At 41.6% G+C, this 72089-nt stretch overlaps 1 long non-coding RNA gene and 1 pseudogene across 2 annotated transcripts; both read right to left on the bottom strand.

Moving 5' to 3' along the window:
• Positions 1–7929: 7929 nt before the first annotated feature.
• LOC144372391 (uncharacterized) lies at positions 7930–9801 on the bottom strand. Its single transcript, XR_013432420.1, has 2 exons — positions 9063–9801; positions 7930–8797 (listed from the first exon to the last, which is right to left on the bottom strand). It is a non-coding gene; the product is annotated as an uncharacterized LOC144372391 (long non-coding RNA).
• Positions 9802–30789: 20988 nt separating this feature from the next.
• Positions 30790–64093, bottom strand: LOC144372390 (obscurin-like; annotated as a pseudogene). The gene is made up of 15 exons (XR_013432419.1): positions 63929–64093; positions 58396–58499; positions 39853–39931; positions 39125–39185; positions 38729–38806; positions 38270–38443; positions 38040–38066; positions 37147–37299; positions 37006–37051; positions 36562–36639; positions 35783–36286; positions 34502–35558; positions 33755–33818; positions 33184–33347; positions 30790–31745 (listed from the first exon to the last, which is right to left on the bottom strand). The product of XR_013432419.1 is annotated as an obscurin-like (transcript).
• Positions 64094–72089: the final 7996 nt, after the last annotated feature.

Genomic DNA, 72089 nt, shown 5'->3' with positions numbered 1-72089 from the left:
CGGGAAGTCCAGCCGCCGCCTGGCCTGGGCGCATTTGTTCTGTTCCTTTAAAAGGACCCTCACGGCAGAGCCCTCTGTTCACTTTCCTGGTGTCCTTGGGGCTCTAGCCATTTTCTCCTCATTAACAACCACTTTCCCTCTTGCTTTTTCTCTCCCCTGTCACCCCAGGCTGCTTCCTGCCCCCAGACTGCCTGGCTCCATGGTTCTGTTCTGGAAGCTCAGGTCTGAAGACGGTCAGCCACTGAGTGCAACCTGTGGCTGCGGCCCGGTGTCCACGTGCCCCACCCAGCCCTGTTCTTACGCTGGCTGCAGTACTTCTGCCCCTGGGACCAGGCTCCCTTCCCTCATTATCTCAGTTTACAGTCGCAGCTAAATGCACAGGACACTCGTGAAGTGCTAGGTACCACCTAAGCCTTGTGCAAGTATTGGTTTCACCTTCAACGGGACCCCAGGCAGGCAGGAGTGGGGCTCAGTGATAGAGCACCTGCCTAGCGCATGTGAGGCCCTGGGTCTGATCCTCAGCACCACCTAAAAATAAACAAATAAAATAAAGATATTAAAAAAAAAAACAACAGGAAACCAAGGCACAGAGAGCAGTATGCCCGAGATTGTGCAGCTAGCAGGAGGTAGGACTGGTTCTCCAACCCTAGAAGACTCCAGCTCCAGGACTGGGACTCTGGAATGCCCACAAAACCTTGTCTTGGAAGCAGGCAGTCCCCACCCCGCTGGTGCGGAAGCCTCGGGTGGGAGCCCATGTCTTGGTGTGAGCACGTGGTTGTTTCTGCTTTCCTTGGTTCTGTCCTCTGGTTGATCTGTTCTTTGCTTTCGGGTTTAATTGGTTTGCTTGCTGCGGCATTTGCCTCTTTCCTGTTTGCTGCATCACCATGAGTGACCAGGTCCTTTACTGGAATCAGTGGCCTTCTCCTTACTTTCCTTTCTCCCTTACCCCCACCCATTCCATCAGCAGCCAGGTCCTGTGGCTTCATTTGTTTCACATGTATTCAGTGAGTGTCCACTGTGTGACAAGCACACAGTAGGTGAACAAGTCAGATGGAGTCCCTGTGCATGTGACACTTATGTCACCCATTGCCTTTCCCTCCCATGCCCCTGCCAGGCCCAACTTCTATGCTCACATTCCCTGTGCAGTGGCCACGCAGCCCCACTGTGTGTCTTGCCTCAGCTCAGAGCCACCTTTCTCCGGCCTCAAGGAGCCCAGCCCTCCTGTAGTGGCCCTGTCACTCGGCTATAATAACATACCACAGTCTGGGCAGCTTGTAAAAGACAGAAGGTCATTCACAGGGTTCTGGAGGCCAGGAAGTCTAAGGTCCATGTGCCAAGAGATTCGGGGTCTGGGTGGACCCTTCCTGTTCTGTACAAGGTGCCTTCTCACTGCATCTCACTGGAAGGGCCAGGGAGGCTCTGGGGCCCTTTTCTAAGGGCACTGATCCCAATCCTGAGGCTCTGCCCTGGTGATCTAACCACCTTATGATGACATCATCTTGGGGGTGAGGACTTCCACATTTCAAAGGGATACAAGAGTTCAGACCTGGCAACTCCCTGCGAAAGAGCATGCTGGATGTTTGGTCTGGTGCTCTGGGTTCCCTGGACTTGCTGGTCCTGCTTGTTCAGAGGAGGACAGATGACTGTGAGATTTGACCCAGACGTGTCAAAATCCTCACGTTTTCATTAGAGTGCACCTGACCCCACCCTACCTCCCAACTCAGAATCTGTAAAGCAGGGCCCAAGAATATGCCCAGAAACAGTTCCATGGTGATCCCTGTGCACACCACAATCTGATGCCCACTGACCTGGGTGCTGACCACTGACCTAGTCAACATTCCCACAGCCTGGCTTTTCCTGCCAAGCCTCAGCTCTGCTCCACATACTTGCACCTGCAGCACTAGCCCACAGCCATGTCTCCATGAGATGCTACTGATTGTACCCTCCCTTCTTATGGCTGATGGAAGGTATGGTTACCTTCTGTCTCACACTGTTACCAAGGATGCACCAGCCTCATCTCCACTGCTGGGCCGTGAACATTCTAAAGACAGGTGCTACCTCTAAGTCAGTGGACCAGCGTGTTCTAGACACAGCAGCTAAAGCAATATTTCAAAATCATAAATTGCACTGTGTCACTCTCCTGCTCAGAGCCCTGGATGGCTCCTCCCCACAGTGAGAGGAATGGGCAAAGTCCTCAGGACAACCCACAAGGCCCCATGTGGCTTGGTCCACTTCACCTCCCCCTCGTGGCCTTTGGTTTCCCCCAGTTGAGGCATACCACCTCCTTGTCAGATCTCAGGCGAAATTGACACCTTAACACAGAAGATGCTCAATAATGTCTTGCTGAATTAATAAATAAATGAGTGAATGAATGAATCGTAAGTCCTCCGCTGTAGCATAATGCTTTGCCCACAGTAGGTGTTGAATTATTGCTGCTTTCTAGGTGACACCTGCCTGCCCTGGACAAACCAGTGTTAGGTGGGACCTCATCCTTCCTGGTTCCATTTCTAGGACCAACCCTCTGAGGTGAAATCAGGATGATGGCGTGTTCCTTGTCCTCACGCCCCTCCAAGCCAGCAGGTGGGCCTCTTCCCTCTCTCCCTACCCTGTCCCGGACAGCCCTCCCTGCAGACAAAGACTCCAGCTTTCAACCTTCAGGTGAGCCTTGCCCCTTGTGTTGCCCTGACTTAGTGACCATACCTCGTGGTGGCTTGATTCCCATGCCCAGTCTCTCGGAGGTGTCCCCTGCTCCTCCCTCCAATCCTCAGCAGCCGCTTCCTGCCGGGCCTCATCCCAGTGCTCCAGGGCTAGATCCTGCCCTTCTCTCCACTGCCTCTGTTTGCCTGGTGACAGGCGCTCACCCATCAAGACCACTGGTCCCCCGGCTCCAAGGAAGAAGCACGGTGATTTGGCAGGAGGCTCCCTAGGCAAGCTTTGGGAACAGGGGACTCCACAGCTGCCTGCTCTACCCCCAGATCATGTCAAAGCCAGGAGCACAGCTTAGCAGAGTGTCCAGGTCTGGCCTTCTTTCCTCCAGTTACAAGTGATCAATCCTGGGTCTGCTTTCCAGGCTCACCTTTCTCAGGATTTGCCTCTCTGCGTGCTTCTGCATCTAGAACTCCGGACCTAGCCTGCCAGGTAGATCTCAGATCCCGTCAGTGGGACTCTATGCCAATTCTCCTGGTTCTTCTACTGTTTTTCAATGAACAGCATTCCACTGCCTCATGGACCAGGGTCCTGGGAAGCTGGAGGGAGGTGAGGGATGCAGGCACAGGTGGGGCCTGGTCAGATGTTCCTCAGGAGCTCTGGACAGAAGTCAGAGGCTGAAGGCCAGGTGAGGTGGCACATGCCTATAATCCCAGTGGCTGGGGAGGCTGAGATAGGAGGATTGCTAGTACAAAGCCAGCCTCAGCAACAGCGAGGTGCTAAGTAACTCAGTGAGACACTGTCTTTAAGTAAAATACAAAAAAATATGGGGTTGGGAATGTAGCTGGGCGGTCAAGTGTCCCTGAGTTCAATCCCCAATACAAAAAAAAAAAAAAAAGAAGTCAGAGGCTGAGCGCCAATGGAGTGCCAGGGTATAATATGGGCCCCGTGTTTACAATTCTGTCTTACAGGGGAGGGAGGAGGAGGGCGGGCCAGGGCCTGAAGCCCATGGTGGCGCCAGAATTCAAACCCAGCTGTGTGGTTTCCAGCTCCTGTGCAAAGCCCTAGCTGCACTCTTCACTGGAGGACACCAGGAAAAACCTCCTTTGGACTCTGCCTGGAGGCTGGGCCACAGAGCAGTAAGCAAGGGAACTGAGAGGTGGACTAAGAGAGTCATGCAGAGTCCAGCTAAGGGAAGTCAGTGGCAGGCATGGGACAGTGGGAGGGGCAACAGTGAAAGCAAGAAAAGATAAATGGGCTGAAGATAGATTTGAGACCTGGGAGGAATCGAGACCGAGCCTAGGTCTTGAGCTGGAGTAGCCAGTGGATGCCTTTCCTAAAACAGGAACTGGCTGTGGGATGGAGGGTCCCGGAGCCCAGCACACTTGCCCTTGGGTAGCCTCTGAGCCCCCATCCAGCCGGCGGCCACACACACAGGAAAGCTCAGCCGACAGATGCCAAGGTCAGCCTGTGCTGGCGGGCTCATGCCCAGAACCACAAAAGCCTCATTTTATTTAAAACACAGGGCTTGGCTGAGTTCCCTACCTAGACAGAAGCAAGCGCATTACTTCATCGCATGAGCCGCCTTACAGCCTCTGGATTCCTGTTCTTTTTGCAAGGCCTTTCAGCCGAAAATCCTACCCACCCATCAATCACCCCTCCTGGAGGCCCACAGGCCAGGCAGCAAAGGGTCCCAGTGGGCATCTGTAGGCATTTCCACAGGGGACCAGGCCCCGCAGACACTCCTGTTTATGCATGCAGGGCCTTATTGCTTTATATTTTTAATTAAAAGGAGATTTTTATCAATCCCCCCCAAAATCTATTGGGAGAACTAAAATTTTGCTTCCAATCTCCCCATTTAATACTCCCCTGGTGCCCATAGAAAGCCTTGGAGTTGCAGTTCATGATTTGAATCTTTACAGATAATTAGCTGGAAGAAGGACTTGGAGCAGGAGGCAGGTACATATTTCACAGCTCGGTCGGGAGTGGGTGGGAAAGTCGTAGGCGAAGCATCCTGGGCTGTCTTGGCTCATCTCCGTTCCCAAAACATAAACATGCAATTCATTGAAAGACGCGTTCATTTAGATTCTTTAATTGCTGCTATAAAATGTGCTTTCCCTCCTTATTTCTGAGACATCTCATTATAAAGCCACTCGCTTTCCACCATCAGGGTCCCTTGGTCATCTCACTTCACTTGGTCCCTGCACCTCAGCGGCCCCACCCATGGGCCTCCTGGCCTCCCTCCTGCAGTCTCTGCTCTGTTGCCTTCTCTTCCTCGCCCGCCCTCCCTGTCTCCCATACCTCCCTCAGATACAGTTCCCATCGCCGTGAACATGCCCCCTCCCCTGTGGTCGGAAGCTGAGTTTCAAGTGCACTCACCTAGGGCTTCAGAATAATTTTGAGAAATAATGATTTACACACTCATGAACACACCCATCTGCTCTCACCCACACCCACCTCCACCCACATGTCTTTGACATCTGGAGAATCGGAGTCCCTCGGGTGTTAAGAAGGTTTACCTGAGTCCTCTTTTCCCCTCCCTTCCAACTCCTCTTTGTCCTTCATTTCAGTTAAAAATATTGACAAAGATCAGATAGATACACACAGGGACATGTAGACAGAGTGACAGTGCAGAGATGGACAGAGACAAACTGGTGACAGAAGGGCAGAAGAGGACAGATAGTAGAAAGACAGGTGGACAGACAGACAGAGACTCAGGTAACAGACGGGCAGATGGATGGATGGATGGATGGATGGATGGATGGATGGATGGATGGATGGACAGATGGATGGATGATAGGCAGATGAACAGATAGATCCAAGCGGACGGCAGTAAGTTAGCAAACAGCGACCCTTACCTCCCTCTGCCCTGCATGCCTCTCCTTGACACCCTCCCTCTGTGGCACTCTGACTTCACCCTTCACCCCTCCCTCCTCCGGGATGCAGAGAGATTTCACAGGCTAAAAGCAACACTCAAAGCCCAAGCGTCCATGAGGCCGTGGGCGAGAAGGTGCCTTCCTCATACACAGGAGGGTTCTCAGACAAAGGTTCCAGGATCACCCACGAGTCATGAGGGCTCAAGAGGACAGAGGAGGTACCACTGATTTCAGTCACCCGGAGGGCTTCTTCAAACCGTGTTAAACTCTACCCAGGAGCCTCTGATTCCATGGGGCTGGGCAGGGCCTGAAGCTGTTGAAGCTGCTGGTCCAGGACCCTCACCTGGGGAACCACTGTTGTAAAGTACTTTTCAAAGGTAATTTCTGGCTATTAGGATGATGTTCGATTATATCTCTTTTCATGAAATCATAGTATCTAGAAGATCTGAACAGGAATGAAACAAAAGCACTTGTCTCCAAGGGTGGGTCGATGTTTCAGAGGATGACTGGACTCTACGTGACCCCGTAACACCGACGCCATGCTCTCTGAGCTGGGAGCTCTCATTTCCACCTGTCACCATCGCCCCCCCCCCCCATGGCTGGCTAGTCCTGCACCATGAGAACAAACACCCCGCCATTCAATCTGCATCTGGAATTCCGAGCGTGCATGTGTGTGCAGGGACGAATGTAAAAATAGCATGTCTGCTGTGTCTGCTAAACGATTCAGTAAGTGGATAGGTTACCTTATAAAGCTGGAATCTCATAAAATGAGGAGGAGAACAGGCTCAGAGCTCAGATAGATGGAATGATTGTGCCCTTCCAAAATCCACACGTTGAAACCCAATTCCCAGTATGCAGGTATTTGGGAGGTGATTAGTCAGGAGGGCAGAGCTACCATGAATGAGACCCTTGTAAAAGTAACCCTAGCTCCTCCGCCTCTCCCACCAGGAGAGCACACAGGGAAAGCCAGCTGTCTGTGAGCCAGGAAGTGGTCCTATGGCATTCTGGACCTGCTGCCACCTTGACCCTGGACTCCCAGCTTCCAGAACTATGAGAACAGAGTGGGCTGCTTGTTGGTTTCCTAGTCGATGATATTCACCGTAGTGACCAGGATAGACTGAGGCCCAGCTGCTGGGTGTGAAGCAGCCACCCTGGAAGACCAGCTGTGTTTCTCTGGGCTCTAGCCCTGAGCAGGGAAGCCCTGAGCAGGGCATCCCTGAAATGCCACTCCTCCTCCCCCATCACACGCCCTTCCCTAGCAGAGCCCTGGGTGGTTCACACACCCATCTGAGCATACCTCAAACTAAGCCACCTAACGCCCCTGCCCCATCCACCTTTCCGACGTGCACTAGGAAGAAACCAGGTAGAGCAAAGGAGTCCTTTCCTGATATTGGAAACCCTCACGTTGCTCTTCCGCTGACAACTCCCTGCCTATATTTCTGGTTTTCCTTGCTCTGTCCAGATCCTTCAAGCCTCCGTCAAGAGATGGTTTGACTCCCTCACACATACAATGTCCTCTTCAAAATCATTCCTCTCAGTTGGGACAGAACTTGCAGGATCCAGTGCAAAATAAAATATGTGGGGCCTCTTGTCCAAACATCATTAAGAATTTCAAAACCAAGAGCTAAGAATCAATTGGTCCAGTGCAACATCCCAACCAGTGCTGCCAATTGGCGCTGATGGGCCCAGCCTTGAGGAAGCTCTGTCTTGGTCTGTCATTTTGTCAATGGGGTTAAGGAGGGTTCTGGGGTCCACATCCCCCTGGGAGTTCATCACTTCATTGCAGGTGACTCTCGCCTTGCACTACCCAAAGTCTCTTCTCGGTCCTCACTGATCTGGTGGAAAACTCAAAACAGGTGGGCAGCAGGGCCCCTCAGGAAACTGCCCACAGCACCTCCTTCCTCACACTGACCGCTCACTCCCCGGTTCCCCTGGTGCACAGCCACCCACAGAGCACCCAGCACCCAGATGGACTTGGACCAACTTCCACCCAGCCAGATGCCCGCAGTGAGACAGGAGTCTTCAGAACCACACCCTGTTTCCAAAAGTGGGTCAGCTCATTATTGGCAGGCAGTCTCCCAGGCCTCCAGGGCACAAGAAGTCAAATCCCAAATGGCTAGTCACTTCCTGAAGTCTCACACCAGCTGGGGAAATCAGAAGTAACAGAAAAAGAGATCTGGCAACTCTGAAGTACCCGAAAGAGTTTCAAGATGAGATCAGTCGCAAGGGAAAGGGCTGTTCCCAGGACAGTGTCTCTCCAGTAGCTTGGAATTCCCAGCCCCCCTGGGGAAAGGCTGTTAAGGAAAATTAAAGAAGGATCTGGAATTTGGGTTGCACATTAAAACCACCTAGGGAGCTCTAAAATGGAAACGAAAACAAAACTGAGTCACAGTCCACTCAGTAAGTATCGTTGCTCCATAATTTTTTAATTTTTTATATATATAAAGATTTTAGAAATGTACAACCTTGAACAGCACCTTGAACACCCCTTGTTCCCATCCAGTGTCCATAATTAACAATTCAAGGCCAATCTGGTTTAACCTCCTCCCTACCCACCCAAAAAGAATGATTATTTTGAAACAAATCCCAGATATGATTTGCTTCATTCAGAATGTATCTCTAAAAAATAAAAACTATTTCTTAACAATAGCCACATTACCATCATCATACAAAAAAAATTAGTAAATTCTGGGTGCCCAGGTACAAATTCATAGTCAGTCCCAGCAACTGAGGAGGCCAAGGCAGAAGGATCAGTTGAGACCAGCAGTTAGCAGAGCCCCATCTAAAAAAAAATTGATAATAATCCCTCGTTTAATTGAATAATCAATCAAAATCTTATTTCCCCTGATATTTGATGTTTTTAATCATTTGTTTCAGTTGGAATTCAGATAAGGTTTGCATGTTACAATTTTTAATCTATAGGTTTCTGCTTTCTGTCTTGGTGTATGTGTGTGTGTGTGTGTGCTTGTATTTTTAAAGAGAAAATGAGGACAAATTCCTGTAGAGTTTCTCACCATCTAGATTCTGCTGATGGACTCCCCATGGTATAGTTGGACATGTTCATCTTTCCCTGTATTCTCTGTAAATTGGTCCTAGATCTGGAGGCCCAATGAACTTCATATCTGAATTATTTGAGGAGATTATTTCATGTTGGCCTTGTCAGGAGCAACTCCATAGAACTCTGATGTACATATTTTCAGGCCCCACTCTTGGTTCCATTTTGCCTTCTAATTTATGCTGTTTTGTTTCTGTATCTTAAGCTGCATTTGCTTTCTCTAGAATAATTAAACAAAGATATAAGTAAGATAGTATACACACACACACACACACACACACACACACACACACACACATATATATATATATTTGCTCTCATAATTGCATTTTGTGCTTTAAAAATTCTCAAAAACTTAGGAATTTAATTAGAATTTCTGCCATTTATAACATGGTTTTAATATTGTGTAAAAATAAAATGTTATGCAAAGTTTAAAAAAGACTGCTTCAAAGGCGCTGGTGTGCACTCACATTGAAGGTACTTACTGTTCAGTTGCCTCTGTCTATGACATGGGCGGTCATCCATGATCATTGCCTAGATTCACTGGTCCATTAGGCTTCGGAAGCAATAATATTCCAACTCCACGATTACTTCTTTTGTTAGTCAGGATGCTTCTTAGAAAGAAGCCTCCTTTTATCAACTCTGAGACTTCCAGAGGTATGGTTCAAACAGGAAGAGCAGGTGCTCAACATCTTCCCTTTTCTTACCAGGTTTAAAACTAGGGAGCAGGCTCCCCAGCACCCTGCAGAGTTTCGTAGCTGTTTGAGAGTAGTGATAGAAACTCATCTGATGGGCTTCAAAGCTGCCCCATGATCACTCTCGTTCTGGCCCAATCATCCCACGTCTGGCAGTGGGAGCCTGTTCATTTGGGCTCCCGAGTCCCTCTGAGACAGTCCTTCTCTTGTCACCGTTAACAGCTCCCTTCCTCTGGGTGTTACAAGATGATCCAGGCCCCACATGTGTACTCCTGCCCCAAACCTAGGATCATTCATTTCCCCCCGAGGCCTTGTACTGCTCTTACGGAAAACACTCCAGGATCTAAGGGCTCACTGCAGCACCTGAGTTGGTGACTCTTTCTGGGCCTTTTTGGTAGACAGACTTAGAAAGTGTTTACTTTTTTTCCCCACACATTTGATGGGTGCCTAATAGTTGTACATACCGAAGGGATTTGTTGGACATATTTATACATGCACACACTATCACAATAGTGTGGCCCATATCACTCCCAGCACCTCCCCCTCCCTCCCCTCCTCCCACTTCTTGGTTCCTTTTCTCTAATGACCTCCCTTTGATTTTTTAGGAGATCCCACCCAACTTTGTTTTTCTTTTTCCTCTGTAGCTACCGCATATGAGAGAAAACACACTACCCTTGACCTTCTGAGTTTGACTTATTTCCTTTAACAATATGGTCTCTAGTTCCATCCACTTTCCTGCAAATGCCATAATTTCTTTTTTATGTATGGCTGAATAAAACTCTGTTGTGGGTATATACCACATTTTCTTTATCCATCCATCCGTTGATGGACACCTAGGCTGGGTCCATAGTTTGGCTCTTGTGAATGTTGCTGCTATAAACATGGGTGTGCATGTATCACTGTAGTAAGAGTATTTTAATTCTTCAAGATAAATGTCAAGAAGTGGCATAGCTGTGTCATATGGTGGTCCCATTCCCAGTCTTTTGAGAAGCCTCCATACTGATTTCCATAGTGGTTGTATGTCAGGATTCTCTAGAGAAACAGAATCAAGAGGAGCTATGATTATAAAAGGGCGATTTATTACATTGGCTGACATAACCAGAAGCTGGACAGCCCACAGTGGCTCTCTGCAGGCTGGAGAGCTGGAGGAACCAGTAGCTGCGCAGTCCAAGACACTGATGCCTCAGAACAAGGGGGATCAATGATGCTACCCTAGTTCAGACTGAAGGCTTCTGGAAACTCCCTGGAGAATCCCTGGCAGAGTCCACTTTGGAAGAGTGAAGCAGCAAGAGTCTGATGTCCTCAGATGATCCCAGCAGGCATCAAGAACCCGTTCAAGAAGACTCAAGCTTGCATCTGCTGCTGCGGGTCTTGCTCTTCTGACTTTTATTCCATCCAACACTCCTGCCTGTTGGATGGTGCTGCCAACACGTAGGGAGGGTCTCCAGTTCAATTCCCTATCCCACATGCCAATCATTCCTGGACACACCCTCACCAGCACACCCAGAAGCCTCTGAATCTTGGGCATCTCTCAATCCAATCAAGTTGACAATTCAAGTTAACCATTACAGTGGTTGTACCAATTTACATTCCCACCAACAGTAAGCATTCCTTTCTCTCCACACAGGCTCCAGCATTTATGATTATTTGTATTCTTGGTGACTGCTGTTCTGACGGTTGTGAGATGAAATCTCACTGTAGTTTGATTTGCATTTCCCTAATTGCTAATGATGTTGAACTATTTTCCATGTATTTGTTGGCCACTTGTGTTTCTTCTTTTGAGAAGTATAGAGGGTGTTTTACTTTTTAAGAAGAAAAATACAAGTTTGTATCATACTACCAGTTCAAATTCTATGCTAGAGATTGTTTCAATTACTTCATTGGTAACCTCTCCCTCCCAGGTCTTTTAAAAATTTTTTTCCAGTCCTGGGGCTCCTCACATACAAGTGGCATCTAACCCCTGACCCTCTTGTTCATAATGACTCCTTTTTTACCCCGTACTACACAGCAATCTCCCAATGACAACAGCTACTATTACCAGTAACAGCATTATAGAAACTACAGCTTGAATTTTCCTAGTGTTTTGTCCTTGGGAGGCCACCAAGGCTGCGCATTAAAATGACTGTTTCCACATTATTCGGGATAGTTACTTAGCATCGTTTTGCCAACTAGACACATGTTTTGATGTTTGAGTTCCTTTACTTCACTTCACTTTAATATTTTGGAGCTGCTTTTTATTTAATTTGATTTCATAGCTCTACAAAATATTCATATGGTTCAAAAGTTCAAAAGTCAAATCTAAAAAATGGTAGGGTCCAAGAAGGTTTGCTTCTGTCTTTATCCCCAACCCCATTCTATTCCCTCTCTTCCTTCTGGAACCTTTTCTTCATGTTATAGTTTGTCTTTAAATGTATTTTTATTAATTTTTAAAGTTGGACCACAGTACTTAGAGACGTTTGTAGGGTGCAGTGTGACATCTCAGCACATAGGAAACAAGGTGACCAGACCGGAGCAATTGGCTTATTTATCATCTCAGACAGATTTCTGTTTTTTTGTGCTGAGAACATTCAAAATCCTATTCACTATTTTAAAATATACAATTCACTGCTGTCAACCATACCTGTGTCCCTGTGCTGTGGAATGGGAGAAGTTATTCCTCCTATGAAACTGCACCCCTGTAGCCATCAGCCATCCCTCTCTACCTCTTCCCCTCACTTCCCAGGTTCTGATGGCCGCTACTCTACTCTCCCCTTCTTTGAATTTAGCTTTAGCTTCCACATATAAAGGAGAACATGCAGTATTTTTGTTGGTGCGCACTTGCCTGGTTTCCCTTAGCATAATGTTCTCAGGACTCATCCATATTTCTGCGAATGGCAGACTTTATTTCATGGTTGACTATGCAATTGTGTATACGTTTCCTTCATCCACACATCCATCAGGGGACACCTAGGTTGATTGCATAACCTGGCTGTTTATATATTTTAATATAAGGAAATAAATGTGTGTGTGTGTGTGTGTGTGTGTGTGTGTGTGTGTGTGTGTGCAGTCACCCCTCACTAACATTAGGGGACTGGTTCTAGGACTCCTCAGGAACACCACACCCACACACACTCAAGTCCCTATGTCCCCACAGCACCTATGCACATCCTCTTGCATGCTTCAAATCCTCTTGCATGCTTCAAATATGATGTAAATCATATGTAAATAGTTATTATAATGTATTGATGAAAAAATAAGGACAAGAACAACAGTCTGCACATATTCCATTCAGTCGCAATTTTTTGAATATTTTCAACCCGTGGCTGGTTGGACCTGCAGACTGAGCCCCTGGGTGAGGAGGGCCGGTCACATAGGTTCATGAACACATGTGTTCACGTCTCTTGGCCACGTATGTGTTTATGATACATGTACATGCAACATAGACACACCATCTCCTCCTTTCTTAAACAAAGTGGCAAGGCACACACTGCTTTCTTCCTGGAGACTTCTCGGGTGCCATGCCAGGGTGGTCCTCACTCCTCCCACAGCTGGGCACCCAGGGTCTTGGAGATGGGCCAGAGCATGCTTCACAAATGACCGGCTGCTAATGACTCTTCATGTTTTCAGGGTTTTTAGTGAACCTGATCCATAATCAATATGGAGAACCTCTAATCTAGAGAAAAAGCTGGTGGTTGAGAGACCTAACTTTGATTCCCAGCTCTGCCCTCACTTACTCCTCCTAAAATCTGGATTTCTACCTCCTAGATTTATTGGGAGAATTAAATGAGATAATAGAAGCGAGTGCTGATGTCAGGTCCAAGAATTTTAGGAGTACACGCTGCTGTGAGCATGCCTTCAGATTTCCTACTGGGCTTTCCTGCCTCAGCTGCCTCAACTGTCCTAACTCCTCAGCACTTTGGCAATGCAACACTAAGTCATCCATGTGAAACTGCTGGAACTCGCTATAACCACTGAAAATTGAGAGACAGGGCTTTGTTTTCCTCACCGTGAGTAGAGGGTGATTCTTTAGGAGACCACCACCGTCAGTTGGTGGGACTCTCACCACTACAGCCTCTCCACCGTATTTCCCAACTCAATCATGTCAACAAGACAACCTGTCCGTTCACCCAACCCATGAACTTAATTGATTTTTTATTTTCTACTAAATTGAAAGACTGAGTAAATTGATGAAATTGACTGTCTGTTTTGATATCATTTAGACCCAGCTTGAGTGGAGCTAATCATGAAGAGGGAAATAATTGTTATTGACATGGCCACAATGAACAGAGACACCCTGAGCCTGGGCTGACAGAGGAGCCCGCGGTCCCCAACTGTGGAGCAGGTTCAGGCCTCCCCGAGCGGAGGTGATGGAAACAGAGGATGGGCTAGGAAAACAAGTCGGGAAAGAATCATCTGATGGCTGAGAATACACGCTGGGGTACCCCATGTGCCCACGCTGAGAACTTGAAGAGCCTAGGGACTCTACAAACTCCCCCGTGGCAGGTAGAGAGTGAGCCCCAAGATCTCCCCATGCTAACCCCTGGAACTTGTGGATATGACTTTAGGTGGCCAAAGAGGCTTTGAAGATGCGATTGTGTCCTGAGAGAGGAGACCTACATTGGCCTCTCTGGGCAGGCCAGGGTCATTGCACACAATGTCCCTAACGGCAGATGTCACTGCAGATGTGATGATGGAAGAGGCTGGGATGATACAAAGAGGGAGTCATGAGCCAGGCAGTGTAAGCAGGCTCCAGATGTTGAAAAAAATCAGAAAAGGAATTCTCCCTGGAGCTTCCAGAAGGAAACAGCCCTGCCAGCCCTTGGCCTTAGTCCTGTGAGACTCTGGATTCCAGGAGGATACATTTGTTTTCAGCCTTCAAGTTTGTCGTGGTTTCCCACAGCAGCAGTAGAATATGATTCCAGCCCCTGCCAGTGGTCTTCCTGCTGTGTTCCAGGGTAGAGACACTTAGGGAGGGAGGGGGATGACGGGTGGGACGGGAGGAGGCCTTGTGCCTGTTTCTGCTTCAAACAAAGCAAATGTTTAAAATCGGGGTTCCATGGAAGACTCTATGAGAGAAAAAGGATTCTTCTAAAAGGGGGGTGAGCACGGGAGTCAGCTGAACAGAGACTGTAGATACTCCTGTGTCTGTTTCATGAGACATGCCTGGCACAGAGAGCCTGGCAGAACCTGGCAGAGAAAGCATGGCACAGCGCAGGGTGGTGGTGGTGCAGCTACCATCTGCTCTGATGCCTTCATGGGACCAATGAGAAACGGCAGCTCTGTCAGCTGAGTGGCTCAGCCAACATCATCCAGAACCAGGGCTAGAACTCAGGTCTTTATGATCCTGGTATCTTCTGCAACCCGTACCCTGAATCTTCCTCCAAACCATCACCTGACTGCACCTGGCTTAATTAAATGTGTTACATAAAGGTTATTTTCATCTGACGCCTTTATTATGAAGCCACTACCAAGTTCCAAGGGAATCTGACATGCTGGGAGCTCCGTGATCTTACTGGGCCACTGTACCAACAGGTGAGGTTATACCAGACAATGATGCCTGCTTCCGGTCCCTTCTTCACCGGAGAGGTAGGTGGTCACGGCTCAGTCTGTGGAGCACGCTGCCATGGAAATGGCGGGTGGTCTGGGGCAAGACACCTGTGCTTTGGTGTCCCGCGGAGGAGGTGTCCTGTCGGCCAAGCATCAGGTAGAAGGAGCAGGATTGCTGGCCTGCGCTCTTCTGTAACTGTACCTTGCCCCATGGGGGAATGAGAAGGAAGGGGCCCTGGAGGAGCCGGGAGGCACTGCCCTGGGATGGTCCACCTCCCAGACGTCTCGGGGCCTTCACCTGGCTAGAGGCCTGGGCTCTGATCCAAAGAAAGCTCCATTCCTGGGCACTGAGAGTCTCAGCTATCCCGTCCCCACTCAGTACTCCAAGGCTCCTGTCTACTGGTCAGCTCAAGCCAAAGTGGGTTACTCACTCTTCCCAAAATGCCATTCCATTGGAACACAGGAGTCACGAGGGAAGCAGCTGTACCTTCTCAGTGCTGTCTCCTGGTCCCCACATGCCAGGCAGTACTCAGTACTCGGTATACTGAGTACTGCTCACTCAATGCCTGCCAGGTACGAAACAGTGCTAGGCAGTCACTGGGTGAGACCCTTGTGTCTGAATCTCATCCACAAGGTCCATAAGTCTAGAAACCAAGGACCATATACAACATATAATCCAATATATATGGACATCTTCTGTCTATAAAAAAATCTGCATTTTCAAATTGTTGAGCACCCTATAGAAAATGGGGTTAATAATACATTCATAGGGTTGATGGGAGGATCAAATGAAATACTATACATAAAACACTTAGCTCAGTCCCTGACGCAGAATAGAGCTCCACAGATAATAGCCATCTTTTACTAAGTGGCTGTTATTATAAAATTTGATAAAAGAGCCATCACTGCAAGTCACAGTAAGTAAACCCCTGCAGTCAGACTGAGAGGTGCCTCCACAAATTTATGGACAAAGCCCCGCGCGGTCCCAGAGGTGCCATGCTAACACTGTACGTGAAGCCAAAGCATCATTGCCTCCAGTAGCGTTCTGGTCAACTACTTGCTGTAACCATGGCACCGGTTCCAGTCAGTAAGTCAAGAAAGAATAGTCAAGGTATAGGCCAATAGTTTGGGACATTTGTAACTATTATTAAAAGTTAACTAAGCAGAAACTGCTCAAAGCAAAATGCGAACTGAAAGTACAAATGCTTGTTTATGCATAAGCCAAGATACATTCTTCTATTCTAATTGTAGCTATGTAATATTTTGTTTTGTTTGAATAATGATTCCTGTTTTGTAACCACAAAGTACTGTAAGCCTGCCAAAATGAAAAGTATATATGATCAACTTCACAAGTAAAGATTGGGATCAACACCTTCACTCTGGTGTCTGTGTTGTTTCTCCACCCCCTCTTTCGCCGACTCCTCACCATCCGTTCGTCTCCTGAGACCCCCTGTTGGAGCTGGTCTCTGAAACCATACTGCTGATTAAGGGCTGATATTTATGCTTTAACAGCCAGCAGAACACACAGCATGTTTGACATCCTCATCTATAAATTAAGGAGTCCAGCCAGGATAGAAGCTTGAGGTGAACTGAGTGAGTAGCCTCACGCAGGGCCAAGATTCTCCTCGGAAAACAGCTCTGGTTCTGCTCCAACACTGAGATAAATTGGAGACAGAGGCCATAAAGTTCAATGCCAACGAGAATAGCTGCAATATTTTTATTTGGAAATAGCCCACCAGAGCCATGAAATCCCAATGAAGAAATCAAACATGGAAGGTCTAGTTTTAAGCAATGTGACATCCTGGTAAAATCTCCAAGAGAAGTTGGTGGTAAACTATTGCCCCTAGTAAGTAAATGAGTTGTCTTGCTATAAATGGTTGTCAGAAGAAAGAAGTTGGGAAGGCTAAAGTTGTAATGCGCATCCTGGTTGGGAAGAGAGACGAAAAGGGCCAGAGGCTAGAAGTCAAGAGAGCCAGCTCCAGCCCACACGGGAATGGTCGTCCACATGGGGAACTGAGCACCTGCTAATGGCCATCACCCAGGAAACGGGCTGCAAAATGCCCTCCCTTATTGCATAGGGTAACCACAAGAGGCAAATGAGGTCAACTTTCCAGAAATGTCTTAGATACATTAGGTCCCATGTAGTGGGAAATAACAGCAATGGACCATGAGCAAGGGGTTTTAAATGAGCTGCGTCGTGGATTTAAGTTAGATAGACAAGGGTCCCTGAAATGGGTTAACTGCTACTTAAGGCAGAAGCCTAACTAACTGATGCTGCTCCTAGGAGACTCTCGCCCGCCTCAGCCCTAACGGAGCCTCCTTCCTTCCTGACTCCTGCCCGTCCCAGCCTTGTTAAAGCTGACAATGTATCTGTCAAGCTGAACATCAACGCCAAGAACTTGCCTCATTGGGAAACCACCTCTTAAGGCCCTGTTGACAGTCGTAATCGGCTGTCACTGATTAAAACAGCCATCCATGTTTGAAATGACACATATTCAGGATTATTCATCACAACACTGTTTACCAAAAAAAAAAAAATGATTGAAGACAGCTTATGTGTTAATTTAAGGAAATTGAAATACTTCCAAAGAATGGAACAATTCCTAAACTCTAGGAAGCTTTTGATGTTCTGACATGACATCATTACTGAAATATATTGTTAAGAAAAAAAAGGAGCAAAATGATGTGCATATAGTCAGACTACTGTGTGCCTAAGAAAATAAGAGAAAGATATATGTGTGGGGATTTCTGTTTGACTATGCATAGATTATTTCCAGAAGTATATCCATGAAGCCAGTACTGTTGATTGCTTCCAGGGAAAAGAAATAGGTGAATCTGGGTGTGCTATGTAATCCCAACTGTAATCCCAGCGACTCAGGAGGCCGAGACAGGAGAATCCCTGATTGCTAGGGACATGGAACATTTTTTTTTTCATAATAATTTGACCATTTGTATTTCTTGTTTTGAGAAATTTAATGTTTAGTTCTTTTGCCCATTTATTGATTTGGTTATTGGGAGGGGGTTTTTTGGAGTTTTTTGAAATCTTTATATATTCTGGATATTAATCTCTTGTCCGAGGAGTAGCTGGCTAAGATCTTCTCTAAGAAGATACATAGACAGGCTCTCTCTTCATGCCCTCCACGGTTTTTTCTGCTATGCAGAAGCTTTTAAATTTGATGTCACCCCACTTATTTATTCTGAGTTTTATTTCTTGTACTTAAGGGGTCCGTTAGGAAGCTGGCGCCTGGGTCAGTATGTTTAAGTGTCGCACTTCTGTTTCCTTCTAGCACTTGCAAAGCTTCTGCTCTAATTCTTAAGTCTTTGAATAACTTTGATTTTACTTCGGTGCAGGGTGAAAGATAGAGATTTAGTTTCATCTTCTACATATGGATATCCAGTTTTCCCAGCACCATTTGTTTAAAAGGCTATCTTTTCTCCGAATATGTTTTTGGCACCTTTGTCTAGCGTCAGAGGACTGTATCTATGTGGCTTTGTCCCTGTGTCTTCTATTCTATTCCATTGGCTTTCATGTCCTGGTGGATGCCAATGCCATATTACTTTTGTTACTGTAGCTCTGCAGTGTAATTTGAGATCGGGTATTGTGATGCCTCCAGAATTGCTCTTCTTGCTCTGTATGGCTTTGGCTGTTCTGGGTCTTTTATTCTTCCAAATTCATTGTAGGATAGTTTTGTTCCTAGTTCTGTGAAGAATGGCATTGGTATTTTGGTGAGAATGCCACTGAATCTGCATAATACCTTGGTAATATGGCCATCATGACCATGTTAATCCTGCCTATTCAAGAACCTGCAGGTGTAAGTTATATAAATTTGCTGACTGCTTCATAAAAGCACCTTTTCTGGATCCCTGAAAAAGGTTTTCAGAATTGGTAGATATCCAGAGCACCATGAATACTAAGAAAAACACTGTCCCAGGGAATCTAGGACATGACATTGAAAAGGAATACTGTCATCAGGGAAGTCCGTCCAGAGAGGTCAGCACTGAGACACGCCCTGGGAAACTTGCTGGGATTTAGATAAAGGCACTTTCATCTGAGCTTTGAGAACTCTCCTACGTAAGAAGCAAATTGGAGGGGCCCCAGCTTTCTCCACAGCAACATTCAACACGCGAAGATCCTGAATAAATGCCTCCAAATCCCCAAGGATTCAAAGTGGAAACCAAGAATTTTCTGCCTAGTTAAATTATCCTTCAAGGGCAGTACCCGCTTATCTGTGGGGTAGGCCCCCCTGGAACCCTAAAACAGCGGGTATGACCAAACTGTGGCCTGTTTCTTCTTGTAAGGCCATTTCACTCAGTGTTTGCATCACTGTACAAAATACCCAGCAAGAACAACTTAGAGAGGGAATAGATTGTCTGAGGCTCCTGATTCCAGAAGTCTCAGTCCGTGGATGGCCAACTCTGTTGCTCTTGGCTCAGAGTGAGGCAGTTTCCTGTGGGGCCCGTGGAGGAACACTGAGAGATCATGGCAGCCAACAGACAGAGGGCAAGGGGCTGAGGGAGGATGCACCCTCCAGGGCAGCGCCCAGTGACCCTCCTGCTCTAGCCCACCCCACCGGCCTACCCATGGGTCCCTTCAGTCCACGAGGACAGACTGATCAGGTTACAGTTCCTCTGTCTAATCATTTCACCCCAGAATGTTCCTGCACTAACTTTTGGGGGACACCTCACATCCAGCTAACAACCAACAACAGCAAAACAGAGACAGAAGACAGGGAGGAAGCCACAGCATCGGGGTTTCACCTTTGGCCTCATCTGTGACGGACGAGAGTCAGAGGGCATCACTTAGAGCTGACAAAGCAAGAAACCCACGTGCACCAGAAGTAATAAAGCCTATTAACCATTCAAATAGAGACTGCAAGAAAGATCATGGTATTGACTTTTTTGGAAAACTAAGGGCAGGGAAGGAAGGAAGAACAGGAAGCACATTAAGTTTATAACTGCTTTACTGGGAAACCATTAGACACTGTGTAGAGAAATAGAGATGAAGGGATCATAGGAGCCACAATTAATTTTATCAAGGTAACAAAGAGAACAAAAATACCAACCCTTTGATATCAGAACTACACGTACATGGAGCAGAGATCACAGAGGGACACACTTTAAAAGAAGCAACTACAAGAAAGAGTACATATAAAATAATACGAAAAATGAAACTCAAGTCTATATTCCATATGTAAATGGATCTCTGTAAAAGAATATCAGATCGTATCACAAATAAAATCCAAAATGCTTTGCTGCATACAAAACTCATTGTGCAAAACAAAGTCATTTAAAAATGGAAGACTAGACCCAGGTGTACCAGGGAAGGCTGAACAAAATGAAAGCAGGCTCATGATATTCATATGAGGCAAGGTGGATCCGAGGCCAAAGAACGAGTAAGAGATACCAAGAAAGGCACTTTGTCATGCTAACGGGATAATTCACAATTAAGATATAACAGTAATGAATATTTATACACCTGATTACATAGCAGCAATATTCTTAAAGCAGAGATTAACTAGACACACACACACACAAAAATCTCCCAGCTGCAAAGCCTTTAATTCAATTGTCTCAGTCCAGGGTAGAACAAGCTGACAGAACCTAAGGAAAATCCTTTTCACCCAGCAGTGCCACCGCTGGGCAGAGGTGGACACACACAAGCTCCCGGCCGGTGACAGCAAAGGGCCCCGAGCATGGCTCACTGACACACAGCAGGCAGGGGAGGGCTCTCCGTCCAACCAGGCAGGCTCCTGGAGCAAGCTGTGGGTGAGAACCCAGTGAGCTGCGCCACCCAAAGACCACAGCAAAGGACCGCCCTGCACAGTGGCAGGGTCCCCGGTAGGTATTGAGTTTAGCAGGGAGAATCAAGGTCCTCAACAGTGTGACACATCTTGTTCTGTGGGGAAAGAGAAACACGAATAGAAATTCGCATTTGCCATGAAAAGACATGGAGGAAAAGGAAATGCCTGTTTCTAAATGAAAGAAGCCAGTCCAGAGGAGCTACACAGGGTGGGGTTCCAACTGTGACACTGGGAAAGGACAAAACCAGAGGGACAATAGAAAGATCCCTGAAGGCCAGGAAGGAGGGACGGAACAGGGAAGCAGACAGTCTTAAGGACACTGAAACTACTTTACCCAGCATGGAAACAGTGGTACACATCATCACACACTTGTACGACCCCTGGGATGTGCACACCTAGTGTGGACCCAGGCTCAGCCACAGCCCTGGGAGCAATGAGACGGGAACGCTCCCATCCCCCATCCCCTGGCCCGGGGGCTGTTGATCATGGAAGGGTCCGTGCATGTATGCGGGCAGCAGTTCAGGGAAATCTTGCTACCTTCCTCTTCATTTTGCTGTGAGCATAATACTGCTCTAAAATAATAAAGTACATTTTTAAAAGGAAAGGGGAGAATTGTCATTTGTGAGAGTGAAGAGCCTCTGAAAGCAGACATAAGACCATAGTAACAGCGGTATCATGCATGGTAGAGGAAGGTGGGTTATTTACTTTTTTTGGAGCTGGGAATGGAACACAGGGCCTTGTGCCTCCACCACTGAGCTGTGTCCCCAGCCCTGAGGATGCATGGGAAGCGAGCCAACGGGGACAGGAAGGGAAGGGAGACTTCTGCTGTAGACCACACACCCATACAGGTGTGCAGATGAGTGCAACGCTGTTACTCATCTACAAAAGGAAAACAAAACATCTACAAACACTATCCCTCACTTGATGAGTTTGGGTACTAATTTTATTTAATATAGAGATAGACACTATTAATTTTTTCATAATAGAATTATGGAAAACCTGTGTGCAAGAAAAATAAAAAATAAAAAAAACCTCAGTCAGTTTCTGTCTTTTTCAGACTCAAATAAAAAGTAAAATCCTGTTCCATTATCCTTCAATTTGCCTGAAAACTAACATCAAAAACCTTTTATTTTGCTTGTAAATACTTAATCATTCCCCTTCACACAATGAAACAAAACATAGCAAACAGATCATTATCTCCCTTTAACCATGCCGTAGAAAGCCAAGTCTTTCTCTCCAAGACCCCAGACAGGAGGGTCGGATGGGCTGCTGAGCCCTTGAAACATGGCTAGTTCAAGTGGAGACGTGCTGTACGTATAAAGCACACATCAAAGTCCAAAGACATTTCCTGCGGTCTGGACACGAGGTGTCCCCCAGAAGCCCCTGCGTTGATGCAGGAATGTTCTGAGGTAAAACTATGGACTGTGAGAGCTGCAGCCTCCTCAGTCTCTCCTCGTGAGAAGGGACTGACTGGGTGGTGACTGGAGGCAGCTGGGGGAGGCATGGCTGGACGAGGTGGGTCACTGGGGGCTGCCCTGGAAGGGGGCATTTTCCCTGCACCCCTTCCCTTTTCTATTTCCAGCTGCCATGAGGGAAGCGGCTTTCCCCCCCCACCCACCCTTCCGCCATGATGCTCTGCCTCATCTTGGACCCAGAGCGATGGAGTCAGCCCACCATGGACTGGATCGCTGAAACTGAGCCAAAATAAACTTTCTCTTCTGTAAGTTGTCCTTGTCAGGTATTTTGATCACTGTGAAACAAAAGCTAACTAAAACAATATTGGATGGGGGGAAAAGAGTGTAAAATAGGCCATTAATAATCTTTAATGTGGACTTCATGTTGAAATTATATTGGTCATTATGTTGGGCATGTAAGGTCAGAGTATTAAAATTAACAGATAAAGTTAATTTCACCTAACTTTTTTAACATGACTACTGAAACATTTTACTTATGGATGTGACTCACACATTCTACTGGACAGGGCTGGCCCTGGGAGGTAGAAACCCATGTATGCTAGACTAGATTGTGCTGCAATAATAAGCAGCACCCCAAACCTCACTGCTTAACAGTAAAACGGTACATATCTCCTTACTATCTTGGTTCTTGCAGTAGCTAGTTGTAGTATTCAAGAGCATATGCTATCACTTCCCAGAAAGGAAAATGTGCATTCATGGGACATCCCTGGGTTGACACATTACATCTAAATAGTCATATGAAAGGGGGTTTCAGGGTTCTACTCAGATCACTTGCTCTTCCTCTATGTCAAAAGCATGAGCATATCCCACATTGAGGTGACTCCTTCAGCAGGGGTCCCAGAGTAATAAAATGCAGGGAACAAGGACCTGCAGACCCGCAGCAGTAGCCCACATAAAACCTGAACAAGAAATTATGGTTTCTGTAAGCCAGTGAGTCGTGAGGTGGTTTGTTACTTGGCAAAGCTGGCCAATACAGAAATAATCCAAGTGTGGCAATTTCAGCAATGTTAGGTTTTTACTATGTGTCCCATTGTCAGGAGGTTTTCTCCATATGATATTTTGCAGTAGCATACCTAATTACATCCATTTATTTCACAAACACTTATATAGCAGTTACTATATGCCAAGAACTATTCCAAGAGCTCTACAAAAATTTATTTACTCCATCAGCACAAAACCTCTTACTTGTCAAGCAATTTAAAATTCTAATAATATCACTATTTAAGGAAATTTAAGTTTGTGTTTTCACAATTATTTACACTTATAGTTGTGAAAATGCATCGTATTACTGATATTTCATCATCACTTTAGCTTTATTCTACTTCTTCTTTCTAACACTAAAATCTTTAAAATATTTTTAGGTGTAGTTGGACACAGTATCTTTATTTTTTTAATTTTATGTGGTGTTCAGGATTGAACCAAGCATGTATTAGGTGAGTTCTTTACCAATGAGCCACAACCCCAGCCCCGATATAAACTTTAAATTTTTTAATTGGACTAATTTCATATTGTCTTTGTTTTGTTGTTCCTCAAATAACACCTTAGGCTCTGTTTAGCCCAATATTAGAGAGTACATCCATACATAACTATTTGTTGTATGACAGAATAAATAATTGAATGGATAAGCGTCAATGTTGAAATTTGCTTTTAAGTAGCATTAGCAGACAAATTGATATGCATTGTTCATTGTATTTAGTTAGGAAGAACAAAATAAGGGAATATTGCCTAAACCTGCAGTAAAAACAACTGAATTTCATATTTGTGAGAAAATCAATTTCAAGTATAAGGGCAACATCAAGGACCAGAAAAACATCATCGAAACAACTAGTAGCATGTTCATCTCTATATCCTTAAAAATGGTGTGTAGACAATTTTGCTTAGAAAGCTGAAGTCAGGGTATTGTTCTGCAGGTCTGGCAATCAGAGAAAGTTATTACACACTATCTTTTGCCCAAGGAAATTGATAATGAATTTTTTTATTCAATTCATGTATATAGTAACAATGATTATAGATTAATTAGGGACTAAAAACTAGTTGTACTAACATTTTAATTTCATGTCAATGAAAGATTATAAATTAATTTATTTAAATGAAATACTGTAGTATATAGATTTACAAAATGACTAATTAGCCCATCTAGAACTTGTAGGAGACCAATGGACTTCCCACTTAATATTTAAAGACATTAATGAATAAACAATCACCAAGAAGTTATTTCAAGGATGTAAACATTTATTTAAAGCCCTAATCAATACTGAAATATATCTAATTTCTGTCTCAATCCTTCCAAATCACTGCATAGCAGCAGAAAGCTCAGTACTTAATAAGGAGTTCTGAGAGTTGCTCCATTTTCTTCAGTTGAGTAAAGATTAAATGTTTTTGAAAGGATTGGGGGAGTTGTTTGCCTGTTTTCCATTGTCTATCCCAACCAGTACCCTAATCTCTGTTGAACAGATCTGGACAGAATCATTAACATACCCAAGGAGATGCCATTAGAGAAATATTTTTTTGTCTGAGGTATAAGGTCATTTAGATGATGCACCTATTGTGTGAGAATTACCCTCTTTTATATATTGAAACCATTCTCTAAATGATGACCTTATATCTTTTCTGAATTGTACAACAGTAAAGAGATGGAAATACTTTTCAAGACATCAGTTATCAGAGAGTGAAGCTTGAAAATTGGGGCTCTAACAAAGTAATCAGAATGACATCACATACCAGGAAGCAGTTCTGCCCTCTCCAGCAGTACCTCTCAGAGACCGAGTGGCCCCCCAAAAGCAGCTTCCAATGAATATGAATTCTATCAGTCACATCCTCTCTTTTTAGTGATGCAGTTCATGTGTCTAGACGAATTTTTCAATTGTTAATGAATGCTTGTATAAAATATTATCAGAGCCATAAACAACTCAAAAACAAAATCTAAGAAAACCACAGAAGCACTAATCACACTTCTGCGAATGGCATGACCCAGGATAACAAAACTCTATGGACTTCAAAATTGTTTTTAATAAACTTTTTTGAGTATTATACTCCATATCAATATTTATTACTTCAACTAATAACTGACTGTTCAGGAATAAAGAAGGCAAAAAGCAATTCGTCTCAGTTCAATTGTGCAAGGTAATTACTTCCAGGTTGAATATGGGATTTATTTCAACTTGGCTCACAAGGAAATCAGCTTACAATTTGCCAATGTACACATCTAATTAGAAGTCCTCTTTCTCTTTATCATATATGTATCTCCACATTCAGACTGATATGTAGGATAGGCCTAGAGAGAGCTGGAATTAGCATACATAATATATTGTGTTATTTATTTTTTATTGAATTAATAAGTATTATGATATGTAAACACTCTCAAAATTAAGGTATAAACTGAATATTCATTAAAAGTGAACTTTAAAAAGGGGGAAGTAGAAATATCTTGCCTTAGATGATGACTTTGAAAAGCCAAGAAGAACAATGGAAATCCTAAGAATTAGGTATTATATAGGCATATCAGCAGAATGAGGCTGAGTCACATTGGGTTATGTTGTACCAATTTAAGGAATAGTAAAAATAAAATGCAAGAAGCTCAGCTCCTAGCCTAAAGCCATAGAATCAAGGAAGGTTGAAATTTAGGATCAACACTGCAATATCTAGTCATAAAATATTTCTAGTCTTAACATTCCAAAATAGCACACCTGTTTTGGACTTTATACTACAGTATACAATTTGATCAGTTCATAAATCTGACTATACCCAAAGTGCACAATACTTAGAAATAAAACTGTATATGTTCTGGTGACCATTTCTGGGCTGTTAGAGCTATGTGTTGGATTGTTTGCTTACATTTATTCTTAAAAGTCTAGGACTTAGCTTAATATATTTTGAGTAAATATTTTGTTTTCTAGGACTACTTTTTAGCCTCCTACTCTGAGTAATTTTGCAAAGTAGGCAATTTTCTGCTTGTGTGGCAGCTTTTCTTTCAGAATGCAATAATGTGAATTTAGATTGTTTTATTTTAAACCCAAACTTATTATTTACTCTTTTTAAAATATTTATTTGTACAATTTAATTATTGAGCATAGTGGGTTTCATTGTGGAATATCGGTACATATAAATAAGGATTATTATTTGAATGTGATTAACAAGAATATTAAGCAAATTTGACTTATTTGTACACAATGATCATAAACTCCTATTTGGCAGTGGAGTCCACTTAAGATCTCTTTATACAAACAGAACATCAGGCTGGAATGGTACGGCAAAGAAAAGCTGCTCAACTGGACATCCAGGAAACAGGTAGATGAACATCCAGGAAAGAGAGGGGGAGGGGTGGTAGAGAAGAGAGAGAGAAAGGAAAGGGGCCATGGACCAGATATAGTATTCCAAGACATATCTCTAATTAGAACTCACATTCTATAGATTCTAACACTTCTAATAATTCCATCAAATTATGAGCCCTGTCCTGGTTCAGTCATAGGATGAGTTTTTTTCAATCTTACAGCTCTAAAACAGGTGGCACAAAAGGTCATGACATGGTTCAGTCATGAGACCGGGCTTGTCACATCTGACAGCTCTTAAACAGCTGGTACAGAATGCATGGCATGGTTCTGTCATAGGAGTAATATTGTCTCATCTAGCAGCTCTAAAACAGGTGGCACCAGAGGCCCTGGTTTTGTTCAGTCATGGGACCAGGTTTGTCCCATATTACAGCTCTAAAAAGATAGCACAGGAAGCCATGGCCTGGTTTGGACATAGGACTAGGCTTGTCCCATGTTACAGCTATATATCAGGTGGCACAGAAGGACCTGGTCTGTTTTGGTCATGGGGTTAGGTCTGACATATCTTATAGCACTAAAATAGGTGATTCAGGAGGTTCTAGCTTGATTCAGTCATGAGACCAGGCTTGTCCCATCTTGCAGCTGTAAATCATGTGGCACAAGTGGCCCTAGCCCATTTCAATCATGGGATCAGGCTCTTCCAACTTATACCTCTACAGCAGATGGCAGAGGAAGTCCAGGCCTAGTTTGGTCATGGGACTAGTTTTGTCCCATCTTACAGCTCTAAAACAGGTGGCAGGAGGCCCTGGCCTTGTTCAGTCATGGTACCATATGCCTCCCATTTTAGAGCACTACTACAGCTGGTACAAGAGGCTCTGTTTTATTTTGGTAATGGGAACAGGCTTGTGCCATCTTACTGCTCTCAAACAGGTGGCACAAGAGGCCCTAGCCTTATTTGGTCATGGGACCAATTTTTGTCCCAACTTATAGCTCTGAAAAAGTTGGCACAGGATGCCCTGGCCAAGATGGGTTATGTGACTAGATTTGTCTTCAGTTAGAGCCCTAAAACAGGTGGCACAGAAGGCCCTGGCCCGATTCATTTATGGGACCAGGTGTCTAAAACTAACAGCTCTAATACAGGTGGTACACAAGACTCTAGTCTATTTCAGTTATGGGTCCAGGCTTGTCCTATCTTATAGCTCTAAAACAGTTGGCACAGTAGGTCTTGGTATAGTTTGGTCATGGGACCAGAATTCATCACTCTTACAGCTCTACAACAGGTGGATCAGGAGGCCTTGGTCTGGTTTGTTCATGAGACCAGGTTTGTCCCATCCTACATCTCTAAAACTGGTGTCAAAGAATGTCTTGACCTTGTTGGATCATGGAACCAGGTTTGTCTCATTTTACAGCTCTAGGAGGCTCTGGTCTGGTTCAGTCATGAGACCAGGCTTGTCCCATCTTACAGCTCTAATACATGTAGCACAGTTTTCCCTGGTCTAGTTTGCTCATGGGACCATGTTTGTCCCATCTTACAGCTCTAAAACTGGTGGTATAGGAGGCCATCATCAGGAGTCATCATTGGTCCAGAGTTGTCCCATCTTACAGCTTTAATACAGGTGGTATAGGAGGACCTGGTCAGGTTTGGTCTTTGGACTAGGTTTGTCCCATTTTACAACTCTAATACAGGTGATATAGGAGGCCCTGGTCTGATTCAGTGATGATACCACGCTTGTCCCCTCGTATAGCTCTAAAACAGGTGGTACAGTAGACCATGGTCTGGTTTGGTCATGTTACCGGGCTTTTAGCATATCACAGTGCTAAATCAGGAAGCCCCTGTTCTGGTTTGGTCATGGCACCAGGTTTGTCTCATCCTACATCTCTAAAACAGGTCATATAGGAGGTCCTGGTCTGGATTGGTCATGGTACAAGACTTGTCACAACTTACAGCTCTAAATCATGTGGCATGAAAAGGCCCTGATCTGGTTTGGTCATGCAACCAGTTTTATTTTATCTTACAGCTCTAAAAAAATGTGATATAAGAAGCCTTCATCTGTTGTGGTCATGGGAGGAAGCTTGTCACTTCTTATAGCTCTAAAATAGGTGGCCCAGAAGGCCCTGGTCTGGTTCAGTCATGGGAACAGGGAAGTCTCAGTTTACACTTCTAAAATGGTGTTTCAGGACACCTTGGCCTGGTTTGATCATGGGACCATGTTTGTTTCATTTTACAGCACTAAAACAGCTAGTAAAGAAGGTTCTAGTCTGGTTTGGTGATGGGACCAGGCGTTTTCTCATCATGCAGCTCTAAAACAGGTGGTACAGCAGGCCCTGGCCTGGTTTGTTCATGGGACCAGGCTTGTCCAAATTTACAGCTCTAAAACAGGTGGCCCAAAAGCCGCTGCTTTTTTTTTTTTTTTTTTTTTTTGACATTTGACCAGGCTTGTTCCATCTTACAGCTCTAAACAGGTTGCACAGGAGAACCTGGCCTTGTTCAGTCATGGAATCAGGGTTGTCACAACTTACAGCTCTAAATCAGGTGGCACAGGAGGACCTGGCCTTGTTCAGTCATGGAATCAGGGTTGTCACAACTTACAGCTCTAAATCAGGTGGCACAGAAGACCCTAGTCTGGTTTGGTTATGACACCAGGTTTTCTCAATCGTGAAGCTCTAAAACAGATGGCACAAAAGGTCCAGGCCTGGTTCAATCATGGGATTAGGATTGTTCTATATGACAGCTCTAAAATGGTACAGGAGGCACTCGCCTGGTTCAGTTATGGGACCAGGCATGTCCTATATTACAGCTCTGAAACAAATGGCATAGGTGGTCCTAAACTGGTTTTGTCATGGGACAAGTTTTGTCCCATCTGATAGCTCTAAAAAAGATGGCACAAGAGGCCCTGACCTTGTTCTGACATGAGACCAAGCTTGTCCTATCTTCAAGGTATAAAACAGGTGTCACCGAAGGCCCTGGTCTGGTTCAATCATGGGACCAAACTTGTCCCATCTTATCACTCTAAAATAGGTAGCACAGATGCGCCTGCTCTTGTTTGTCATAGGAACAGACATATTCCATCTTGAATGTGTTCCTAGTCCCTTCTTGATTCATGGTCACTAGGCTACCTTGTTGCTGGGAGTAGAGACATGGAATCAACACAGACTCCGGGTGAGAGAACTGGCTGGAGACCTGCCTCAGGTCGTCGTCCAGTAGCTCAGTTTATTTTTGGAGTGCACACAACAGTTATAGGGTTTGAGTGGGGCATGCCTGTCAATCATACATAAGCATGGCAATATCCATAAGCCAGTCATCTTCTGCCTAATGTTACCACATTGTGAGGAACCTCTAAATATTGCTGCCGTAGCAGAAAGCAGTCTGGAAGGGTCTTTAGCCCTTACTGAGTCAGGGGTTTTATACTCTGAAGCCCCTGACTCTCAGTTTTTTGGCTGAGCAGTTTGGCAATGCTAACCACAAGTGCTGAGGATGTGGTTTCACCCCATCCTGCAGGCGCTCCTGTCAGGCCTGAAGGAAGGTGGATATTTCAGGCACTTCCAAGCTGCTAGTAGCTGCTAGCTGAGACTGAAACTTATTCCAACATTTCCTCTCTTTTTATTAAATTTGTTGCCAAAGGAAAACCATGATGAGAGAAGAAAGGAAAAGGGAAAATAATAGAAAAAGAGGGGAGAAACAAGAAAGAGAAAAGAGAAAACATCCAGACATGGCCCTTTCCTGTAGCTGCAGTTGTTTCCTGCTGTGCTGAGCAGACAGCCACTGTTGACTAGATCTCTGTCTGTCATTTGGGTCCCAATCTTAGCTGGGCATGGGGAGCAAAGCAGACATGGGGGACAGGAGACCTCTCTCAGAAGGGGTGAAGATTTAGGCCTTTGCACAGGTGGGAGGGTTGATGTTCTTTGCCTCACCTCTGTTGGTGCCCAAGCTTTCTCCTGATGGCCCCTCTGCAACTGTGCCTGTCTTAGGTTGTTTCTCCCTTGAGGAATCTTACCTGTCATTGACTAACCAGTCATCCTCTGGGGCCAAACAGGGTGATGTGGAGTGTAAAAGGCATTACTACTGAGAGGACTGCTGCAAAAAAGGCCCTGGTTTGCTTAGGTCATGAGACCAGTCTTGTTCCATCTTACAGCACTAAAACATGAGGCCCTGATCTGATTCAGTCATGTGACCAGGCTTGTCCCATATTATAGATCTTTAATCCTTAAGATGTAAGAGAACTATCACTCTGAGGTAAGCTGCAATTCAAATGGTTTTCTGATAAGATTCATAAGCATCCATTACATACAACAGATGCACTTGTCTTATGTACAGTCCAAAGATATAATGCATCTGGGAGGTAAAGCATCTGTCAAGTCTTTCATGGAAGCATTACTCTCTGAAATTATCCCCAGAGTGAAGAACCTTTAAGAGTGCAGATTTGTGGCTGTCAGTCGATGCATGGAGTTTTCGTTTGTGTATATTTTATGTGGTGCTAGTGTGACCACTATTCTAGTCTGTGACTCTTGCCCTACTCATGACGCTCTCATTTCCCTTTGCAGAGCATTATACTGCATGTAGGATCTAAGCTGATTGGACAGGTGGACCACCAACCAAAGAAGCTGTCCTCTCTCAAAGCACTTGTGTGTCCTTGAGGTCTTTCCACTGAGATATAGTTGTCTATACTGGGGTCCATTCTATGTTGAAGCCATGAACTCTGAACCATAATAAGAATGTTAAATATCCTGCTATAGTTTTCAGAGGCTTTGGGGATAGTGTTTAGCTTTTCTTCTCTACTTTATTTAAAGGTTCATTGAATACCAAGCAGAAAACTGCCTTGTGTATAGACTTCAACTTAATTTTGTCAGTTGTGTTCTACTAAATAACACATTTCTGTTTTTTTTTTAATTTTTCTTTTTCTTTCTTTACTTTATTTGTCACTAGTAGTTTTTTAACAGCTGCTGACAAGAATAATCAGTTTCCATTTTACATGCATATTCGGCAAATTCCTCAGGGATAAAGCAACTGAAGTTCTCAACATTCAAGTAGAAGAAAACTACATGTCCACAATGGGGCTAAGGCAAGATGACCACAGCATCCCTCTAAGTAGCCACCCACATAGGGAGAAATTATAATATACACCAGAGAGTCCCTGGAAAGTCCATATCAGAGCATTGATACAGTATTGATAGTGGAATACCACAGAGTAATAAAGGGAAAAATACCAGATCACCCAATAATATGGAAGAATTTCAACAGCATTATGTTCAGTAGAAAGTGCAGGTGAAAAGTTACATACTATCTGATTTCACATGTAAGTATTTTCAAGGCAATGGAAAAGAATGCATGGCTTCCATCAAGTACCTGGAATGTGTGATGGTTTCAAGGCTCCAGTGTGGTGATCTGCATGGTAGGGAGATTGACTACAAGAGAATTGGAGAAATTAGTATTGGTGAGCTAGTTTTCTTCCATTTTGAAAAAAATACATAAATAAGCAAAGGCAGAACCTGTAAAAACCCTATGGATTGGGCTAGAAGTGAAGGTATCATTTAGATTTACTATACAGAAATCTATTTAGTATATATAGATGTGCTAATTAGTTGTCTATTGCTAAAAGAAAAAACCTGATAAAAACAACATCAAGGGGGAAGGACTTAAACTGGCTCAGTCTCTAAGGATTCAGTCCACAGTTATTTGGCCTCTGGGCCTGTGGTGAGTTAAAACAGCTTGATGGGAGGGCAAGGCAGACCTGAGCTGCCCACCTTATGAGGAGAGGAGGAGGAGAGAGAGAGAGAGAGAGAGAGAGAGAGAGAGAGAGAGAGAGAGAGAGATTGAAAGGGCAGCATGGTAGGATGTATGTCACAGGACCATAGGACTCCACGGGCTTCCAGACCAGCAGTACCCTGTCTGTGTAAACCTCCCCGATGTTCGGGTGTGGGGAAGACGAGGGTCGCTCTGCAAGAGGCCACCCATGGTCTGGGTCAGCATCTAATCCCCAGGGCTGATTTCTAGCTGGCCCTGCCTCACCCTCCCTGACTTTTGGCAAACGTTAGGCTCCTAAGCCCACCCTCTCCAAGTGCCATTTGTTTGGAGTGGGTGAGGTCCTAGAAAGCAATGGGAAGAGGGGCGTGCCTCCTTCCCTAGTGGGCAGTCAGATGTCTGCCCAACCCTCCCCACCAGGATCCCTCCTGGCCAGCCCTTCGCCAGGGTATATTCAGGCCTCAGTGGAGTGGCCCAGGCTCTGGTCGGGGGGCCTTGCTCTGGTTTCTAAGCTTTGGCTGAACACCCCAGTACAGGGCCTGAGGTCAGTCTGCAAGTTCCAGACTGGGCCAGCAGCCATCTCAGCTTTCCACACACCCCAGGCACTGCATACTCAGCTCCTGACTCAACTCTGATGAAGACACAAACAGGATGGGGCTCCTCCCTCCTGCACCACTGGAGGGCAGGGTGGCACCCTCCACAGGGAGCTCCGCCTCCTGGCCAGCAGAGGCCTCGGGCCAGCTCCTGGCAGCAGGGTGCACAGCAGGCTGGAACACTGCCACACCGCTCTCCTCCTTCTTGGGCATGCTACTCCCCCACCCCTGCCTTCCATCTGTCTCCTGTCAGTCTCCTGCCTCCTGCCAACCCCTGAAGATCCCTGGACAGTCCAGAAGGCACCCACAGCAACCACATTCAATGCCTGGCCCATCAGGACTGGACTGCTCGGTAACTCGGACACACCTGTGGTAACCTCCTGAACCCCAAATTCCACAGCCCCACAGCTGAGGGAGTGGCCCAGTCTAGCTCACGCAACGAGGCTCAGCACCCCCAGCCCAGCCTCTCTGGCCTGGCAGGGACCTCTAGCAGAGCGTACCCACTTGCCTTCTGGAGTATGCCCGTGGTGGTTGCTGTGCCCAGAGGGTTGCTCACACTGCAGGTATACATGCCCAGGTCCTCAGCAATCACCACCAGGATGGTCAGCAGCTGGAAGTTCTTCAGGGTCGAGGAGATGAGGAGGTGGCCGTTGCTCTCCAGGAGGGCCCCATCTGTGACAGCACAGAGCCGGTCTGAGTTTCCCCTAGACAATGAGGGCCCCTGCTGCCCTGCTTGTATCCCAACCCCTTACATTTACTCCAAGTGGCCTGGGCAGCTGGCTGGGCTAACACCTGGCAAGCCAGTCACCGACTGACCCAGGACCAGGGTCTCATCTGAGAGCTCCCTCAGGAAGGTTGGTGCTGAGGAGGAGGCAGGAAGAGCCTTCAGAGGGAAGTCCAGGCCAGAAAGTGTGGGCAGGACGCAGCACTGCCTCCTCCTGGAAGCCCTTCAAGATTGCTCAGCCCCCATGCCCAGCCTGCCTCTGGGCTTAAGCCCCATAGGTGGGTAGGGGCTTGCCCCTCTGGTGTAGGCACCATGGCGGTTGGGAAAGGACCCTGAGACAGTGGGGCCTGCTCACCTTGGTCCCTGCCCTTCAGACCTGACAGCCAGGCCTGCCTTCTTCCTGGGGGGCTCCTCCAGGCCTGCTGGAGGAGGGGTAAGGGTCTCAGTAGGGAAGTCTGTCCTCGGGCAGCACCAGCTTCCTCACACTGCCTGTCCTCCCGGCAGGCCCAGGTCTCAGGAACTGGGGTGTGAAGACAAGCTGGACCTGCTTTTCACCTCCCTCAGCAGTGGGCTTTTGGGGCTCTAAGGCCTACAGTGCAGGAGGGGGGTGCTTGGGGCCGGGGTCAGGCTGGGGTCAGGAGGGTGGGGGTCACAGAGGCTGCTCTGGAGTTGGGACTTCCAGGCAGCTCAGGGGTCAGGGAAGCTGGGGTCAGCTGTGCCTAGGGTCGAGTTGCTCTGAGATCAGGAGAGACCTGGAGTCAGGAGGATCTGGGGCCACAGGACTGGGCTCAGAAGGTCTGAGGTCACTGAGGGTGGGGCCATAAGACTCCTGGGTCAGAGGGTCTACAGTGGGGGAGGCCTGGGATCCTGGCTGCCGTCTCCCCAGGTGCCCTCCTTGCAGCTGTCTCCAGGATGGCCTCACATGCCCAGTAAGGCAGGCTCAGGTCAGCAGAGGTGCCCCCAGGACTCAGGTAGAGCTGTGGGTGCAGTTGGGAGGTAGGGGCAACAGCACCATAGGAGGGGCCCAGCAGGACCCTGAGGACGAAAGGGTGAGTGATCCTAAGAGGCAGGGATGTTCCAGGGGATAGGACGAGGAGGTTACCTTCAGGTCTGCCCTTCAGGATCCGGGAGATGTGAGCCATGGAAGCCTTCACCCTCTGGCGCAGCCCAAGTTCCAGGGGTTCCTCCAGTGGCAAACACTTCCCAGGGAACTGGAATAGGCCACGGGAGGGGGACCACTTGCGCTTTCTGCTGGCTGCAGCCTCCCCCAGCAGTTTCTCCAGGTCCTCCGGCTCCTCTGTGATATTCAGGCCAGCTCGAAGGCCCAGCTCCCCTGGCCAGGGCCAGGCAGCCTCAGGGGAGGGCAGCTCTGGCTGCTCCCAGGGCTTGGGGACCCTCCTGAAGATCATGAACTCGAATGGGAGATACTTGATGTCATACAGGTCAGAGAGGTTGAGGTAGGCGGGATCCACCTCTGAAATGTCTAAGGACACAGTGTCATCAGCCTCTGTATCCCCTGACAGGTCCCGGATCTGCACCAGGGACACCTGCCCATCTTGCTCCCACGAGGTCAGCTCTGGGGAAGCCCTCAGGGTAGCCCCTCTGGTCTCAGGCACTGGCCTCAAGTCGGCCTGAGGTTGAGGGCTTCTCACTGCAGCCTCGTCCTGCTCCTCGGAGGACTGGGATACGGCCCAGGCCATCCTGGCCCACAAGGGACCCTGTCCTAGCATGCCCCCTGCATCCCCACCAAAGGCAAAGGTACTGTAGCCCGCCACCCCCGCATAGCCCCCACGGTACCCCAGGGAGAACTTCCGGGTGGTTGCCTGCTCCTGAGGCCTTGGTAAGGGGGGTGTTGCGTCAGGGGAATGCTCAGCCTCCTGAGACAGGCTGCCAGTGTCCAGGGAAGGGCTGGACTCCATGCCTGTGGGGCAAGTTGGTTCCAGGGAGCTGGAAGAGCTGGTCCAAGGCCTCCCAGGTTGAGAGATGCTGCCAGGCTCCTTCTAAGAGCCTGGCAGGGGGCTTCTTTGGGCTGGGCAGGGGGGCTCCAGAAGTATCTCCTTGACAGACCCTCCAGGCAAACAGCCATGAGTTTGTGGTGACAGTGGGCCACAGCCCTTTTGGGGGGCAGAACCCTGCTCAGGGTGACAAGAAGGAGCCTCCTGCCCCAGCCTGGACGACCCCGCTTGCTGAGCAGGCCCTGAGTCTCTAGCAGGTGATGGAGACAGACTGGGTCCTTTCAGGGGCTTCTAGTCTCTCCCACCAGCCTCCCCTCTGGAGGCTGTGGGAGGACACTGTCCTTCACTGCAGGCCTCACTCAAGGGGCACTGGCGCTGGGCAGGCGCAGGGCCATCTCAAAGGAGGGTGTCTTGGTTATAAGGCCGGCCTGCTCTTCCCTGGTGGCCTCCTCCTCCAGCACGCGATGCTCCAACAGCGGCTCATGCAGACCAGGCAGGGCCCTGGCGAAGTACCCGCCCTTGAACAGGTGCCGCCTCTGGGCTGCCTGTAGGCGGCCTCCAGGGCCCTCGCCTGCCTGCTGGAAGAACTGGCTGCTGATGACACTGTGCCAGGAGACGCAGCCAGGGGCTGCCAGGGGCCCTGCGCCTTGCTGTGAGGCTGGTGGGGCCTCCGCCTCCTTGGCAGGCTGGCCGAGGGCCGCAGGAAGCCCTGTGGGTGCAGCAGCGGGGAATGGGTCACCGGCGAGGATGGCAGCGACTTGGCCCTGGCAAAAGGGGCGAGCTAATTGTCCGAGGAGGAGGAGCTGGAGGAGCAGCTGGCTTCTGAGTGCAGGAGCGGGGGCCACTCCCAGGCAGGGGGTGTCGGGTGGGCCCCGCAGCAGCTCTGGGATGGAGCGCATCACCAGGATGGACTTGTAGCTCATCAGGGAGCGCTGCCCCCCCCCAGCACAGAGCAGTCGCTGGGTGGGGCCGCAGCACAGTGCAGGCCTTCTCCCTCCAAGTTCCCAGTGGGCCAAAGCGGTGGGGACACAGAGCAGTGGGAACCTGTGCACCAGGGCTCTTGGCTTCTGCCTGGCCACTGGGTACCCCTCTGCGCCTGGCACACTCATGGCTGAGATCCGATGAGGTGCCAGGCCTGGGAGTGTGCTAGGCGGGCTTGGGCTTGCGTTTCTGACCCTGCCCTCACTCTTTTCAGGGGATAGCTCACCTGCCAGCGGCTCCTGGCCAGGAGGAACTTGAGCTGCTTGGTGTTTATGAAGTGGGCCTCCTCCACAGGCATGGATTTCTGGGGTGTGAGGGAGCAGCCACATTGAGGAGAGACCCCAGCGCTCTGATGGGTGCCCCTCCTGGGATGGAGGCCCAGCTGGGTAGGGGCAGGTGTACTTGCCCTCAGCACTGGGGTCTCATGGGCTCATCCCTTTACTTTGCCCAGACAGGGCAAGGTAAAGGCCAGAGGTTGTAGGGGAGGCCCTGACCCCTGTTAGGGTCTCAGGATCCCAAGCCTGCCTGAAGGGACAAGTGTCCTCTGAACTGGGGCACAGGGTCCTGGGTGCCACCACCATATGTGCTAATGCAGGCAGGCCCTCATCCCCCTTGGGTTGGATGTCCCTCCCTACAGGCCTGGGGTTTGAGCCAGGCTGGGCCTACTCACCAGGAACCAGGGGTGGGTGAGGCACTGGGAGGCACTGGGCCAGGCCCTGGAGGGAGAGCAGAGCCCAGGTCAGCCAGGCAGTCAGCTGGCCCTGGGCAGGGCTGGCCGCAACCTGGGCAGGCAAGAGAGGCATGCACTCACCCTGGGGCCCTCTGCAGTGTGGCCTTGAGAAAGTCCTTGGCGTCCTCACTGAGGTGGGCAGCCATGGGGCTGCTCCAGGACACCTGCCCCTCCAGCACATTCAGCAGGGTGGCACGGTCACTCTCTCCCACAAATGGGGAGGATCAGGTCAGGCTGGAAACAGGCAGAGCCTGCCCTCAAACAAAGCCCCTGGGGATGAACTCTGGCACCACTCCCACCCAGCAGTATCTGAAGTTCCCCAGATACTGCCTCAGCTTGGAACACCAATCCAGGCAAAGCCTAAGAGGGTGTCTGGGCTCAGACCAGGGTTGGGGTCCCCACTCAGGCTGGGACAGGGATCAAGGAAACGTCAGCCTGTATGGGGGCCCTGCTTTAACCTGAGGCTCTCATGGCCAGAGGTGGGTACAGGGCTGAACTTACAAAGGAGACCCAGGCTAGCTTCAAGCAGGGATGTATGCCAAGGCTGGGTGCTGATTCAACCTGGGGTGGGTACTTGGCCTCAGCCTGAGCTAGGGATCCAGGCTCAGCTGGGACAGGAGTCCAGGGAGCCTAGATAGGCACCAGTCTATGTCTGAGTTGGGGATAGGTCTTAGTCTGCAGAGGTCAAGGATCAGTCTGTACCACCAGCATCTTCAGGGTAGCAGTGACCACTACGAGTGGACTCTGGACAAAAATCCCACAGACCCTACAGGGTCAGCTCAGCTCTGCCTAGTGATGACAGGGTGTTTGTGAGGAGCAGTGGGCAGGAGTCTCTTATCAGGGTTGACTGACCGCCTGTTTTCAAGATAGCTGCCCCTGGGCTCTTGGGTCTCTGGTCTGAGGTGTGGCCAGCAGCACACGTGGCCCTCAGGATTCTGCAGAAGGGTTGGCTTTGAAGAACAGGCTGTGCTCACCTGAGGTAAGAGATGACCCCCAGGGCCCTGCAGAAAGAAAACCACCCACTGTGAGTCACCCCAGGCCTGGCCACAGGCAAGGGGTATGTGGGAGGAGGCATGGGGGATCCCAGGGGTGCAGAAGGAGGCAGAGGTTCAGAGAGGACCCTTTGGCTGGCTGCTGGGCTGCCAGATGACTCCCCAGCATGGTCCCAGGAGGGTCACAGTCCTAACTCAGCCTGACCACTCACCAGATGTCAGAAGCCTCGCTTACGGAGGTCTGCTCAATGATCTCGGGGGACACGAACTCTGGAGAGCCGTACTTGCTGTACTGTGGCTCTGAAGGGGTGATTTTTTGGGGCAAAGCCAAAGTCGCAGATTTTAATGTCTTCGCTAGCTGGATGCACCATCAGGATATTGGGGGGCTGTCAGAAAGTATTGAGGAGTCTATGGGGGGTTGGGCCACCTGGAGTTTCCAGGCCTCAGGGAGTCATTCAGGGTCCATGAGGCCAACGTGGGGCATGGGCAACACCAGTCAGACTGTCAGAGCAGAGCCCACGGATGAGCTGCCAATTAGCAGTGCATCCAGTCCCTGCAGGACAGCAAGCCCTGTCAAGGAAACTGGACACGATAGGCCTGTCCCTTCCTATCCTGTAGGCCCAGGGCTCCCCTCTCCCACCCAGGTTCTGGAGGGGCCCGAAGGACAGTACGTTTATGTCCAGGTGGAGGACTCCGTGGCTGTGCAGATAGTGCAGTCCCTCCACCAGCTGCTGAAGGTAGACCTTGACCTGTGGCAAATGCTGTGCTCAGGGAGGGGCCCCGGCCCTCCACTTTGACTCATCCTGCTTGAGTGCCCCAGTCTAGCACCTGGGACAAGCCCAAAGTGTAGGTGGCACCCTGAGCCCTAAGTGCCAAAGCCAGAGAAATCCCCAGGAACAAGCAAGGTGTGCAGGAAGCCAGGCAGTGCAGCTGGGCACAGAGCCCGGGTAGCCACGGGGCCTGGGATCCAGAGAAGCGGGGCCTGGGCCACATTTGGGGCAGCTGTGTCTGGGTGGGGCTGGGACCCGCATGCAGCTCAGGCCAGTGGCAGGCAGGTGCAGGGTCACCTAGGCTTCTGTCACCACTCTCTTCTTGAAGAGGCGATCCAGCAGCTCCTCTGATGAGCACCTGGGGCCTGGTCAAGGAAAGCAGCTGAGGCTGGAACCCACCAGGAGGTGGCCAGGACAAGGTTCCTCCGGTCTCAAGGGTGAGGTACTGGTGCTCAGGTTGAGGGGAGGTGCCATGGGCCCCTGGAACCCCAGACAGCATCCAGCCCAGATGAGGGGGGCTGCCTGGGGACTGAGGCCACACAGGGCAGTGGTAGGGTGGGGGCACCTGGCCTGTCTGCACAAATCCCTCCTCAGGGGAGAGACAAGAACACAGGAGCAGATCCAGCCACAAGGCCACACTGAGACCCCAGTCAGGGACCTATGGGCAGTGGGCAAAGACCTGGAGTAACCTGTGTAGGACACACCTCTCCTGACATCTGAGAGGTCACCCATAGGAGGAGACCCCTGGCCATCTCCATCGAGGACATCTGGACCCTCAGGAGCAGCTCAGACACTGACCCTGCTGGTGACCCCCATGGACAACCCTCAGAGAGAAAGAACCCCCTGACCAACACCATCACAAGCAGCAGGAACAGGGCTGCTTGTCACACAGCATTGGCCACAGGAAGGTGGGCTGAGGCCGTCACAACCTGCCAGGCCCAGGGAGCATATGCTCCTCCAATCCCCAGCCTGGTGGCCACTGCACCCCTCCTCAAACCCCAAGGCGCCAGGAGAAGAAAGGATACAGTTCCAAAATGAGGATGAGGGTCTTCCGGGTCTCAAACTTGTGGCAAGTTTCATGCATTTCAATAATTTCATTGAAGGCTGTTTATTATTTAAATGATTTTAAACTCACAAATCTTTAAAATGGATTCTGTCTGAGGGTGCTGTTATAACAGGTTGAAAGCAACATGTATACAAACCTATTGTCATTAAAAAAAAGAACTATGCAATTTTATTAACCCAATTTTTATTATTAAAAAAAAGCCCAAAGATTCTAGGCTATTCATGGTGGCTAGAAGCCTCATGTGTGTTTACATGGTTAGAAGCGTAAGTTATGGTAATCAGAGGACTAGTGTTTAAATAGTAAGATATGCTGATGGATCATGGTGAGATCCCCTATGAGATCTAAATTTTTGCAACGAGTAGTTAAGAAGTAAAAATGTGGCTTTCCCAAAGGGTTATAGCACCTATTTTACTCAATCATTTTGCTTTGTGCTCTCAGAGAAATAATTCACTGGTTTTCCTCATCTAGAGAAACCATAACATTCTTGGTATTTTCAGTAGTAAAGAAAATAACCATCTTTCTCATGGGAAGCATTTGATGAAAATTGCAAATAATTTCTCAGCAAAAATCTGACTTGTTAAATTAATCTTAAAAAGGAGAAACAAACAAAAAACGAATTATATACTTTAATAGTAGAATCATAGATAGATAGATAGATAAATAGATAGATAGATAGATAGATAGATAGATAGATAGATAGATAGATAGATAGATAGATAGATAGATGTCTGTTTCTTATCACAAGCAACAAGAAAGAGCTCCTCAATTGAGGGCATCACCACAAAACAGGATACAGTGCTTGAAAATATTTTGGAGGAATTACAGTGAAAATTTTCTTAAATTCATTGTCTCATGTTCCTCTCACAGTCATTACACTCTTTCATGATGAGACTGGCCAAGAGTCTTGTTCACTTTGTTTTATACAGTAGCGTTTGAACAAGCTATCACTTACTGCATATTTGCTTTGAGTCTCAAGGAAATAAAGTAGAGAAATGAGTAATGCTTTATTACTACCAGAGCCTACTGAGAAGCAAATAATATTCTCAGGCCTAGAATGAAATCTTACTGAGTGTTGGTGAAGGAAAGGAAAAGCAAATGTAGAAAAAATGATTTCTGGAATTTTCATATGAGACAGACGGCTGAAACAGTACAAGGAAATGATTTGAAAGTGCTGCTTTAAATAAAGTAGTCCTCTCCTGCTCATCAATTAAACAATTAGTACACAATTCTGTTCTTTTCAGCAATGTTAACATTTGGGATAAAAATTTTTGATTTACTATTTTCTTTCTAATAAAGTAGCCTCCAACCTACAAATGGGTTGTGTTACAAAAATTCATTTGTTAGATGGTCATGTGGGATCCAGCCTGCCCTTTCCCAGAGAATCAATGTTATAAATCATTGTTTGGTTTTAAGGCTTGTCCATGTAAGCCTATTTAAAGAATAATGTTCTCAGCTATAGGACTGTGAACTACTGGGGACTTGCAATGGAAACATCTGAAATCTGAGCTTTGGGATGGAAATAACACTTTTCAAATGGGAAGAAGTAGGAGCAAGAGACATTCCCTTTTCTTGGGCATGAGACAGCTCAAATATATGGTAAATCTATGTTTTGTGTTAAAAATTGGGGCACATGGTCCAATAAAGTAATTTTTTCCTATAACACAAATAAACTTGGAAAATTACAAAGATAATTCTTTCCAGAATATTCTACTGATAAGTGAGGTTAACTTTTGGAATAAGCACTACCCAAGAAATTCCAAGAGATTCAGGTGCTATATACTCAACATTTTGAGGAGAGACATTTGGTGGGTATTTCTTTGCTTGTTTTGTTCAGTTTTATGAGCCCAGTCAGAAGTAGGAAATTCAAAAGGCTGATATAGTTGAACTGGAGAGAGAGGCAATGGAACCTAGAAGTAAAGTCAGGTCAAAGGGGAGAGAGAACAAGAGATCAATTGAAGATGGATTTTAAGAGGTGAAAAATTTAAAAGCTGCCCTTTAGGCATGATAGAGAATGGAGAATAGATCAAGATCAGTGATGAAGAAAAATGAATCAACTGGCAGAAGAAAATAAGCTTGCCCAGGATCAGTTTGTCCAAGCCATTTTTGATTTACATAACTCTAATCTTTTTTATACTTTAGGGTTTACATAGTCTCCAAAAAGCACTAAAATGTTAGTAGTGTGATCCATGTAGCACAAATTTTATCAGAGAGAGGAACCATGACTGAGTACCTATAAATATTTCAAGCTCTATGTTAAAATTTTCCCTCATTTTTTGTTTGATCTTCACAACAATATTATGAGATGACGAGGGTCTCTTGTTACAAATCTGATAAAAGAGAATCAGAAGGTAAAGTAACCTGCTCAAGTGAGTGGGTAAACCAGCATTGATCTTAGGACTCTATGAAACCATAGCCAGTATTCTTGGCATCATTTTATCTTGTTGCCTTGTTTGTCTGGGACTTGTGTCTCAATCCAAATCGATTCATTTGTAAATTCAAAATGTGCCTGATGAGTACCTAGAATATGCTAGATACTATCCTAGCAACTAGGAAGAGAGAGAATGAAGAGACAGGCCCTGCCTTCAACAAGCTCTCAGTTGGGAAGTAAGCTTTCAGAATCTAGAACACAAGATCTGTCTGGGGAGAGAATCACTAAAGAAATTCAAAGAGACAAACTTGACCTTGTGACCAAATGTAAGCAAGTCTCCAGGAGAAGCACTCACAGAATCTTGCTGAGCTAAGAAAGAGAGGATACACTTTGAAACCACCAACCCTCTATGATGTTCTCTGTAACTGCAGGCAATGCTACTGTGGGGTTGTTGGGAGTGTCTAAAAGAATATACACATTGAAAACTGAGAGACTTGGGTTTGAATTATCACCTTAGCTAATTATTGGTAGTATGACTTCTAACTAGCCATTTAACTTCATGTGCAAAATGGACATAACGTGAGAATTAGAGGTGGCTTATGCAAATTAGCAGTCAACCTAGTATCTTTTCTATAGCAGCAACTCAGTAAATTATAATACTTTTATTTAATTTCATATTTTTAGATTTTAGATACCATTCTCCTCATATCTGAATGGAAAATGGGAAAGCCTAGCCACATTGAAGATTCCAGTTTGTCAGAGATATAGGGCCCAAGAGAAAATAGCAGACCACAGAAGTAAGGAATTGTTACCTCCAATGTAAAATATTTTAAGGAGCAGATGTAAGTAATTCATCAGATAACCAATATTTCTTTCAAGTATTTATTTAATTGGTTGAATAATAGCTCCAGGGGAATCTCTGCTTTGGAATATTTTTCAAACTCTTGGTATTATCCAGCTGTTAGTCATTTTGATAATGTCCCTTGTGTGTTATATTCTCGAAAGAGTTTTAAATGCTTGTTCGTAGCCACTGACTCATCAGATGATCTCCATGAGGAATGATCTACAAAACCTACATTAGCTGAAATCATTAGAAAAACCTACTAAAATCCTGCTTTGCCATCCTCAGATGACCAAGGAAAGAAAAACATGTGTGTCTGAGAGTAATACAAAATAAGTGGTGTCAGTTCAAATTAGAGGGTGACCAAAATAGGGGAATTATTCAAATGAAATAAAATGGGAACCAATCTTGAGAATCCTCTGGGCAGACAAAACCAGTGCAGCTGTGGAAGTGGAAGTCACTTTTAACTATGCAAGCGTAAGTGAAACTTAACGTGGTCTATGTCTTATAAATGCATGGGTTGTGGCTCAGTGGTGGAGCACTCGCCTAGCACATGCGAGGCCCTGGGATAGATCCTCAGCACCACATAAAAATAAATAAAATAAAGGTATTGTATCCAACTACAACTAAAAAATAAATATTTTTTTAAAAAACATGAAATTTAAGCTCAAATAACTTAGATAATGTGGATCTTTGAGCAAGATAGAACAAATACATAAAATATATAAGTGAAACTAATCAAATATTTTCTTTACTTCCATATTTACCTTATATTCACCCCACATTGTGTTTCCTCAGCAGAACCCAAACCCGTATTTGGTTTGATGTTGTCCAATTCATGTATGACTGTTTGCTGAAATAAACTCCTTAACATTTTCTTGTGCCTCAGTTTAGTTTTAACATGATAAAATGTTAGAGTTGCCATCTATGCCTTTTGAATACACAGAACACATTCATGATCCTGGGATATGTGTTTGTAATTTCACTTCTGTTTCACTAATGTTGATGTCTACCCAGATCTCTGGGGCATGCAGTTGAATCCTCAGTAACAATGGATAGTGTGGTGGTCAGAGGAGAGGCATAGTCCCTATGCAGTTTTCCCCACCTTCTTTAAACCTTGCCTAGCATTACAATCTGAGTCTTCATTAGAACTGGTCTCCTCAATTCACTGACCCAGACAAGGAGAGCAACACTTTCCACCAACCAGAAAGACAGGATTATTTAAAAGAAAAGCTGGAGCTCAGCCAGTCTCCCAGCACAGAAGTGCTGCTGCTCCTCTCAGCACAACCTTCCTAGACTGGTTCTGTGGAGAATGAGTGACAGATTCCAAAAAAGAATGAGCAGGCAGATTCCAAAGCTGCTGTTGCACAGTGAACTGAAGAGAAGCAAAGGCAGGCAAACAAAACAGAAAATAGAAATACTCTAAGGTTTCTCAGCTACTCAACTTCCAACCACCTGTCACAGAGTGGGAACAGCAAGGCAGTTGAGGCAGGCAGTTCAGCATACAGCAGTCAGAATTGTCTTGGTCTTTATAAACATCGAGGCAGTGGTCAAGTCCAAAAGATCATGGAAATCAAAGAGCCATGTTTACATGTGGAGAATGATATACACTGGTTTCTTTCCCCATTGTCTCATTTGGAGAACAATTGTAATCAAAAATAGCATCTTGAAATACAGAGGGAAGTGGGGTTCTGGGAATTGACTTTGAAGTAACTTTACTCTTGTGTGAGGTCTGGCCTCACAAGTAATCAAATAATGCCACTAGATGAAAAAAATGCATTATTAAAATGGCATCACTTATATCATCTGTGATAATTGTGTTAAATCATTTTTTGGGGAAACAAAGGTTTCCAACATGGGTTGTAACTGACTTTTAGAAAATACATCTATATTTTGTCAGAAAAGAAGATAATAGGCTCCTGGTGCAAAACACAAACAGTAGCATGTATCAAAGAACAGAGAACAGCAATATTGCAATCTCCATGTAGCTTTAAAAATGTTATCTAGATATATTTAAATGCTAGTCTGGGGTTTGTGTTGCATGTGGAATTTTTTCAGTCATCTTGAGGGGCTGTTACACACCTTCCAATCTTCGTGTAATTAAGGCAGTAGTTTTGTTGTCATCTTGTCACAATTCATGAGAAAAACTATGAAAACTCAAGAGCGTGTGTGGTAGGATGTCAGCATCAGACAGCTATATGTAATTTTGTGTTGCTTTTTAAGGCACTTCATTGCACCAGTGAATCATCAGCTATTCTGTTCCCATTAACCACTTCCCAGCTCCCAACCCCAAAGAGCCTAAAGATTCTTTTTATATCTTTAAGTTTCTAAAATGAGTCTTGTTCTACTTTTCTCAGAGTATTATGGGGACTCAGGTGTTTATAAATGTAGCCATGAATCAATCTTTTTGAATTGCTCAAATTAAACTACAATTTTCATAAATTTCTAAATAATATATTACTATAAAATTAACTTAAAGCTCAGTCAAATGAGTTTGCAAATATTTTGTAATATGGAAACCATGCACTGAGGAATTGTTTTGAATTATTTCATAATGTTTTTGGTAAAACATATTATCACAATAAGAATATTAAACAATATGGGGGGGGCTGGGGATGTGGCTCAAATGGTAGCGCACTCGCTTGGCATGCATGGTGCGCTAGGTTTGATCCTCAGCACCACATAAAAATTAAAAAAAAATAAAGATGTTGTGTCCACCGAAAACTAAAAAAGAAATATTAAAAAATTTTCTCTCTCTCTCTCTCTCTCTCTTTAAAAAAAAACCACAAAACAATATGGGGGTGGGATTGTGGCTCAGTGGTAGAGCACTCACCTAGCACATGTGAGGTCCTGGGTTCGATCCTTAGCACCATATAAAAATAAAATAAAATAAAATAAAATAAAGATATTGTGTCCAACTACAACTAGAAAATAAATATTTTTTAGAAGAATATTAAACAATCAATAGTAGATATTAAATGATAAATGTTAAACTTCTATATTTAATATTTATGCACCAAGATAGAAACTTCTACATATTAGAATGTATTTGTTGGCTCATATTACTTCTAAATATGTAAAACATGCCATAAGTTTCTAGAGATTAAATAGTGGCCAATGATACATTGCTAAATTAGAAAACCCTAAAGGAGACTTCCAAAGACTTGAATTCATTTGGTTCTATCATAACTTAGAACATAGATCTTTTATTAACATCACAGTGAACATAGATGGAGAACAAAATTATAATTGAATATGATGGTAAGTAGAAGATGATAAAATTACCAAATAAAAGAAATCTCACGATGACTTCACAAATATAAATTTGTATATGATTGACAGGAACACATGACATTAAAAGATGTGAGAACTAACCATGAGTCAACAATGGCTATAGATAATTATTGGTCTTGAAAATATATCCAACATTGTTTTCCTACTTTCAAAATCTATATTTTAATAAATTGACAAGGGCACAGAGCATAAGGAAAATAAAGGAAGTGATAGAAAATGGATGGTAAAAGGCAAAGCAAAAAGACTGGAGTTATTTTCTTCTAAGACAAGGATAATTTTAACTACATGTAGTGATACTGCATGCATGAGAATAGAGAAGTGACTGTCATCAGTATCAAATCTAGAATGTATTGTATTGGCTTTGAGATAATCAATAATATTTTTTTTCTTTTTAGGAAAACTTCCTGATTAAAAAAAAATTATCCTGGGACCATTAAGCAAGTTAAGAAGAACAGGAGAAACCACATAATTTAGACAATGTATGTAAAGTTCTTCACTTAAGATGGGTAGATGAGGTTCTTAGAAGAAATGGGAAATTTTATGAACTTTAAATCATTTCTAGACCTTTTATCTTTGTGACAATTGTAGCTAAAATATAATTTTTCTCAATCCAATTCAGCTTTTTGAGATCCGTAGACCCGTGTATCCTTAATAACTAAAAAGAAATGATATAATGCTATGAGAGTAGATGTGGGCAACAGTTCTTTCAGTTCCAATGTAATTACCTTCCTGGTTTTTTTGCCTCCTACAATTTTCTATTTTCGATTTCCATTCTATTCAATGAATACATCATTTGATTTTTTTGTGCCGTTTCCAGCTTTGGAATAGTCATTAGTAATCCAATAGTAATGATGTGTATTATACTGTAAAGAACAATATTTTCTTCCTTTTTATTTTTTTTTCTTTTCTAAAATAATTTCTAAGTAAAGAAAGATAACTTCTTCCTACATTATGTCACTTGTTCATTTCTTACTATTTAACCTCTTCCTACAGGTTTCTTTTTGATGCTATTACTCATAGACCCTGGAAAACTCAACTTCTGCCTAAAATAATGTTTTGTTTTGTTTTTCCTGTAACATTCACACTTTGCATTTTGGCCTTCATTTATAAAAGTAACTGAGCCAGCAGTCACATGACAGAGATGCTGAATATGTTGAGAGTAGGTTGTTTAAGACAGAGAATCTTAATCTTTATCATACAACGTAGAAATTTTTATACTTAAGATTGGAATTGATGAAAAATGCTTATTAACAATTACCATAATGTCAGCTATTGCTAATTTTGTCAGTAAATTTTTTCCCCTCTCAACAAAATGTGATTCTGCTGAAAATATTTAAGCCTTTTATTTCAGCTTTATTTTCCTCTGGTGAATATTCTCCATTTTTTGAATAAGTTCTTCCTGTACAATGTCATAAATTTTACTGGCCATGGATTCATTGTAGTCTTTAGAATTACCTGAAGATTTAATAAGGTACTTACTAAAGTTTAGTGGAAAATATTAAATATTTTCTTCTACTTATTTTCTTGTCTTACCAATAAAGTTAATATTGGAATCAAACAAATGTTTAGGATGAATTTTTGTTTATTTTAAAAAGCCATGTATCTTTTGATCCTATTTCTATCCTTTATTCAGTTTTATTTCAAATTTTCTTATTGTCTGTACTTGTAGCTATTAGATATTTTCATCATTATCTCCCTCCAATTCAAAAGATACTCATTTCTGTTCCATACACAGTTGTTATTCATTTTACATAAGGCAAAATTACAAATTTCATGTTTTCAAATTCCACTTTTGTTTAAAATGTAAGTAAAATATTCCTAAGTATATGCATGTATGTGTGTGTGTTTATATATATACACACAATAAAAGTCCAACTACTGAACCATTTGCCACCTTTAGACACTACTCAATTCAGAGGATTTTCTACTCAATGCTAAGGTAAAATCATCTCTTTAATTTTCCCCTAAAATACTTTTGGCTAGTCTCTACAATAAATAAATTTTATAATTTTAATTCAAGCCCAGTGCTGTGGTACAGGCCTATAATTCAGTGGCTCAGGAGGCTGAGACAGGAGATTTGTGAGTTCAAAGCCAGCCTCAGCAAAAGCGAAGGACTAAGCAACTCAGTGAGACCCTGTCTCAAAACAGGGCTGGGGATGTGGCTCAGTGGTCAAGTGCCCCTAAGTTCAATACCCAGTAAACAACAACAAAAAAAAAATTAATTCACATAAACCCGAAGAGAAAAAATGATATCAAATATACTTGTTAGTTTTCTTTTATTATTATTTAATTAATATTTAGCTTTCAAGATGTAAGGAAAAACTTTGTGTACCTTCTTTGTGAATATATGTGAATTGGCTGCTGCCAAGTAGCAAGCTGTATTATAATGTACTATATTTCTCCTTGGAGGCTTCTTTCATGATTAAAGGAGTCACTACCTTCAATTTTTGCAAGGGGCTGTAATTATTGGTTCTTATTTCATATTTAGATTACTCTTAGTTTTTAATTTCCACTACCTGTCATGCCATGTTTTGTCATGATCTTTCACTTGAGTGCCATTTTAATTATTATTCCAGAGATGTGTTTCCTCATTTATTATTACTTCAGTTCTTTTAGCTGATTTCAGAAAAGCTAATGTCAACTTTTAAGGGTAAAGTGGGAGGAACAGATTGCCTTCACACACTGATAATTTTGAAGATTTACAAACAAATTTAAAAATATGATTCCTATTAATATGTTTAATAAAATCTGTGAAGACTTAAGTAGTATAATCCATGAAATTTGCATTAGCAACATATTAAGAAAACATATGGTATGCATCAGTACATTGGTATGTACTAATAATATGTATGACTAATTTCATTTTGCATAAAGCATTTTAAGTTAAAGTGATTTTTTTAAAAAATTAACAACAGCATCATTTGGTCATGAAATGATATTGAACTTTGTTTTGAGATAGAGAAACATTTATATTTTAATTTATTATGGCAGAGTAAACAATTAATAATTTTGAGTTAAAACAGTTGGATTTGATTTTCTGACAGTTATCAATATCATCTATGTGCCTTTGAATGTTCCTCAGTTTAAATATCTGAAAAATATAAATAATTAACTCTAACAAGTTTGAGGGGTTTTAGGGAAAGGAATATCCACTTAAAAGTATGGGAAGGAGCAACTCAACTGCATTGTGTAAGTTAAATGTATAGTCAAACCACTTTTATACTACATATGCTGACATCAATTTACATGTGTAGACTCTTATGACTAGAACACTATTTCCTCAGGCTATTTCTTCACTGGTGAAAATTTTGCATGCCATTTCCATTGGAAATGAGAAGGTGGGTCAGATTGACTAAGAAGTGTGATCCAGTATACACACACACACACACACACACACACACACACACACACACACATATGGAACTATTACAAGATTTTGCCCTAAAAACAAAACAAACACTTAATCCCTTGAAAAATTCCATTTCATCTCATTCCTTCACTAAAACAAAACAAAACAAATCAAAAACAAGGGAAAATATACATGGTAGATTTATAATTATATTTGCTGTATTGTCAAGATTCTTGGCATGAAGCAACTTTCATTTTGACTAGAAATCAGTGAGAGATGAGCCTTCTGTTTACATGTTTGGTAAGGGAAATAATTTTTCTACAGTCTGGATACTGTGCCCACACATTTTCAATCTAGTTTGTCCTCTGTTTTTCATTCACTTCTGCTTCTGAAATTGGAGATAAGGACTTCCCATGGTCTGAACCCTGCAACAGTAACTATGTTTTGCCATTCTGGATGAGCTAACAGTGTGGCTGAAGAATACTCCTGGAAGTCATTCTTCGTTGTAGATAGTGAACAATAATTCAGCTTCTCACATGAGTAATTGCTAACCATATAAATATATCATAAGAACCCAAACTGATGTATTCTCAATTCAGTCTCCTCTTAGCCAAAGCTAAAAATGCTTACAGTTTTCCAAATACCATCCTATCTTAAGACAAGTGTGATGGAGAGGAAGTTAGTGGAAAGAGACAGAAAATTTGACTGATTGTTCTTAAAATATCTAATGCAGAAAATTTGCAAACACACATGATTGTTCAAGCACCTTGTCAGACCCATTCCAAGGCCTTAGACGAAGAGAGCTACACAAGTAGGAAGCTGGAAATTTAATCTTTTTAGGTTTATATTAACTTTGTCTTTGAACATTACCTGTTGTGAGACAGGAGAAATCTCAGGAAGTAAAATGATACTAATTAGGCCAAGGACAAATGGAATTGGAAATTGATTAGTGGGTACACTTAGAAGGACTTGCTGATGGTCCACAGGGGAAGGGAGGAAGGCAGGGGACTTTGGAATAACCCCTAGGCTCTGAGTTGGAAGCAATATGAGGAACAGTACATTTTGACATGGATAGGGTAGGCTGAGAATGGGGTTTTAAGAGAGAAGTTTTGAACCATATTGGAAATGTGGAAGTGCCACTAGAACAGCCAATAGACAGTTTCATATTTATATATTCAATTATGAAACTCAGAGGAGAATCAAGAAACTAGAAATTTGTATTTAAAAGATCTATGCAAATAGTTGGCAGTTAGACCCATACGTTCCACAGCATATAGAGGAAGCAAAGCAATAGACCACATGGGAAAATCAAAATGCCAGTTTTAAAAATGAGAGCTGGAGATGTAGCTCAAGCGGTAGCACGCTTGCCTGGCATGTGTGTGGTGCTGGGTTCGATCCTCAGCACCACATACAAATAAAGATGTTGTATCCACCAAAAACTAAACAATAAATATTAAATCTCTCTCTCTCTCTCTCTCTCTCTCTCTCTCTCTCTCTCTCTCTCTCTCTCTCTCTCTCAAAAAATAATAATGAGAGCAAAGAAAAAGATTTGGAAATACAATAAATATGTGAATCTAGATTGAAGTATGAAGTATGCCATGTAATTCCTGGGAGTGGATAGATTAGAAAAGAGGGGTGAGAAAACTTTCCACAATGTGGTGAAGTTGAAAGCCATGCAGCAATGGATTTTAGCAAGGCAGGGAAGAAAGTTTGCTGACTGAGTGACTAGAAGGTTGTAGTGCATTTGTTAGTGAGAAACTTTTCCTTCTTTCAATCTTGGAAAAACTAAGCATGTTTACAAAAGATAGGTGGAAATGTCAAAAGAGAAGGGAGCATTGAAATTTTTCAGTATGTACTTGTAGCTCTTTTCAGAAGCATTTGAATATATGTAATAGATAATTTCTATTTATTTGTATTTGGGATCTCATTTAATTTGTCTTTAAAACCCTTTTGCAGAGGCTGGGGTTGTGTCTTAGTGGTAGAGCACTAACTATACAACTAAAAGTTAAAAAAGAAAACCAAAAAAAAAATCAGAAAACCTTTGGCAGAGAGCAATGTTAAAAAAAAAAAAACATTTTGCAGAGAGCAATGTTTGTTGAAAGAAGGTCTACGAAAAGGAAGAGGTGAAAAGATGGGGTACACCACAGAGGGAAGGGCGATCAAACTGGAGAAGATGACTTTTCGGGATGTTTTGAAATTAGAATGAAATGATGAGGTTAGGTTTAAATATTAAATTGAGATTTCAGAGCTGAGGTTGTGGCTCAGTGGCAGAGCGCTTGCATTGCCCATGTGAGGCACTGGCTTTGATTCTTAGCACCAAATAAAAATAAATAAATAAAATAAAGATATTGTGTCCATCTATAGCTAAAAAATTTTTAAAAACATAAATTGAGATTTCATAGAGTTCAGACAAGTATTTTACTTAATAAACTTAAGACCCAGGTCTATTCCATCTATAATGTGTTTGGTTTTAATATTTTCTATATTGTTTTCTGATGGCCGCTTTTTCTGTTTTCTTTTCCCTTTATTTATTTTTCAATCCCTTAATTTCAGAGGCATATTTCTAGCTGTACAGTGCACACAGGGAGAGTACACAGAAAGTGGCCATAGTGGATGGGATTATCACCTAAGAATGTTCTGAAGCACTGAACTCTTTAAGTGTTCAAACTATTTTAAAACTATCTAGGATACTTTGTAAAGGGAACAAAAAGAAAATTATTCTCTGCTCCGCTTCAAAATTGAGAGCTACTTGTTGTTCTAGGCAGCTATTTATTAGATTAAAGCTGGTTGTTAGTCACAAATTAGGTAAGAAACTGGGGATGATAGTTCACTTGTCATCAATACTTCAACCCTCCCACCTCCCAAGCCCCGAAAGAAAGAAGTAAATGCCTGGCTGCTGATTGTGAATCAATAGTGTATCTTCATTTGCAAGGAACAGCACTTAAGAACATGTTGATTTAGAGTTCCTTATTCCTGTTGAATAAACACACAGGTCGCTAATCATCAGCTACTAAATATATTTTCCAAAGGTGAACAAAAGAAATAGTAATTTGATGCTTCTTAATTAAGCTCACAACACACTATTTTTTAATATACTTTTACAAGCATTTGTTTATGAAAGCTAAATGAGTATAGATTTCTGGTGGAAAGATTTCTACCACTCCCTGACCTTGACACAGCAATATTTCTAAGAGAGAGAAATAATTCATTCTCCATGTTAAATGAATTATGCTCATGGTGTTTCTTAGCTATCATTCTGTATTATTTTCCAAGAAAACTATTTCTATGTAGATAAATAATGGTGGATGAGAGAGGGGATATTAGAGAGAGGAGAAAGACTGGGATATCAGGCGGGAAGGGAGAAAAGAGGGAGAACAGATTCATAGACAAATTTAGAGAAGAATGTATGTGAGGGTAGGCAAAGATAGAATAAATAGCTGAATAGATGGCTACGAAGTGTTTAGTTTTTCTAACTTCATATACATCAGATTTCAGAACTTGTTCTATTTATACAGGGATATATAAAACAACACATGAATGTAATAATGATTTACAGTCAGAATTTCTATGCTTAAGACTAAGATGCCTGAAATGACAATTCCATATTTGATGTACTGACCCTTAAACAGTCGCATATATCACAGGTCATATTATCCCATTTTAAAGCTTTGTTTATGTGTATGTAAACCCCTATATTAATGTTTTGTATTCTGAAAGTTTCACCCGAACAGTGCCAGTCACTTAATTGCACTAATTATTATTCGCACATTAGCGCCTATTAGTCAGCATGGGTTTTTGCTTTTTTTTTTTTTCAGATGTTTTAGCCAGCATTCAGATTTCACTTACTTGGCAGGAACGACTTATTAGAGTAGTTTTCAAAATCTGGCAGTAAGCCTAAGAAACGACCTCTTTTGTTGTCCGAATTTCCTATTCCCATCATCATTATGGATCTAAAGAGACAATCTGTTAAACTCATTGAAACTTTATGGGGGAAATGGTGAAGTGGAACTTCAGTAGATACCTAAGTTTCATTGTCAAAGCAATAGGAACAAATCTTCTATTAAATTGGGGCTCAATTATGTTTTATTTGATATGCAATTACTGTAGGAATTTCATTCTTTTTTAACCATTATAGATTTTTTTAGTCAGCTTTATTTCATAAAAATCTTAGAAAAGAAACATTTGAGCATATGCAGGGTTGTGACCTGCCTAAATTGAATCTTAACTATAATATACATTAAGATAGAATATCGAAGTTGGCCTATAATAAGAGATCAAGATTACTCTTTAGTTTAATAATTTGGAGACATTTGGCAATAAAAATTGAAGTTAATTTTAAATATTACTTGTAATTTGTGGGGGATACATATTTAAAAGGTGACATTGACTGAGAGGACATTGAATTAATTGCTATTTACTGAAAAATATTAAAGGACAATCTGTTTTTTCTCAATCTCTATACACTTACACATATTTCTTTCAATGGCTTAAAAAAGAATTCATTTTTAAAAATGAATCCTTCAAAAGAAACAACTGGACTTACAGACAACAAAAGCAGTAAAACAAAGCAACACATTCTTTCACACACTCAGCCTGGCTGACACTGATTCCAACTTCAGGGTTGGAAACAATCTTGAGAAAAAAGTCACCAGAGAAGGACAGGTTGAGGATTCTGGAGGAAGAGGAAGACATTTTTTGACCCTCAATTCACTGTTGGTTCATTGCCTATTACATGAAAGTCAAAGTCCTTTTCTAGGTCTCTATTTACCAGTTAACTGACCTTGGGTTGAGTTCTTAATTGGGCTTACTCCACTGAAAATAAAATGCTTCAAAATGCTCTAATTATTGGAACCCTTGTTCCAAACAGATATTGCTAAAGTATTCTAAAATATTACTATTGAAATATTTGGGGTCCTCCCAAAGCTGGGGAGAACAGTGTGTAGGGTATAGGAAACCCAAATAATAACTGCACCCAGGCCACCGATACATGCAGGGAAAGTATAACTAACAGAGCTGAGGGGTAAATGCAAAATTAAAAAAGGCAATTCCCAGGCAGAACTCAGAGGACTAATGAATGGGCAAATGGAAACTTATAAGAGAGAAACAACTTGGTGTATTAGGATTCTCCAGATAAACAGACCAGTAGGAGACAGAAATATGATAGAAAGACAGATAGATTGATTGGTTTACTTTACAAATTATCTCACTTAATTATGGAAGCCAAGTAGTCTTATGAACTGCTGTCTGTAAGTAGGAAAACCAGAAAAGCCAGTGGTGTAATTCAGTATGAATCCACAGGTCTCAGAACTGGGGAACAGATGGTGTAAGTACTGATCCAAGTGTGAAGGCCTCAGAACAAGGAAAGTCAAGGGCAGACCTCAAGGATAGAGGAAGATGGATATGAAATAATTTAAATAGAGTAAGTGCATTCATCCTTCTTCCTTTTGTTCTCTTCAGACCTTCAACTGATTGGATGATGTCCATACATATTGGTAACTGTTGGGATTAGATAGAAACAAGATCACAATACAGAGAAGAGCAAGAACTAAACAGGGTCATTGCAAAGATTGGAGAGCTGAAGAGCTATAAGAACCAGTGGGCTGCTAAAATGTCCTATTGAAGAGGGTTATTTCTGATCCTAAAATGACTCTGTAGATTTGGAGAGGCACTGGGTATGCATGAGGGATTATCAGGGCCAACAGATAAAGCTATTCTGAGATCTCTCTTCTGGATGGGAGTTCTTCAGGCATTGAACTTTATGGACCTTGGTCTGGTACCTCTCATGACTTTTGGTAATCCACATGTTGCTTCCCCTGTCCCTTTACAGTTTAAACTTTAGAGGTCCAGATTAATATGTGTTCATTCTGCAGTTTCTGGTGCATTGTTTTACAAATGCAAGTCCAAAATAAACAATTGAAATTAATTGAAATATAAATGAACTACATGGTAAATATTTACACATCTCTAGGCTGTGTTTCATTTCCTGTGGTGCTTGTCAGACTTGTCTTTGGCTATTTAATTCAATTGCTTGGGGTGTGGTGAAAATGATGTTGAGGTCACAAGTTCAGTCCTTGTGTGAACAGCTTGCTGAGCTGCATTTTATGGCCAAAGAGTCCATTGGCCAGCTGTCTCAAAAAAAAAAGCATGACATTGGTCACCAGATGATGAGAAAAGATATGAGGAATTAGAGGAACCTCATCATCTCTGATACAAAAAACAAACAAAAAAGAAAACTTGAAGTGTTTGAATTTCAATCAGTTGGTCTTTCCTCACAAGATCCTGTTGTTTCCTTCAGGATCTCTATTTTTAACATTAAAATATCATCCTATTGGAAGTCCAGAAAAGAATGAGCCACAGATAAAATGGAGCAGCACAATGAGAAGAGCAGGGAAATCAGCATTGGGAGACCTGGGCTTGAATTTTATTTATGCAACTTATGGGTAATGTGATTCCTTGGAAGACTATTTAATCATTCCAGGTTCTAATTTAGTTCTTTGTAAAAATTTAACTTGTCACATTTGTATGAGAATTAGAGAAAAAAATATTAATGTCTCGAGAAATGCTTCACAAATGTTAATATCAGGAATTATTTAGAGTTGCAAGTACATTGACAGAAAATAGCCAACCACAAACCTGAGTAACAAAGATCTAATAATCAGAGACTATTGGCTGTAAAGAATCTCAGGATTCTAGTGATAGGAAACTGGAACTGCTCAAGTTTAAGTGCATTCTTTAGCAGTCATAGAATGACTCAGAGCTGAGATGAAAGTCTCCATCTCCATGTCCAAACTCAGTGCTCCTTCAAGCTTAGGAATAGGCAGCAGTCTGAATTCTAAGGAGGAATGTTCTATTTAAAATTCCTTAGTGAGGCCTCTGCCAAACTTGGAAAGCATTACAATTTGGTTACTTAATTCAAACTCACTTATGGAATACTTACCATATACATGTTCAACAATATCCAAGCTAGTGGGATATTTGGGAAATATAAAATATTTCCTGCCCCTGTGAGGATCAATCTCCAGAGAAAGGTCACCATGTAACAAAAATTAATGCAATTCTGTCCAATGCCAATGAAGTAAAAGCCCAAGGAAAGGACAATACAGCAAAAGAAGTCCTGGCATTTTCACACAGAAGCTAATGTTTGAGCTATATCTTAGGAGAAACTTTATTATGCTATCTAGTGCTACCAAAGGCTGCCTGTTTCTCCTCCTATATCTGCCCTAAGAAATGCCTTCCAAAGAATATTTTATGAAAAATTTACAATGATTTTATTCAGTGCTTTATTTATCTGTATGGTTGCTTGTTGGCTATTTGTTAATATAATATGGACTTGAGAATCAAACAGTAAGCAAATGGTTTTAAGTTTACTTAAGTGGCTTTTTGACATCTTAAATTGGTAATAACAGATATTCCTACTCTAGGGATTTTGCAAGGTCAATGTCCAGGTAAAAACAGATATTCCTACTCTAGGGATTTTGCAAGGTCAATGTCCAGATGCCTCTGCTCTGGATAGGTCATCCAGTGAAAATCTGAATAGATTGTTCAGTGCCGAGCTATGGATCCTATTTTTCTTCACTGTTCATATTATTCTCATTCTTGATAGGAGAGGGGGAATTTACAACCTTCTTTGCTCATTGTGTGTGCCCCACTTTCTCTTGGGTCTTATTGTCATTTGTAATAAGAAAAAAGAAAAGAAAACAAAACAAAACTTCATTCAGGGGTTAAAAAAAGCCTAAATGATTATTCCTTCCCCATTTGCTGGGAGGAACCCATGGTTAGATAATGCTTTGATTGATGAAAGAATTACTCTTACCCTGCTGTTTTAATTTTTTGAAAGGATAGAATTACAAATTTGTTAAATATTTCCTCATTGTCATCTGTGTACTGCTTTCTTGTGATCTTAGGTCATTCTCTTTGTTGACTAGTTTTGATTGATTGGTATACTGACTCATCAAAAGATATCTCTTATTTCTTAATCACTACAAAAAAAATGAAAACTGACCTAAATAATTTGATGGGTGTCATTAATACTCATGTTAAAATTCAAAAAGCAAAAATTTATATTGAGATTACAGTGAACTAATGTAATATTTTGAAAAAAATACATATGTTGTTTTTTTTAAAAAATAGAGTCCTTTAACATTGAATAAAGCCAATGTCCAAAGTAAAATAAGAAGACAATGCTAAAAAGATCCTATATTTTATTTGTTTGTTAGATACTGGGGATTGAACTAAGAAACACTTTATCACTGAGATGCATTTCTATCTTTTTTACTTTTCATTTTGAGACAGAGTCTCACTAAATTGCTGAGATTGGCCAAGAACTTGTAATCCTCCTGTCACAACCCCCCAGCTTCAGCCTCCCACTTTGCTGGGATTACAGGCATGTACTACCACACTCAGCTCCAGTTTGTTTTTTCTTTTTTAAAAAAGAAAAAAATGCTTTCCTTTATTTAACCAATAGCCCTCTTTCTTTCAAATGTAAATAAATAAAGCTCAGGAAGGAAAGAATGTAGGAAGGAAAGAAGGAAGGAAGGAAGAAAAGAAAGAAGGAGGAAAATTACTTTCAATTTCTCTAACCAATTGAGCAGGTATCATGGTTTGTGGCCTTACATTAGGTTAATATAAAGGCTGCATTTATTTCACTTACTGTATAATTAGGATTTGAGTCCAAATCCCAGAGTGTATATGACAGGGATTTTCTTAAGGCTACTCTCTGCTCTTCTCAAAATGGTCTTCTTATTTCTTGTGTTTCTAAAATCAGGAAAGTGAGAATAAACAAACAATAGATGACCTTTATGAGTAAAGCATCTGGGCATAGAAATATTAATCGACCCCCATCAGCCAGTCATTAAATCAAATAGGAGATTTCTTGTACTTTTAAGCCTCTGATTTACAGTCAGGCAAATTGTGTAAAAAGGCTGGTAATACAGTGACGCCCAATGCCACTGGGCTTTAGAAAGCTGACAGTTCCTGTAAAATAGTCATTAAACAACCTCTAGAAGAAACTCATCAGCAGATGATGCCCCCCAGGTGAAGGAGAGAGAAAGCTGAGAGAATGAACGAGAATATAACATCTTAACATGACTGAATTAAACAGAGCATATTATGCTGATTTTCAGAGTCAGCCAATAATTTAATTTTCAGAGCAGTTCCTTTGATTGTAGCAACCATTTTATGAAACATTAATAAAACTTTGTGAGTGTGTGTAACACACATCTCTTTTACATTTTATTAAGAAATAAGAGTCAACATATTCAAATATGCTGACCATTAGTTCTGTAAATGCCAAAAATTTTTTTGTTATTATTTTTGAAAAAAAGTAAAGGGATAGAATAACATAGCTCCCACAGTATTATTCCATAGTAAGCACAAAACAGGGAACAGAAATAAAGTACATAAAGTTATTACATGTAAGTTCTTGGGATTTTACATTAAGACTGTGAGCTAAATCACTACTGTAATGTATAATCCAAATGCGATTCAGTACCTCTGTATAATGATGTCTACTATGCATTCAAATTAATTGTTATAGAATACACATTGCCCCAAACATTGTTTATCAGACTTCCATGGCAAATAGATATTTCTGGATCAAGATACCCAGTGGAAAGTTATTTTTAATGATTTTTGTTTTACACATTGAGTAACAGAAGATTCACAGATGTGAATGTTTTAAAGAAGAAAGGGACCTTTAAATAATTAATACAGATGTGCCTCACTTTATAGAAAATGTATATATTTGAAATATGTATCATAAAATTATTTTTGCAAGTTAACGTATTTTCTCCTTTATTCCCATCATAAAACTGAAGATCTATTCACACTGAAGTAATTTTTGGCCCAAAGACAATAATCACATTTAAGAATCAACCCTTTTAAATCAGTGGTAAATTTTATATTCAAATCTAGCAATTATCCTGAGGATTTTTTCCACTTATAATTCTCTCTTCTCTCTTCATTACATAACCCTTGATATTTCACCCAAGGCATTGTTAGATGCCTGGTATTCCCTTCCCTTCCTTTATTTAAAATTAAATAAGCTATATAGATATGCATATGTGCTAAACAAATCAAAATAATTTTAAGAAGCAATATATAAATAAAAATACAACAATTGCTAATAAATAGTAAAAAAACAAAACAAAACAAAAAACAAAGGTTAATGTAGCAAGGATGTGAGAAACATCATAGGCAAGGCCACTCTGGAGGACATTAGGGCCCAAGAGGCCTGGTTTCAGTGCAAATGCTGCAGGTGACTTCATTGCAGAACTGACTGGGTCACTTGACCTCTTTTCGAAACTTTCTTATTCTAAAAATGAAGAACCTACACTATGAGAATTTTGAGGTTTCTTTCCTTGTGATCCCTTATGATCCCATTAAGGTCATTCTTTCTAAGCAGATGTTGTTTTATATTGTTCTTGGTGTACTTATTAACAATCATATTAAAATTTTGGTAGCCCTTCCTCATGATAAGACAGACATCATGAAAAAGACCAGGGCTACATACTATTATATATAAGAAAGTCTTTTAGTATGTATATATCCAATGGCTTATTCTTACATTTGATTTAGGATTTTTCATTCCAAGCTCATCTTTTAAATTATAAAACATTTATAATTGCTTTCCTCCTGAGCTCCCTTTTTGGAATTTGATATTTGTTTCTATATTTTGGACTTAAAATAATATCTAGTTAGCAAACATCAAAGTTCTCTTAGACATTATTTTTGTTTATAAAATTCTGTAAAAAGATTATCAGAAATTAATTAATTAACTTTATATACAATGTGAATCACCTTTTGGTAATATCATATTCACACTTAAGCTTATACCTTAGGCACTTGCTAGTCCCCAACTGTAAAATACCCATAAGATTAAGAACCACACATTCAGGGAAAGAAGGAAATGAAAATCAGTTGTTTAACAGACTTTCATATGCAAGAGATTTCATTAAGAGGTTCTTTGCTATGTGCCAAGATATGAATGCTTCAGTAAAATTCAATTTTATACAAAGAAAATTTCATTCAAATGTAAAGATAGAATATTTCTATTTCAAGTAACTTTGCACTGAATTGCTGAAAAAAATTGAAAGATAGCAATCCAAAATCCTGAACATATTAAACAAGTCTTTAAACAGTTGAAAAATAACATTGGCAAATTCATGGCATTGTGGCAGACAGCAGGACAAGGCCTACTGTTCAGCTGGGTTAAGGTTAATTCTGTGGTGTGTGGCAGGAATACAGTCAGTGTGGGCATGGGAAGCAAACCTGACTGTTGGTGATTCTTTTAAAAGGGAAGCACAGTGTGGAAGCCCCAATGTGAGCTTTAAGTTACATTATCTACTGGGCTACACATTTTTCAAAAGTTTAATTTCCATTGTTAGTCCCATGAAGAACAGCCCTGCCCTCTCTATTTTCTTACAGGGCTTCTTTTGATGGAAAACTTTGTGGATGTTTATGATATTGCTCAGAGCCCATTGGCAGATGAGCATCTCTTGCTGTGGCCTCCATCATTATTTGCCTGTCTTGTCTATTAAGGAGCACTATCATCCCATCATGGGATGACAGCTGCAACACATACTCAGGTGCAATAAACAGCTAAATGAGGCGCACAGCAATTTCACTTGTCACCAGCGCCCTTGGCATGACTGGCTGCACAGCTTGATGCATAAATTCATGAGGCTGTTGCATAGGATGGAGTATGCTTGGCTGAAAGAGGTGATGGATAGTAGGGCAGCTAAAAATAGCCATCACCTTGACTCTGTCAGGACATTTTTTAAAACTACCCCATCAGCTTTCTTGTATTCAATGCACTATCACAGCACAGAAGACTCTAAAGGTACTGATTTGGTACTTTACCTCAAAGAAGACTTCTGGAGGCTTTTCTCTAAAAGGAGGTACTGTGTATTGGGGTGGGTTACATTTATTTGTCATCAGCTCTGATGCTGCTAGATTAAGTTATGCTTAATAGTAGAATTACTTAAAAATCTCAGAAAACAATTTAAGTCTTAAATTTGGGCAATGTGACAGCATGGGAATTTGAAGACTTTTCTAAATTATATGGTAGCACAAATGATTGTTTAACATGAGATTTGAGGAATTTGATAAAATGGTATGGGAATATTCAAACACAAAGAGTCAAGAGATGGAATTTACATATAACCCATTACCACATAGAACAATATCCTGGATCACATCATTACATCAATGTTGGCAATGTATTTTGTAATCAGAATATGTAATATATAAGCAAAACTAATATTTTATAAAAGTGCCTCACTGTTTAGGAGACCTTAAAAATGACCAATGATATGAAGCATTACTTTCTCAAATATCTCTCTAAACTCTTATTTACTCAGTTGCCTGAACTCAACCCAGAATTCCAACTACCATGGGCGGGGCCCTAGGCATCTCACTGAAATGGGATATAAAGCCTCCATCTATGTCAGTGGAAGTCATCTAAGGAAGACAAATATAAAGACAACAAAATCAATGAGGCAGTTTCCTGCAAAGCTTTATGCATTAATCTCTATCACACAAAGATATATACAGAAAAAAGTGCTAGGGAAGGAAGTCACTTGTTCTCTAATAAAAGAGAAAACCCTAGATAATAAACAATTAATAAAGTTGTCATGATTAGTTATGTAACTATGAACCAAATTACACAGTAAAGATGACCACTGGGTTTAGGTAGAAAATATCTATAATTCAATCATAGTGAAAAGTCATTAATATGAGTGGTTAAGAATAACTCTTATAGCCACTATCTCTTTTTGAACTCAATAGGAATTCTTGAGTAAGAGTTATTGTAATAATTGAGACAGGATTCTAGAGTTAAGAGCAAATCCATTAGACATTTACTTTTTTTGTTCTTATCTCCTCATATTCAAACTTTGTCTCTTAAACTCACATATCTCCAGTCCTCTAAATTAAGAAAAAGCATTTAAAAGGAAAGTTGGAAAAAAGTTAAATCTGTAGGTATAAATTTTATTATTAAAATGAATCCAAAATTGCAGACCAAATGATAAAATTCCAAAATATATAAGAGGAAATAATTTTGAATTATTCAAAAGTCCTTTTAAAGAAGGTAATTATATAATATGATATCTAGTGATATTCTTCTCATACTTGTCTTAGTAGGTAATTACCTGAATAGTCAGAGGACTAGATGAATCTGATAGAGGCAAGGAGAAATGGACATCAGTCATTAGTGGGAATGGGTAGATGGAGAAGAGAAACTTCTAAGAAGGAGTGAAAATGAAGGTGAATCCCTATCAATGACTAGAATTAGAAGATCCTGTGAACAAAGTAATAATAATTATATGCCATTTTGCACATACATTATGTCAAGTATTATTGATTTGAGACAGGGAATGGGGACAAATAAGGAATTTGGCCTAAGTAAAATATTTAAGGAAATACACCCCCAAAACTTACTAATTAAGTAATATTTTAATGTGATATATTTAAAGATAGAAATCTATGCAAATTTTTCATTACTGTATGAGTTCTATTGTTGCATTAGAATTGCAATAAACTTAGTGGCTTAAACCAATACCCATTTATTATTTCAGAGTTTCTGTAGTTTCCAAGTCCATGATGGCATGACTGGATAAACTCAGAATCTCACAAAGCCAAAACCAAATTGTAGCCTGTGGTTCCTTTCTAAACTCATTACTGTTAATAGCAGAATCCCATTCTTTGTGGTTGTAGGATTGACATCCTCATTTCCTAATTGCTTATTGATTACTTTTATCCATGACTGCTCTTTAGTTCTTTCCTGCAGCTCCCTTCTTCAAATGCAACCACAGCAACTTGAATCCTGTCCACATTTCAAATCTCCCCAACTTCAGATTTTCTGTTTTGTGATTGGTTAGAGAAAATTCTGTCTTAAAGGGATCATGTGATTATGAACTGTGTTATATGACAGAATAATATAGTGACATCTCATCATATTCACAGGTCCTAGAGACTAGGGAAGAAAACCTATTTTTTTTTCTTTTGGGGGACTACTTTAGAAATTTGGTCTACTGCAATGATGGGCAAAACACCAAAGATTTAAACAAGACAATTTTAATACAATTTATTTAAAAATAGAAGTTAATGTAAAATATTTGTGATTGTATTAATTCTATTGTCACATTAAAATTACTACATACTTAGTGGCTTATAATAATACTCACTTATTATTTCAGTTTCTGTAGGTTGGGAGTTCATGATGTTATGGCTGGGTCTACTCAGAAACTCACATGGATGATGTCAAATTGTAGTTTATGGTTCTTTTCCTATTAATAGCAGAATCCTGTTAAATAAGCCCTACACTTGCAGGAATGACCTTGATTCAATTAACTTATCCTTACCCCAACCAGGTTTTCTGTAAAACACTTCTTTTAAAAATTAAAAAAAAAGTTTGGTAAAAATATTGCATCAAATGTTGTTTATATTATTATTGCCTTCCCCTCTTTGATTTTGTACCATGACAAGTGCCTCTGTCACCTCACGGTAGTCTCACTTCTATCTTCTCCACAATTTTGGAAGCTACTCCCAGTCATCAATGAGACACTTAGATAAGGGAAAAAATTTCTCATATCCATATAGTATTAGAAAACAAAGCAGGGATCTGAGTTCAGATCGACTTGATTCTAGACACCATGCTATTATTGATACATCATGGTACTTAATAGGAAAGTGCTATGATTTGAATATGTGTCTCCTCAAAACTGATGTTAAAATATTATTTCCAATGTAATGGTTCAAGAATTGGTTAAAAGTGATTAAATGAGACTTCCCATCCATGAGTGGGTCTAATATTTTACTAACAGGCTTTCAGGAGCAAGCACTATTCCAGTTCTTCTGTTATTCTGACACATAAACATCAGTGTTCCTCGTTTCCAAAGTATGCAATATTCAAGGTGTCATCTTGGGAGTGGAGATCAGACCATCTCCCAACATCAAACCTGCTACAGCCTTGATATTGGACTTTCCAGCCTCTAGAGCTATCAGCCAATCGATTTCTGTTCATGATAAATTATCCAGTTTGTAATACACTGTAACAGCCACAAAAACCAGACTAAGACAGAAGGGTTAGTGAGATGAAGCTGAATTTTCCTAGTAGAGACTGTATCAAAAACACAAAAAGATCCTGAACTTAGATTCACAAAGCTTCCATCCAGAACTCCTATACTAATGATGACATTATCGAAGCATTTAAGGTGGAGATAAGAGCTATCTTTTTGAGTTTTGGAAGAAATGTGTGACTAGAATGCAAATTATTTTTTTAAGAGAGAGTGAGAGAGGAGAGGGAGAGAGATAGAGAGGAGAGAGAGAGAGAGAGAGAGAGAGAGAGAGAGAGAGAGAGAGAGAGAGAGAGAGAGAGCGCACTGAGGATTGAACCCGGGCCGGACGCATGCCAGGCAAGCGCGCTAACACTTGAGCCACATCCCCAGCCCCTAGAATGCAAATTCTTTAAGGTCACAGATATCTTTGATTTTATGTACAGTTGGACACAATAGTTTTTGTGAGTGAACTAATATTGAAATTAGTGAAATAAAATATTACAAAACTTTATAAACTCTATGATTTATAAATTACAGTTGAATATCCCTTATCTGAAATGCTTGAGACTAGAAGTACTTCAGATTTGGGATTTTTTGGATTTTGAAATATTTACATGCATAATGAGATGTCTTGGGGATGTAACCCAAATCTAAACATGAAATTAATTTGTGTTTTATATGTGTTATACATAGATCCTGAAGGTCATTGCATGTGATATTTTTAGTGCATGCATTTTTAGTGCAACCCATCACATGAAATCAGATGTGGAACTTTGCACATATGACATCATGTTGACTCTCAAAGCTTTTGGATTTTGGAGCACTTCTGGTTTCAATTTTTCAGATTAGGGATACTTAACCTGTGCCACTCAAGTATGGTATGTATGTGTTTTATAAAAATATTAGGTGCTTCATTTAAGAAGAATATAATTTTAAGATGTTTTCTCAAGTTGTATCCTAAATTTTCTCAATGTTAGTTTAGACCAAAAGAATAGGTTATAATATTAAACAAGCACAGTAGTCTAAGGTTTATCTTTTTCACTGTAAGTTGGTTACACAAAATTGTAATATGATGACTAGAAATAGCTGTAAAAATTTAAACCAAAACATCTTTTAATGAAAAAATAACTTTTACTTATTCATCACAGTTCTTTGTTCTTTAGAAGAATGGCCACTGGATAGAAGTAATGACCAATTAGTCAGTTGGTTCAGAAGAAAGAAAGGAAGGAAGGAGAAAGAACTTTCCTGGACATCTCACATAATTAAAATAACATGATATTCTAAAATATGCTACATAGATTCTCAACCATGTTTATAATTTTGAGTTTAGAATCATTTGTATTTATTAAACAAATTCATTAAGAACATTTTTATATTGTAAACTATGTTTCCTTGTTTTGCAAAAAAGTGACTGTCTAAATGAACATCATCCAATGAAGAGTGCAAAAAGTTGGAGAGGAAACAGGAACTCTGAGCACATTTTATACTTGACTCTCTTGGCTAAGGGAGAGCTCAGCACTAGCATGCTGCAGATGATAGATTGGAGCTGTACTTGGCTCTTTATGGATTTGGCTGATTTCTTACTGCCCAGAAACCTTTTTTCTCCAAATTGCCCTTAAATTCAAAATAAAATCCAAATGCTTATTTTTTAGAACAATTTATTCCAATGCAATTCATTTCTAATATCTATTATGCGATTTCTTTTTTATCTGTCAATCCACACATTTCTGCCTATTTAAACTGTGAACAAATTGCATTTATTTCAAACTTTAATTAATTACATTAATCCATAGAAATGCAAATAATGAATTCAAAATACTAAAACACTTAGATTATTAATATTTAAAAGATTTAAACTTATATGTAAGTATGTATATATAACTATAAAAGTTAATAAATAAATTTACATATATGAAATATATTTTTCCATTCTCTAATTTTGTTCTCTTTCCTTGCATATTGACTCATATTTTTTTTGTGTGGCATCAGTTTTAGATAAGAAGTTAGATGCAGTGGTACACACCTGTAATTGCAATTACTTGGGAGGTTCAGGCAAAAAGATCTTAAGTTTGAGGCCAGGCTCAGCAACTTAATAAGACCATATTCCAAATATAAAATTAAAAGGGATTGGGAGGCTCAGTGGTAAAGCACCACTTGTTTCAATCCCCTGTTTTTTATAAGAATAATGTGTATTCTGTACTTGAATATTAACTCTGGGTGTGAGGTAGCACTGTTTGCTGACTTCCTCTCTAACTTGACTTTTAAAAAATCTGTTATTATCCATCCTCTTGATTATTCTTTTTATTATGCAGTTATAGTTTAAGGACCAAAACCTCAAATATCTATAATGAATTTGACATCCATTGAACATGTATATTCTCAGATTCTTCACCAGTCCTCATAATATTTTTGAGACATAGTGGCCTTAGATAATTTACACAGTAATTTTGAGATATGATGCTTAAAATGAATAATCACTGGCAAATGTTTATCATAGAAAATCAAAATTAAAAGATCTCCTTCTAAAGGCTCTTTTCAACTGGTCAAGAAAACAAAAGTCAAAGTGGGTTATCACTATAATATTATGATATTAAATAATAATACCTTAGATATGTCAATGGAGGTAACTGTGATATTTGTGAAATACATTATTAATGCCTTCTCCCTCCAGTGAAAATAATATTGAATATTTACCAATGAGTGCTTTACTATTCACCGATAGGAGCATTTTTAGTAAAAGGTACTTGGACTTTGAAATTTATAAACCAAATTGGAACTCTTGGTTTAAAGATCACTAGTTGCATGTCCTTGAGCAAATTAAATATTTTAAACTTTACTCCTTAAACTGTGAAAGATGATGTATTAAGAACTGTGTAATGTTTTGAACGACCAACAATAAAAAAAAAATAATAATAATTACCAAAAAAAAAAAGTAAAAAAAAAATAAATAAATAAACTTTACTCCTTTATAAAATAAGTGATTATACCTGCTTGTAAGTTTTGAAGAAAAAATGAAATAATTCATAAAAGGTATAGTATGGCATTGAAATATAGTAAAGAGGATGCACCTTATACTGTGTTTTACATTTTTAATCTCTAAAACAACTAATCCAGAATATGTTGACAGTAGTCATTTATTTTTAAAACTTATTTTAGTCTGTAATATTGCTGCCAGTGATTCTACCCATACCATATAAAGAAGAGGTTTCATGGATTTGAGATGTATAGGTGACATGAGCACTCTTATCACATTGTTGTTTTCCTGAGAATAGAGATTTATCCAAAATAAATTTTATATTTTCTGGTCTGATACAAAATAGATTAGACCAACATGGCTTTAACTTTATAAAGATGACTAGAATAAAAAAATCTAGAGTCTCACAAAATAAATTATAATTTCATTGATTAATTGGAATATTTCCAAATACAATGCACTTAATAAGACATGGTTAAATGCCTTGATCTAGGGAGAGCATTTAATACATAAATATTTTGTACTATTTGACATATAAAAACAAAAAGAACTAAAAATTCAATAAATGATTCTGATTTTATCTCAAAGGATGATGTTATAGACCAAATACTTGTGTCCTGTCAAAATTCATATGTTGAGATCGTAACTCTCAATATGACGGTGTTAGGAAGTAGGGCCTTTGGGAACAGATAAGAGCCCTCATGAGTGGGATTAGTGCCCTTAAAATGAGTCAACAGAGAACTCCCTCCCTCCCTCCTCCTGCCCCAGAAGGTCTCAGGGAGAAGATGGCAGTCTATGAACCAGAAATTGGGTCCTCACTAGAAACTGAATTTGTTGTTGCCTTGATCTTGGGCTTCCCAGGCTCCAGAACTATTTTCTATGAGAAGCAGATTTCTGATATTCACAAGCCACCCAGCCTGTGGTAGTGTGTTATGGCAATTCAATCAGACTAAGACAGTAATGATTATTTGGAAGATGAGTTTAAAGGTTAATAATCTATAAACACTTGAGTAAACAATCAAAACCTCAATTGTCCCAGCATCTACCACAGCACCCAGCACATTATAAATGATCAGTGAGTGATGCATAATAAATTTAAACAAGGAAATAAAATAATATTTGTACTGGGATATCTCATTATTTTTATATACCTTGTTTCCCGTCCTCTTGGTTGCAGGATTTGGTAATTCAGAACTCAACAGAAAGAAACTCTATCAAACTATAACTTACAAAAATGCAGTTTATTATTGTTTATGTCACAGCTAGTCTACTGGGGAAAATGGAAGTAGTTAAATGTTAAACCATTTTCATATGTTAAACACAAATGCATGGTCCCCACTCTGATAGTACAATTATAATGTCCCTCATCACCATTCTGAAACTCTGCATTAGCATTCTCTCTTCTGCTTATTGCAGTCTTCATTTTCTTTTAATCCAGAAGAGTTGATGTTTGACTTTATTATATCAAAGTGACACATTATCTATTTCTCAGCCATCACCTAGTTTCAGACCAGCACAACATAATTCAACACATCCTTTATGTTTATTCCATTTATATTTCTGGCTTAGTCATTACTTTGTTTTAAAAAATCACTTATTCCTTTTTGCCGATATTTGTGTTCTTTAGATCATGCACCCCAGTTTCTCAGAATCTTTTGAGATGTTTTATGGTCTTCTGAGAATATGAAAGACTGAAAGGAGTTTTATATTCAGGATATTATGTCTCCAACCTACTTCAAACAGAGAAACACTACATTTATCTGTCCTGTAGATTAGGCTTTGTGTAAGCTTCTACTTGATAAAAATCCTAAAAATATCTTTGAAAACAATTGATCACTATATGGTGCCAACTCTAGTCCTCCCCCAAAGAATCAATGACAACACACCTATCCAGATTTGTTTTAAACCCTACTTTACTGGGTTTCCTTCAGCCATACTGGGCCACTCATGTTTTTACCATGAATCTTGTAATTCCCCTCAGAGGTCTTTCATATGTTTTCCTTCAAGCTCAAGTCCCATATTCCCCACTCAAACTTTTCTTGCTGAATTCCTCCTACTCTCTAAGACACAGTTCCAATGCAGACCTCTTCCATCTCATTTCTTTGAAACATTATCTTCTCTATTGGAATCTCAATTGTTCTTTTTTGAATCTTTACTATGACCTTCAACATTTTTTGCCTGTGTAACTCAATACATATCTATTCAATATGAGACTATTAGTTCTTTGATATCAGAAAACACAGCAAACTAATTTGCCTATTAACCTTTAATAAGTTTTGTGAAACTTAAGTATATTGCACTTAAGTGTACTGTAGACTCCTTTGATCAACTTTATTTATTTAGTAAAAATATTTTTATTCTGTCACATCAAGTGCTAATCATTTTTTAAATATTTTAAAAATAATATTTAAATAAATATGTTTAGAATTGATCTTGTCAATCAAAATTCTTAAATTGGCTACAAAATCATCATTATTTCCAATCTGAAAGATGTAGAAACTGAAGAACAGGGACATTAAATTATAGTATTTTTTTTTCACTTTGCAAAATGGGTCTACAGAGAACAAAAGTGGTACACTTATTTTCTTTACTTAACCCACTAGGGAGCCCTTATTTCACCTTAACTTTTTCTTTTTTTAGTTTTCCTCAGAATTTCCAATAACCTTCACTTAAACTTCCTGCAAAACTTTCCCCCCTTTCCTTAGTGCATGAGCCTCTCATTTTGTGGCAACCTACACTACATTTGGATAGGCCATACATATTTAGTTCTTTTTAATCTTACCTCACATCAGCCCTTCCAGCCTCTCAATCATTTTTGTAGCCGCTCTCTGAATTCACTCCAGAATGATGACATCCTTCTGGTACTGAGGTTTTCATAAATGGACACACTTGTCTGACTCGTGATGTGTTATCTCTGCATGTGCTGCCCAAACAGTTTTATAAACCACTATATCATCCCATGCAATCTCATACTAATTTTCTGTAACTATCACCCCCAGGTCTCATTCAGCACTACTATTTTCCAAGTATAGTACCTCCATTTCCCTGATTATCTGTGAATTTTTCATCCAGGATGCATTACTTTACATTTTTCAAAGACTAATCTTATTTTGATATTTCCTTTTCAGAGCTGTAACCTCTCTATATTCATAAACATATTTTCAGTTATATCTAGTGCTTGAAAATCACCCATATTTTATATTTATAAATTTAATATAGACTCAGTTACCCTTTGTAATTGTTAGTTTAAACCAGTTAATATATTGTATAAACACATGCCCTTTCCCATTATCTATCCCCAAAAAGAAAATAAAATATAACTTAACTACTCTTACCACCCAGTTTATTGTCATGTATTTTATCTTTTGTGTGTATACTTTCATATAGAGAAGGGACTGGCCCATTGGATCTAGTTTTCATCTCATATTATAACATTAAAATATACATCTAGATACACAGTACATTATAGATTACATGTAAATTCTTTTCTCTCCATTATTTTATTAGAGATTAGGAGCTGTAATTCAGGAATATGTTGGATTTAAGTTACTCTTTGGATAAAATGAAACAATTGTTCTTTGCATTCATTTCTATTTATTTTGGAATTATCCCTTAATTGTATACATTGGACAAAGCCTCAGAATTCTTTATACATTCTTTTCTAAGGAGTTTCTGCCTGTAGATCTTGCTAGAAAGGGGCCTTGGGTAATTCATTAAGCATAAAATGCAAAGATGCTGTTCTTCTGTCTAAATCTGGGATGGGTACCTGATATAAAGATGAACCATATAGAATTCTACAAGGTAGTCTGATGCAAAACTTCAGTTCATTAATGGCCATGACAAATGTAATGTATATTAACATTTTTATATATCTGCAAAGGTAAAAGGAGTATTGCTATTAAATTTTTAATAGTACAAAAGTTGAGATATAAAGACTGAATAATGTGTTCATCTCCCCACAAATTAGAGTAGAAGTTTGCAGCCACCCCAAATCCAGTATTATTAACTACAGAAGAGCCCAGAGTAAAGCCAAAATTAAATTTACATTGATTGCAAACTTCTGCTCTTCCTTCTGCGTGTGCCCTTTTTCGTTAAAACTTGAAAATACCCAAGACTATGTATGCCCCTGCTTTTTTGTGGCTGTAAGTCTCATGTACCTCCTAGACCTATCTCTGTAGTTCTCAGAGAATTTCCATCCTTGTCTTGCAAGGTCGTTCCTTTATGAAAAGGATGTTTTATATATATTTTTTCTGACACCTTTAGATATTTTATAGTAAAAGATTTTGAGGACATCTATTGTGCCAACATTCCAGG

Source organism: Ictidomys tridecemlineatus, unplaced genomic scaffold (assembly GCF_052094955.1).
Source record: "Ictidomys tridecemlineatus isolate mIctTri1 unplaced genomic scaffold, mIctTri1.hap1 Scaffold_100, whole genome shotgun sequence".
NCBI classification, from domain to species: domain Eukaryota; kingdom Metazoa; phylum Chordata; class Mammalia; order Rodentia; family Sciuridae; genus Ictidomys; species Ictidomys tridecemlineatus.
The sequence above is the reverse complement of the archived record's forward strand: the minus strand, read 5'-3'. Positions and strand labels throughout refer to the sequence as shown.